Source organism: Bos grunniens, chromosome 5, assembly GCF_055505025.1.
Source record: "Bos grunniens cultivar Pamir isolate PY7600 chromosome 5, Bosgru_T2T1.0, whole genome shotgun sequence".
Lineage (NCBI taxonomy): Eukaryota > Metazoa > Chordata > Mammalia > Artiodactyla > Bovidae > Bos > Bos grunniens.
This window is the reverse complement of record NC_141169.1, coordinates 46,267,208-46,339,296: the sequence shown is the minus strand read 5'-3', so window position 1 is coordinate 46,339,296 and position 72,089 is coordinate 46,267,208. Positions and strand designations below refer to the sequence as shown.

General features: G+C 41.5%; 2 protein-coding genes and 1 pseudogene across 2 annotated transcripts; 1 reads left to right on the top strand and 2 right to left on the bottom strand.

Annotated features, from left to right (window-relative positions):
- Window positions 1-20,002: 20,002 nt before the first annotated feature.
- IL26 (interleukin 26) lies at window positions 20,003-34,676 on the bottom strand. Its single transcript, XM_086403904.1, has 5 exons — window positions 34,479-34,676; window positions 34,336-34,392; window positions 34,028-34,162; window positions 20,500-20,565; window positions 20,003-20,414 (listed from the first exon to the last, which is right to left on the bottom strand). The coding sequence occupies exons 1-5, from the start codon at window positions 34,647-34,649 to the stop codon at window positions 20,328-20,330; spliced, it is 516 nt and encodes a 171-aa protein (XP_086260030.1). The 5' UTR covers window positions 34,650-34,676; the 3' UTR covers window positions 20,003-20,327.
- Window positions 34,677-51,573: 16,897 nt separating this feature from the next.
- LOC147371873 (small ribosomal subunit protein uS5 pseudogene) lies at window positions 51,574-52,490 on the top strand (annotated as a pseudogene).
- A 1,292-nt stretch (window positions 52,491-53,782) lies between these two features.
- IL22 (interleukin 22) lies at window positions 53,783-59,613 on the bottom strand. The gene is made up of 5 exons (XM_086403903.1): window positions 59,271-59,613; window positions 58,247-58,312; window positions 57,992-58,138; window positions 57,007-57,072; window positions 53,783-54,370 (listed from the first exon to the last, which is right to left on the bottom strand). The coding sequence occupies exons 1-5, from the start codon at window positions 59,454-59,456 to the stop codon at window positions 54,263-54,265; spliced, it is 573 nt and encodes a 190-aa protein (XP_086260029.1). The 5' UTR covers window positions 59,457-59,613; the 3' UTR covers window positions 53,783-54,262.
- Between the last annotated feature and the right edge of the window lie 12,476 nt (window positions 59,614-72,089).

Here is a 72,089-nt window from a genome sequence, read left to right as displayed (position 1 = left end):
AAAATAGGGGCCAGCCCATAATGTGCATCATGGAAGGATTTTTTTTTTTTAATGTTCAAAGTGGAGGGGGGAAATGTGTTCCATAGGAAGGGAGCAGAATGTACAGGCTCCCAGGGCCAATGCTTGACTCCGACCCTTATAAATATTCCCAATAAAAGAGAATGAAAAGACTAGCGGTCTAGATCTCAAAGCAGAAGGACAGTTAGGGAAGGGTGTTGCAAGATGAGGTTGAATGAGGACAAATAGTACCCTGGAAGCCAGGGCCAGAATGAAGGTGAGGAGAGAGAGGTAACTAGGGCATAAAGTGTAAGAGAACACTCTCAGGATCAGACAAGTACCATTGCACAATGCCGAGAATGAGTGGCTCCTTAAAATGTACATACCAGGTGCCCCACTGGCCTCATCTTAATGCCAGCCCTGCTGGAGGTCATTTTATGGTGCTTGCCCACCATGATAGGGACAATGAAAAGCCACTGCCGTATTTTTAAGGATGTTGGAGGTGGATGTCGTGAGAGAATTTGTGCTCTGAAAAGTTCTCGCTGGCTATCCAGACCAGGAAAATGTGTGCCAACAAGGGTCAGTGTGGACAGCATACAGCATTCCATACCAGCATATAAGAAGCAGTGCTGATTGGAAATCCAGATCAACCACTGCTCCAGAGGATTCGGGAGAGCTACAAAGGTAATATGTTCCCCTGGCAAAAACATGCTTCAGTGGCTGAACAATCAGGAACCACAGCCCATTCTGACCTTAAAAGCTGTCTCCTTGGACTTACGCAGACCAAGAACCATGGGGGTACATGATGCTCTAGCACCTAGGCCAAGAAGGGTCCTGGGCAGTTAGAGAGCCTTTGAAACCTGATCCCAGCACCTGGACATTTACAGAAACCATAATTGTCAAAAACAGGGCAAAAATAGGGTAATAGGGACAACAAAGGACCCTTTAGAAACAACTTAGTCCCAACAATTGTATCTAAGCCCACACATTCCTTCTTTGTCTGTGTGGGGAAATCTAAATTATAGAGTCAGAAGTTTGGGTTGCAAGTGATGAAAGATTCTATTCATATTGGCCTAAAATAATTGATTATACCACTTGATTAAGATATAGGGCAGGTTTGGGGCATAGTTTAATTTAAAGTCCAGCTCTATTTTGAAATTCTATGAACTCTGGCTTGTTGTATTGGTTTCATTCTTAGGGTTAATTCCTTCCTGGTAATGAGAAGCCCCAAGATTAACTGGTGTTACAGTCTTTCTCATTCACATCTGGAAGAGCCAGTACTCCTTCTTTAATTACTGATCAAAATTTATAAGCCTCAAAATGATTGGACTCCCTCAGTTAAACCTTCGTGTGTGTGTGTGTGTGTGTGTGTTAACTTGATTCAGTCATGTCCGACTCTTTGCAACCTTATGGACTGTAGCCTGCCAGGCTCCTCTGTCCAAGGGATTCTCCAGGCAAGAATACTGGAGTTGGTTGCCATTTCCTTCTCCATGGTCAGGTTAATTCCACTGGTCCTGTGTTGCCTGAATCCTTCACTGTGGCCAGGCCATTGACCAACCTCTATCCTCATCTTTCCCCACTCCCTATCCTCTTACACTATAGGTCTGATCATTCAGCTTATTATATAACTGTGTTTGTTTATATGTTGCCTATTTACCATTCAGTTCAGTCGCTCAGTCATGTCCAACTCTTTGAGACCCCATGAATCGCAGCACGCCAGGCCTCCCTGTCCATCACCAACTCCCGGAGTTCACTCAGACTCACATCCATCGAGTCAGTGATGCCATCCAGCCATCTCATCCTCTGTCGTCCCCTTCTCCTCCTGCCCCCAATCCCTCCTAGCATCAGAGTCTTTTCCAATGAGTCAACTCTTGGCATGAGGTGGCCAAAGAACTGGAGTTTCAGCTTTCGCATCAGTCCTTCCAATGAACACCCAGGACTGATCTCCTTCAGAATGGACTGGTTGGATCTCCTTGCAGTCCAAGGGACTCTCAAGAGTCTTTTCCAACACCACAGTTCAAAAGCATCAATTCTTTGGCACTCAGCCTTCTTCACAGTCCAACTCTCACGTCCATACATGACCACTGGAAAAATCATAGCCTTGACTAGATACCATTAGAAGAATCTAAGTCCCATGGGGATAGAGACTTTGTTTCATTCCCTGTGCCCAGAACTGTGCCTGACATAAGTATTTGTTGGATGGATAGATGGATGGTTGGAAGGATGGGTGATTTATAGCAGTATTAGTGGTGAATGGCTATTGAGGAAGCAGAGGAGAGGCATAGACCACTCTTGCAGGAAAGTTAGCTATAAATGAAAGAAGAACAGTAAGTTGGGGCTACAGATGGAAGGTGAGCTTGAAGCAAGGTTTCTTTTGTAAGAAGAGTTCTCTACATATTTAAATGATGAGGAAAGAGATTCAGAGAGAAGAGAGTTTGAAGGGTGAGCTGCACACTCCTAATGTAATGTAACCAGAGGAACAAATTGGTTTCCATCTCTTACTTCAAGAAGCAAGGCAAGGGCACTTTTACCTTTATCTTGTTTCCCTTGAGTGACATCTAGAGTTAGATCAGAAGTACTAAATCTTTTCTAGCTCTGCTTTACCTAAAGATTATCATTTGTGTGAATCAGTGTTTCCAAAACTATTTTCTGTGAAAGAAAGACACAAGATGTTATTAAATGATAAACCTAACTTATTCTTGGATCAAACAACTTCTGGAAACAGGTTAAACAAAGTTAAAGAGCTATTTTAATGGAGAACTTCTCCATGCCTTTAATATTCCAAAGTGTAGTATAATTCCCCAGGTAGAAAATATAGTTTACATCACTTTCCTGAACTTGTTACATAAGAAAACACTTTCAAAAGTTAAAGAAAAAATTTTACTACTATGTCCAGGAAATGCTAATAGTCCATGGAACAGAGTGAGAAATTCTGTCTTTAGTCGCATATTGCTTTTTCTCTAGGAGCGAGTTACACCCCAGTTTATGTTTAATACCTTCTATCAGGTCCAAAGGATCTGTATCATTATGGTGGCCATATATTCCTGATTTGATGTCAACTTCAATTACTTGGCTCATTGTTCCTCTAGGCACTTCAGAAAGTTTTCAGAATTTCTTGCCCAATTTTTGATTAAGAAAATATGTTCACTACACATATTAAAAAATTGTTTGGCCACTCAAGACAACATGGTTTTCCACAATTAAGAAATTGTTTATGCTGTTTATTAAAAGTCATCTGTCAACTAGATGAGAGAAAGTAAGGCACAAGAGACAGCTCTGAGTGGCGTAAAGTTTTGTACATTATGGTTTTAGTCTGTTTCATAATAACTATGTGGAAATACTTAATACATAATAACTGGAAATACTTAACTTCCCCAAACTCCAGTTTTTGTAGCCACAAAATAAGTAATACCTTTGCTCACCTGAAACTTAACACATTGTAAGTCAATTATATTTCAATTAAAAAATTAAAGAATTGTTAAATAATAAAAACAAGAAATTAATGACAAAAATAATAACAATTTTGCTACCTCTCAGTCATTGTGAAGATTCTTCAGGTCTTGGCAATAACACTACCTCATAAGGGACATTTTTCTTACCACACCCTTTGAAGATTGAACCATTTCCTGCTCACCCCCAACTCTGTCCCTGATCCCCCTCCCAGCTTTATTGCTCTTTTTTAACACTTGTCATAATCTGACACGCTTTATAGTTTTTTCTGGTCAGAATATTTAACATGAAATCTACCCTCAACACATTTTTAGTGCACAGTATCGTGCTGTTAACCCTAAGCACACTGTTGTATGGTAGATCTCTAGAGTTAATTCACCTTGTGTAACTGAAACTTTATACCCATGAAACAGCAATTCCCTATCCCCACCTCAGCCACTGGAAACCACCACTCTGCTCGTAAGAGTTTGACTATTTTAGATAGCTCACATAAGTGAAATCATGCAGCCTGTGTCCTGTGACTGGCTTATTCCATTTAGCATAATGTCCTCCAGATCATCCGTGTGGTTGCATATGGTGGGATTTCCTTCCATCTCATGGATAAATAATGTTCCGTTGTGTGAATATACCACATTTCCTTTACACATTCATCTATCAATGGACACATTACATTGTTCCCGTATCTTGGCTATGATGAATAATGCTTCAAAGAACATCAGAGTGCCCCTTCTTTGAAATCCGGTTTTAAGTTCTTTTGGATATATTCCCAGAATTGGAATTACTACATCATATGGTAGTTCTTGCCTGGAAAATCCCAGGGATGGAGGAGCCTGGAAGGCTGCAGTCCATGGGGTTGCTGAGGGTAGGACACAACTAAGCGACTTCACTTTCACTTTTCACTTTCATGCATTGGAGAAGGAAATGGCAACCCACTCCAGTGTTCTTGCCTGGAGAATCCCAGGGATGGGGGAGCCTGGTGGGCTGCCGTCTATGGGGTCACACAGAGTCAGACATGACTGAAGTGACTTAGCAGTAGCACCAGCAGCAGCATGGTAGTTCTATTTTTAATTTTTTGAGGAATTTTCATGCTGTTTTTCAAAGTGGCTGTACCATTTTGCACTCCTATCAAACGGGACAAACCTTCCAATTTCTCCACATCCTAACCAGCACTTGTTATCTCTTCTTTTGTTTTGTTGACCATAGCCATCCTAGCAGGTACGAGATAATATTGATTTGTATTTTTATTTGTATTTCCTGATGATTGGTACTGTTGAGCACCTTTTCAGGTACCTATTGCCCATTTGTATGTCTTCTTCAGAGAAATATCTAATCAAGTTCTTTGCCTATTTTATAATCAAATCATTTGCTTGTTGTTTTTGCTATTGGGTTATATGAGTTCTTTATATATTTTGGAAATTAACCTCTTATCAGATATGTGCCTTGCAAATGTTTTCTCCTATTCCATAGATTGCCTTTATATTTACTTCTTCATTTGTTTATTTTTCATACACCCCCAACTAGAATGATATTTCCATCTATTTAACCTTCAAAACAGACTCTGACACATGAGAAAAACAAATCAATATTTGTTGGCTTAATACAATTTTTAAGTGATCAAATTTATGGAAACATTCGGAAAGTGATATTGGACTAAATCAACAGAATTGGAAATAAAGTTGGCCCTTGAACAGCACAGGTTTGAACTGCCTGGGTCTGCTTAGATGTGGATTTTTTTCCAACAGTACATACTGCTGTACTTACTGCAGTACAACAGAATCTCACGGCTGGTTGAATCTGCAGATATGAAATTTCATATACTGAGGAACTGTGGTTAAAGATGTACTACAAGGTTGGAGGGCCAACTATAATATAATAGGGGGATTTTCCACTTCACAGGAAGGTCAGTGGCCCTACCTCCCCCTCCTACCCCCACTCTGTATTGTTCAAGGGTCAACTGCAGTATCAATGAAATCAGGTGCATATGAAAGCTTAATATATATTTATAGCTGATTGTTGATAATACTGGGAAATTAACTGATAGGGAATAGTCATTACAGGCAATTGTAACCACAGAAAAATCTGTAGACCCAAAGGGATTATGAGGAAAGTATAGAATTGGCTGGGAAATGGAAGAATGAAGACGGCATTGCAGATGGACAAAACAACATATACACGATCGTGAAAGAATAAGTTTGTCTTATAAAAGTGGTTTCTTTTAAAAATGGACCAATCTTCAAGGGAAGAATACATGTCAAAGACTAGTGAGAAATGCATCTGTAAACTCACTGAGTCACTCATTCAACAGAGACTTGTTGTGTACCTAGGACATGCTAAACTTTGGGTGAAGACTAGTGATAGTTAAGGGCCTGATGATGGACTCTTTGGATATCAGGCAAAGAATTTGGAAGATGCTCATGCTATCCCATGGGGTTATTTTCAAGGTTAACAAAATAGGGTGCTCAGAGTGCTCTGTAAGCCATTATGTTCTAGCATGATGTATATCTATATCATTACCCAGCTGGAGATTGATCTGGTGAAAACTCTGTGTTAAACCATGCATTTAACCAGGTGGTAACAGACAATATATTTCTGAAGATCACACAGTGTGTTAGAATTTAGGAAGCAAGGTTGTGGGGAAAGTAAAAAAGCCATAAAATAGATTAAGCACCATGAAGAAACAGACCTGTTTCGCACTTTAAGAACAGAAGTTGCTAGATTAAATGATAAACTCAATCTTTCCCAAACTGGAGCCAGACCTTTAAAAAACTAATCAGAAACTAATGAAACATTCTTCTGTTACCTCACTGAGAAGTTGTTAGGTGGAAAATGACAAGTGACTAGAGGAAACTGCTGTCTGTAAGATCCAACATCTACTAGAAAATACAGAAAAAGCAAATCTGTGTCACATGCCTCAGTGCACTCTTCTACCACAAATTAACCAGTTTAACAGCATGAATAATTTTTCTCAAAACATCCTTATTGCTTTTATCCTCAAAGAACAGATCATGCCTTTTTTCATTCTGACAAACTTGTCAAAACCTTTGCTACCTGTAATGGAAAATCCCTCACTGATTCATCCCTGTGATTTTTAAGCCTCTACTATGTTCCAGGCTTTCATTAAAGGTTGGCAATCAAAGATCAGTGAGGCATAACTCCTCCTCTTAATGAGTCTTAATTTGGTGAGAGAATAGACATGGGAGTCAAAGGTTACAGTATGCAGTGATAAATGGCATATTGTAAGTATTTTGCAGGTATTCTGGCAGCAAGAAGAATCCAGGGGAAGTATCTGACAAGACCAGAGATGGGAGTAAGAATATAAAATAGACAGATAAGGTCACAAACTATTTGGACAAGACCTCTGTTCTTATGAAGATGGTCAGTCATGTCTTCTGCGAGAAAGGGACACTTGAGCTAAGATCTGACTGAGAGGAGTCAGTTTTGCAAAGAACTGGAGGAGAACCAAGTAAAGGAAGTAGCAAGTGCAAAATCCCCAGACAGTGAACTTGAATGTTTCAGAAACAGAAAGATCAGCAGAGATGAAGTCAGAGTGTTCACGTAGAACCTTTTAGATAAGACAATAAGGTTTATTCTAGGTGCAAAAGAAGCCACTGCTGCTGCTGCTGCTAAGTCACTTCAGTCGTGTCTGACTCTGTGCGACCCCATAAATTTGATCACTTAAAAATTGTATTAAGCCAACAAAAATTGATTTGTTTTTCTCATGTGTCAGAGTCTGTTTTGAAGGTTAAATAGATGGAAATATCATTCTAGTTGGGGGTGTATGAAAAATAAACAAATAAGTAAATATAAAGGCAATCTATGGAATAGGAGAAAACATTTGCAAGGCACATATCTGATAAGAGGTTAATTTCCAAAATATATAAAGAACTCATATAACCCAATAGCAAAAACAACAAGCAAATGATTTGATTATAAAATAGGCAAAGAACTTGATTAGATATTTCTCTGAAGAAGACATACAAATGGGCAATAGGTACCTGAAAAGGTGCTCAACAGTACCAATCATCAGGAAATGCAAATCAAAATACAAATCAATATCATCTCATACCTGCTAGGATGGCTATGGTCAACAAAACAAAAGAAGAGATAACAACTGCTGGTTAGGATGTGGAGAAATTGGAAGGTTTGTCCTGTTTGATAGGAGTGCAAAATGGTACAGCCACTTTGAAAAACAGCATGAAAATTCCTCAAAAAATTAAAAATAGAACTACCATGCTGCTGCTGCTGATGCTAAGTCACTTCAGTGGTGTCCGACTCTGTGTGACCCCATAGACGGCAGCCCACCAGGCTCCCCCATCCCTGGGATTCTCTAGGCAAGAATACTGGAGTGGGTTGCCACTTCCTTCTCCAATGCATGAAAGTGAAAAGTGAAAGTGAAGTCGCTCAGTCGTGCCCGACTCTTAGCGACCCCATGGACTGGAGCCCACCAGGCTCTCCTGTCCATGGGATTTTCCAGGCAAGAGTACTGGAGTGGGGTGCCAATAGTATCAAAAGGGATACTTTGATACTAGGAAGGGATATACTTTGGCTTGCACTTTCTAAGTTCTCTGTGTAATATACGTTGAGGCTGGTTTTGGGGACAGGAGGTGAGTGGGCACAGTGGGACCCATAAGATGTGAGGCTTTTATAGAGATGTCAGTGTATACCAACTGGGAAAGGAGAAGCAGAAGGGTTTGGGATGTATTTGGGAGACAGAACTGAAAGGACATGATGGTGAATTTGGTCTGGATATGGGGGAGAAGAAGAAGCCAAAGATAACCCTAGACTGTTGGCTTTAGCAGTTGAGTATGTGCTAATTTATCATATCATAATAATAACTCATGCTTTGTTATTTTTATTATGCACCACTCAGAGCTCTAACCACTATATTACCTCATGTTATCCTCACAAAGAAAGCCACAAAATAGGTACTATTACCATCAACCTTATTATACAGATAAAGGAAGGGAGTAATGGAAAGATTAAACTTACTTGACTTTTAAATTTCAGCTTATGTTTGAATCCAGGCTCTACTCACTCCAGACTTTGTGTGCTTAACCAAGACCTCATTCTGTCTTATATTCCACAGTTTCTCAAGGCTAGAGGATGGGCTGATTTTAGGAGGTGACACATTACATTTGAGATGCCTTACATGGAAATGTCAGATACATGGTTGGATAAGTGAGTATGGAAGTCAGGGGACAGGTCAGCCTGGAGACATCAGTGGAGTCATGGCACACTGATAGAATTTAAAGCTGTGAGGTTCAACTTGATATATCTAACAGAAATCTCTAATACAGCTTAGTAGATGCTCCAAACCAAGCCTTGGAGTCCTCCAATTTGTATTTCTCAGACAGAAACTCACTTGAGAAACTGAGAAGCAACATTCAGGTGAGGTAGAAAGAACCTCGGGAGAAGGCAATGGCACCCCACTCCAGTACTCTTGCCTGGAAAATCCCATGGTCAGAGGAGCCTGGTAGGCTGCAGTCCATGGGGCCGCTAATAGTCGGACACGACTGAGCGATTTCACTTTCACTTTTCACTTTCATGCATTGGAGAAGGAAATGGCAACCCACTCCAGTGTTCTTGCCTGGAGAATCCCAGGGACGAGGGAACCTGCTGGGCTGCCGTCTATGGGGTCGCACAGAGTCCGACACGACTGAAGCAACTTAGCAGCAGCAGCAGCAGAAAGAACCTCAGAGGAACAAAGATTCCCAGAAACCGAGCAATTAAAGTATTGACTTGTTTTCAGCCAGGCTCTGTCCTCATGGTGGCAACAGGGATGCAGTGGCTCAGCCTATATCCTTTCAAACTTAAGGTTTATTGAAAAAGACAGACTGTGTGCCCAGGGAGCAAATCTTGGGATTCTATCTGACTGGATCTTCTTAAATCATGGGCCCATTTCTGAATTCTGCACCAATCACTGCAACTAGGGATCTCTAAGGTAGGGTCCCAACCATGATATACAGATGAAAAGTGGGGATGCCATCACCCACTGTAGCTTGCGTTTTGTATGAAACTATCACCAGAATTTTGAAAATCACTATGGATGAAAAGTATTAGAACGATCTGATTTCTATGAAGACAATTCTTTCTCATCAGTTTCAAAGAATCTCAAAATGTTGTCTTACCATCCAAAGGCTGCTGACACTCATGGTTGCCCGTATCTTAACCCCCAAATGTGACTTCTCATTCTAAGCCTGATCTCAAGTGGGCAGGACTCAACCATGAATGATATGGGTAAATGGAAAATAGAAAATCACCAGAGCCTCATTTCATACCAACTGCTCTGCAAATAGTTCTATTTAGAGGAAATGTAACCACATGATTGGGAAGCCATTTCACCCACTCTCTTGCAAGAGTTTCTATCATAGAAGAGTTTCTGTTGTAGAAAGTAAGTTTAAGAACCAGCCATGGTTAGAATTTTCAACATCCTTGGCAACAGGGGTTTTCTGGTTCCTTCTCCTTCTCTCTGAACACATCCACCCACTCATTTATTTATTCAACAACAGTTTTATTGAGCACTTATTTGGAGAAGGCACCATTTAAGTACTGGAGATACAACAATAAGTAAATCATGCAAAAATCCTTATCATGAAATTTAAATTCTAGTAGCAGGAGACAGGTAACACTAAATAAAAATAATATATAAGTAATTTATACAGTAGTTTACTATAGAGAGGGGGAAAAGGGCTGTGCAGGGCCATGATAGGAGTTGTACAATTTTAAAGAGGCTGTCTACCTCTCTTAGACACTTTTTTCTATGTCAAGTACCTTTATTTATGAAGAATTTTTTCCTAATCAGTTAAAAACATAAAATCAGTGATGCAGGAAGCACTTCACAGAGGGGAGAGGTGGGGCCTTAGAGGACTCCAGTTTATCAGCCCTGGTTTTCAAAGCCTTCTGGGAGTGCAGGGATCAGAGTTCATTCTTGGGAAAGTGAAATACTCATGATTTATTCCAAATCAGGTGGGATGATCAGTGTTTCAGATGGTAATGAATCTGCCCGCAATGCAGAAGCCCCGTGTTGGATCCCTGGGTGAGAAAGATCTTCTGCAGCAGGAGTGGCTTCCCATTCTAGTATACTTTCCTGGAGAATTTCATGGACAGAGGAGCCTGGCAGGCTACAGTCCATGGGGTGGCAAAGAATCTGATATGACTGAGCGACTAACACTTTCATTTTCGCTTTCATTCCAAATCATCTGGGATGATGGGCTGTCTTGTTTTAGCAGGTGGGGAGCAGAAGGAGTTGGTAAAACTTTGGACTGAGCTAAAAAGGCAAGTTGCCGGGGGGAGGGGCGTTCTTTCCTCCCTTGAGGATTCTGAGGCCCCCATTTGTGCCTCCCGCAGCAGATGCAAACACCTCCATTTACAGCTGAGCTTTTCTGTTTCCCTTGCACACCCAGAGCAACAGAGGGATGGGGCGATACACTCCCCACCTTGGGGACACAGGCAGAAACCATCCACGTTGCTGTTGCTTGCTGACACTATGGACTTGGTCGGGGTACAGAGGAAGCACAATACTATCCAAGGCATGTGGCTCTCTAAGTTATCCGAAATGTTAAAATCAATTAAAGTGTACTATTTTTAGTTAGGTTTGGGGAAGTTTTCAAACTTATTTATTAAATAAATGGCCTGACATTTGGGGGTACGTATTTCTGCTTTATTGACTATGCCAAAGCCTTTGACTGTGTGGATCACAATAAACTGTGGAAAATTCTGAAAGAGATGGGAATACCAGACCACCTGATCTGCCTCTTGAGAAATTTGTATGCAGGTCAGGAAGCAACAGTTAGAACTGGACATAGAACAACAGACTAGTTCCAAATAGGAAAAGGAGTTTGTCAAGGCTGTATATTGTCACCCTGTTTATTTAACTTATATGCAGAGTACATCATGAGAAACGCTGGACTGGAAGAAACACAAACTGGAATCAAGATTGCCCGGAGAAATATCAATCACCTCAGATATGCAGATGACACCACCCTTATGGCACAAAGCGAAGAGGAATTCAAAAGCCTCTTGATGAAAGTGAAAGTGGAGAGTGAAAAAGTTGGCTTAAAGCTCAACATTCAGAAAACGAAGATCATGGCATCCGGCCCACCACTTCATGGGAAATAGATGGGGAAACAGTGGAAACAGTGTCAGACTTTATTTTTCTGGGCTCCAAAATCACTACAGATGGTGACTGCAGCCCTGAAATTAAAAGATGCTTACTCCTTGGAAGGAAAGTTATGACCAACCTAGATAGCATATTCAAAAGCAGAGACATTACTTTGCCAACAAAGGTCCGGCTAGTCAAGGCTATGGTTTTTCCTGTGGTCATGTATGGATGTGAGAGTTGGACTGTGAAGAAGCCTGAGTGCCGAAGAATTGATGCTTTTGAACTGTGGTGTTGGAGAAGACTCTTGAGAGTCCCTTGGACTGCAAGGAGATCCAACCAGTCCATTCTGAAGGAGATCAGCCCTGGGATTTCTTTGGAAGGAATGATGCTAAAGCTGAAACTCCAGTACTTTGGCCACCTCATGCGAAGAGTTGACTCATTGGAAAAGACTCTGATGCTGGGAGGGATTGGAGGCAGGAGGAGAAGGGGATGACAGAGGATGAGATGGCTGGATGGCATCACTGACTCGATGGATGTGAGTCTGAGTGAACTCCGGAAGTTGGTGATGGACAGGGAGGCCTGGCGTGCTGTGATTCATGGGGTTGCAAAGAGTCGGACACGACTGAGGGACTGATCTGATTTGATCTGATCTAATCTCAGAAAAAGAAACTGTAAATGGAGTATACATAGGAAAAGATGATCAATTTAACAAGTTGTCAGGGGCATGTAAACTAAAACAATGTGATGCCCTTTACTACCATCAGGCTGGCAAAAATGGAAAAATGCCAATGATATCTGGTGCTACCAAGAACTTGAAGAAATCAACAAAGGAAGAGTTGTGGGGGGAAATTGCCAGTATTTAGCATATCTTCTAACCCCTTAATATTACTTCTAGAAAGTATTCCTATAAAATAAAAGCACAGATCAGGATATACATACAAAGATGCTCATTACAGCCTGTTTTATGTGGACAGAAAAATGAAACAACAAGCAAATTGGAATGGTTAAACCAACTTTGCTGTACTTATTCCTTGGAATATTTTGCAGTTAACTAGTCAAGGATATGGTTTTTCCTATGGTCATGTATGGATGTGAGAGTTGGACTGTGAAGAAGCCTGAGCGCCGAAGAATTGATGCTTTTGAACTGTGGCGTTGGAGAAGACTCTTGAGAGTCCCTTGGACTGCAAGGAGATCCAACCAGTCCATTCTGAAGGAGATCAGCCCTGGGATTTCTTTGGAAGGAGTGATGCTAAAGCTGAAACTCCAGTACTTTGGCCACCTCATGCGAAGAGTTGACTCACTGGAAAAGACTGATGCTGGGAGGGATTGGGGGCAGGAGGAGAAGGGGACGACAGAGGATGAGATTGCTGGATGGCATCACTGACTCGATGGACGTGAGTCTGAGTGAACTCTGGGAGTTGGTGATGAACAGGGAGGCCTGGCGTGCTGCGATTCATGGGGTTGCAAAGAGTCGGACACGACTGAGCGACTGAACTGAACTGAAAATGAACATATACATATATAGGATGATATCCCTGATGTGTTTTTATCTCTAAAAAAGGGAAAGATATGTATACATATATATTATTGTTGTCAATGAAACTAGAAACATTATGGGAAGAGCTCTAGCCAACCATCACCATAGGATCACTTGGGAAGTTGAAGATAGAGAAGTAGAGAGATTTTTTTTTTCCTCTTTATGCTTTGATAGCATTTCAGACTTAAAACAAGCATATATTAGGCTCGGCTAATGAACCAAGATACCAGCCACCAGCAGCAACAGTGTTCACAGGACTGAATGTTCCTTAGTATGTCTGCCACCAGTGTCTGTACCCTTAGAGTGCATAGCAGCCACCCTCAAACCCAAGCCCACACCCCTTTCCACCACCACCCCCACCCCAACTCTCCCAGAGACTCTCCAAGACTCATAGGAAGGTCTGGCCCAGGCATCTATCAAATTACTGCTTTTGCCCTGGGTCCTAGTGTGTGTGAGATTTTGTGTGCATCCTTTAAGAGCGAAATCTCTATTTCTCCCAGTCCTGTAGGTCTCCTGTAATTAAGCTCCACTGGTGTTCAAAGCTAAATGCCCTAGGGGCTTGTCTTCCTAGGCGCTGGACCCCCAGGCTGGGGAGCCTGATCCGTGGCTCAGAACTCTCACTCCTGTGGGAGAACCTCCGTGATATAATAATTCTCCAGTCGCCCACCCCAGGAGGTATGGGATTTGATTATATAGTCAGTCCACTCCTACCATCTCATGGTTCTTTCCTTATGCCTTTAGTTGCAGAAGATCTTTCCTGGTAGGTTCCAGTCTTTTTCATCAATGGTTGTTCTGCAGATAGATGTGATTCTAGTGTGCTATGACAGGTAAGCTCAGGGTCTTTCTACTCTGCCATCTTGGCCTCTCTCTACTCTTCATTTTGAGTTTAATTTTTCCTGCAAATTGATTTTATATACTGTTTCCAGGAAGTGAGATACTCCCATGTCTTGGTTGTGTGACTTTTTTAAATGAATGATCCAAAACTTTCCTCTTCAGTAAAAATGAGGCTATTAACACTGTTTTTAAAAAATTCTCCAGGAATTTGTTCTGTGTGAAATTCATCTTAACATGAACTCAGACCAAGGTTTTTGTTTTATGGGATAAAATATCCAATATGTACTTAAAGCTGGTGTTTCTAAATCCAGGTCTCCTGCAGCAGCAATTTCTTTCAGCCCCTATTTTTATAATTTTTAAAAACACTAATAAAGTATAAAAGAGAAAAGCAAGGGGAGGACCATGATAAAACATGGCCCCAAAAACCCAATAAGGATTCATTAGGAGCAGTTGGGAATTTAATTGGAAGAGAATAAGCTTTAGCTGTTGAAAGCACACCAAGCCATGCCATTTGAGAACAGGTGGGAAATTTGAAGCTGTTTATTAGAGAAGAGCTTAGTGGGGAGGGGATGATGAAGCTGAAACGGAAACAAAAGGACGTGGTGAATGCCTGCAAATAGTTAATGTATGGCTGCATCACCCAACATCCATTCTCCCACCCCTCATGGCATGGGACCCTCAGCTTTTACCTGGATGCATTCTACCCCAAATAAAGGCTGTATTTTTCACCTTCCTTGCAGCTGAGTAGGACTCTGTAAGTCCTGGCCCTGGTCTATGCACACAAAAGCTGTGCTTCCAACTTGAAACTTTGAGCTTCTTCTCCCCCAACATACCTCTTAACTAACCCACCTGTCCTGTGGAAGATGGGTCACGATTACTCAAAACCCCAAATTTGGAAACTGGGAAAAATAGATAAATAGATAAAATTCAAGAGGATAGATTTTAGATCAATGTAAATGATTGTCTAATGCTAATAGGTGAGATTATTTAGAGAAAGAGAGGGATGTTCCAGGAGGTAGTCGTTCTTAATTGTAAGGAAATGCTAGGTGGGAACAGTGTTATAATGAAGGTTCTAGTATAACATGCAAAGTTGGACAGCATGCCCTTATTGTTCCTTTCAAATTATGAGAGTCTGTCCTCCTATGAGGGCTTCCCAGGTGGCTCAAGTGCTAAAGAATCCACCTGCCAATGCAGGAGACACAGGAGATGTGGGTTCAATCCCTGGGCCGGGAAGATCCCCTGGAGGAGGAAATGGCAACCTTCTCCAGTTTTCTTGCCTGGAAAATCACATGGAGAGAGGAGCCTGGTGGCCTACAGTCCATGGGATCGCTAAGAGTCAGATACAACTTAGCAACTAAGTACACACACTCTCACACACACACAAGCATGCTCCTAGGAAGTCCAGATTTCAACACATTTCTGTGTTGGTGAAAAGGAGATGCTAGAATCTCAGTACAGTTTATTGTTCTGAATCCTTGTTTACACTGCATGCCTGCTTGCCGTGCATTGCACCACTTCAGTGGTGTCTGGCTCTTTGTGACCCCATGGACTGTAGCCCACCTGGCTCCTCTGTCCATGGGATTCTTCAGGCAAGAATACTGGAGTGGGTTGCCATTTCCTCCTCCAGGGCTTGTTTACCTTATCAGTAGAAAATGTAAAACCCTAGAATCATCCTAGGCTATTTCTTCAGCACTGATTCCCTGTAAACCAGTTGGTCACTGAGTTATATCAATTTTACCTCCTAAATATCTCCAAAATCCATTTCCCTTCTCCAGCCTCACTGGCATTGTTTTGTTTTTTGTTGTTTTTTTTTTTTTTGGCATTGTTCCATTCTAAAAATACTTCCTGAATGTCTGCTCTAGGACAATGCCATACTCAGCACCAAGGACATGATGTTGAATAAGACTCAGTCTGTCTTCAAGAAAGATATGTGAGCAAATAGAAAATTACAATATGATGTGGTAAAAGCTATGCTTTGCAAGAGACCTATAACCCAGCCTGAGAGTCAGGGCTGGGGGGAGGGGTCATAGAAGGCTTCCTGGAAGCCTGGAAGCCTGGAAGAGGCAACAACTGAGGTGAGATTTAAAGGCTAAATTATCTAAAACTTCATCCATTAGCGCCACGCGTCCTGACCTCCACTCCACTGCACCTTCTCCACGGCTCCATTATTGCTTATATTTCACCATATGATTGCTTATCTATCTCCATTCCTAAGTCCTAAATTGCTAAAAAGCAATTATGAGTTTTATTGATGATTATGACCCCGCTCATGACCATGAGGCTAGCAGACACTAAGCATTTGATGAATATTTACAGATTGATTGGTTTTCATTTTAGTGAACAACTCTCAGGCCTAGCAAAGGATACGATTCTCCTGACTTCTTAGGATGGGTAGTAACTCATAGCACAGTTCTGCAAGTACTTTTTAGAGTTTCTGCCGCTCCTTCTACTCAGCCTGACAGAGCTTTCACTTTTTGTTCCCGGCACTGTGTTCACATCTGACCTCTCCAGAACCTCCCTAACAGTGACTCCCATAGCTTCCCTCTCCGGAAGCCGTGTAGACCACAGCTACCTGGACAGAGACTGTGCTCCCTGAAGGTCGACCGGGGCAGGACCAGGGCTGTACCACCTTCTAGCATCCCTCGTGGGGAGCCACAGTCATCAGCCCAGTGGAATGACTGACTGGGTGAGTGTGCTTTCGTACCTCCGTCTCTGGAAACAATGACAGGAGCTCTGAAACCAGCTTGAAACCTAAACATCGCGGCTTGGCTTTTTCTAAACTGGTCTCTGTGGGTAGGTCAAAATGATCATGTTCGAATTTCCAACTATTTTTCTAAGTTGGACCAGAATGAGGCAGTGGAAATTCATTAAAATGCAGTGTTTCCCAGTGTCTGAGACACGCTCCACCTGGGGTTAGGAAGATGATTCTACAAGGTACACAAATGAGCATGTTTTAGTTGAGACTGTCTTTGTTTAAGTTTAATGACCTGTGTTAAAAGTCATATGTTTATTTACAGCCACCTCTGAGTTGGGGCGAGTAAAAAAGTATGTTAATTTCAATTCCTTGTTGATGTAAATAATAACACAGATGCTCTTAGAGATCTCAGGTAGAGAAGCACTGTTCTATCACAGGCTTCAAATTTCATACCAACCAGTGACAATCCTGACAGCAGATATGCCAGAGCTGAAAGAAACCTTGGAAGTTATCTGCTCCAATTTACTACTTTATTCACTTATTCACTCAACAAATATATATCCGGCACTTACCGTTTAAAAGGATCTGGATAGAACTGCAGCGAATCAGAGAGGGACAGTCTAGTGGGAGAAATAGATACTAAATCTCAGAGGAATTATAATTAAGACAGGTTCTGTGAAGAAGTAAAAAGTGTATGAAACCATTAATGGCAGGATGATACCTGAATGAAACCTTAAAGGATTAGGAGAAACGAAGCAGGCAGAGCAGGGCTTGAGGGTGGTATTGGGAACAGATCGGGGAAGAGAACAGAGTATGTGAGGTCCTTTGAGGGCGTGTATCTGGCATAAAGGAAGACCTCAGTCGATTACCCATGGAAGCTAATTTCAGTCAGGATTCATCCAGAAACGCAGGCCCAGGAAGTGAATTGACCTGACATTAGCCACACCTCCTGAGAGAAGCAGGGCGCAGGCCTCGGTCCATTCTCTCAAGAGTTCATGCATTCACCTTATGCTAATGTAGTGCCCTGCATTTAGACCCCATTCTGGGTGCTGGAGACCCTCCAGGGAACAGAACAGATAAAGGTCCTGCCCCCACAGAGCCTGTATTCTGACATGGTGGAGAGTCAGTAAGTAAACAAGTCAAACCAACCACATCAGTGAGAGAGAAGTGGTTTAGAGAAAAGTGAGGGGTGGGGGGGATGATGCTTTGGATGGATGGCCCTCGGAGGATGAACGCAGAGACTTGAAGGAAGTTGGGACAAATCAGATCTCTTGGTCTCACTGAGGGCTTGTTTTTACCACTCCAGGCAATGGGGTAGTACTCAGGCTCTTTCTGTTCTCTCTGTGCTAAGAGCAGAGTCAAACCCTTAGCTCTAATTATAAGCTGCCAGACAAAAGATTTTAATAGGAAATGTAGTCTCCTAGGTGTGATCCAGAAGGGATCTGCCAGAAGGAATCTTCCCCTAGGAATGCTAAATTGCTTGGGGATTCTAGAGCATCCTGTGGGCATTTGGAGTATGCAGCTACTTCTCAGTATGTAACCATCACTGGTTCTGGTGAAGTCTAGAGTGGGACCTGTAATCAGAGGGAAACTTTTGCCCTGAGCCCACAGTGACACACCCAATATAGTTTCCTCCCTGTGCACCAGGACACCAGCTCCTCTCTGCTTAACTGCCTTTTCAAAATACTAGTCTTTATTCAAACACACTAAAAACATGCTTTTCCCTTTGGTATTTGAAAAAAAGTTTGTGATTAGACACCAGCACAAGGATATTGCTTTCTTGTTCAGGGATGATGTTTAAAATCCTACAGTGCTTCTGAATTTAGCAGCTTTTTAACTGTTCTAGGCAAACCAAAGAATTCAAGAAACAAAAACATCAAATTCATCAGCAGGGAAGGGACATATGTCTACTTGTGGCTGATTCACGTCGTTGTACAGCAGAAACTGACATGACATTGTAAAGCAATTATCCTCCAATTAAAAGTAATTTAAAAACAACTTTGAATTCAATTACTCCAAAGTATTAGAACATAGGTGAAATTTTATCCCAAAGGACCTAAAGTTGTCTGATTGGCAAATGTGACTATGTCACGTCCCCTCTAATACCTGGAGTTCCAAAGTAATGAAACAGCCTAAGAATGGTAACCAAGACGGGCAGCTCCCAGCTCTGTGGAAGCACAGCACAAATTCAGCTCTGAGGGTGCCCGTTCCTGGAAAACACTGAGGCCCTGAAAGTGAGGCAATGAGAGGCCATGGATGGTTCACCACTTGCTCTTGGGTCCATGGGAAAGCCAGGGGAAAGATTCCTGACCCCCAAGATGCCAGCTCTTCCAAATATTTCTCAACAAGGAAGGCTGCCGCATTACTGATGGCCTCAAAGCCTGCCCTGGGAAGCCCTAAGTCAACAGCACGAAAGGAAAGCAGAGTACCCCAGGCTCCCCACCCCAAAACCCCTCCACTCACCACACCTTTCCCTGCCTGTGGACTTGTCTAATAATGAGGTCCCCAGTGAGATAAGACATAGGGCCAGAGGGCGTTGATGGGGAAGACAGAAAGGAGAAGGGGCAAGAAACAAAGGGATAATTTTGGAATATGAAAGAGAAGGGAGTCCCCAGTGGATAGATAAATGACTATGTGATTGAAAAGACTGGATGGTGGGAAAACAAGAGAAGAGATGCCAAGGATGAAAACCAAAAAGGCCTTCAAGACACCCTGTCTATTCCTATCACAAAACACCAAGTCCTGGAGTTGTCTGTGTGCAGCAGAGATAGAATGGATGCTTTGTGAAAGTGAATTAGCCATCACACAAATTGCTCTCTGAAACTGCCCATGATTACTATGCTGAAGCAGTATTGTTTGATGCAAAACAATACTCAGGCTGTATGACTCATTCAACTGAAGGGCTGCTGTATGGGTAAGGTTTTTAGATAGTATGGCAAGTTTCCTGTGGTAGAATCTGAACTGCATTCAGACTTCTATTTGGCCTTTAATAACATTCTTAACAATGGCACCTTGAAGGAACATAATCAAGCTTTAGCATCATTTCCAATTAGTTCCTTGTAGTCTATGTAGCTTGAGTTACCTGTTAAAAGTGTATCTAGTAAACCATTCCAAGCAGTTAGTTTACATGTGCAACCATGTGATCTGATCTGATAGTTACCCATTATACCGAATGAAATTCTAGCATACTGTCTTAGAAAGGACATCCAGGACAAAGAATCACAACTTATTTCATTAAAATCAAAATCTGCTAGGGGCTAAGTTCACACTGGGCATAATTAATTATCATCAAGCCCTACGCTATGCTATGCTTACTCCTTAAGTAGACAATAATTATATACATGGCATCTATGTAAGTCTCACTATATTGTATCCCAGAAATCTGTCATTTTCTTTGAGCAAATATTACATGATTTAATTCTGGTTATACACTTTTAGATTAAACTCATACAGTGCACTTGGGAATGAGAAAACATATTCAAGATGAAAGCATTCTTTGAAAATACAGAAAATGTGCATATTAATAATAATTAATAAGATAAGATAATAAACTTATCTCCAAAATGCTATTGCATTAAATTCCTCTAGTCGTAACTTGCTGTTAGTACTATGTACAAAATATTTAAAAGGAAATACACTGCTGTAAATTGATCTCTGGCTGTGCTTATTATATTTCAAAATAATAATCAAATCAATCTACTTGGATCCTTGAATTACTTAATACTTTCCAAGAATTGTTTAATCCACGAAAGAAGAATGTCCAGTTCACTTATGGCTTTGTAGATTCCTTTCTTTCCAATCTGCAGATAAAGTAGAAATATTAGAAGCAGAAATATTTCATATCTTTAAAAAAAGTACTCAAAGACATGAATTTGGTATACTAACCTCATAAAATGTTCTTTTCATCCTAGTAATGGATTTCATCTCTCTAGCTGATGAAGCACAGGAAATCTAAGAAATTAGCAGTAAATACAGAAATATTGCTGAAGAAGGACTAGTATTCACTCTTCCATCCACTCAACCAACAATTTTTGAGCACATTGTGGGCATGAAATACACTGGCAAATAAATAATACTTGTCCTCTGTCCTAACAGAGTTTACAGTTTCATGAGGGAGAATAATGATATATTTAAAAAAAATGAAAAATGAAAATTTACAAACTGCAACTAAAGCTGTGTTTGTAATGCATGACTGTATGATAGGGATTTACAGAAATGACCCTCTTTCAAGTGGATGGTCAGAGAAGGTTCTTTTGGGGAATGACACTTAAATTAAGGTCTGAAAAGGGGGGAGGCAGCAGGTATGTGGGGAAGTGAAGAAAGAAAAGAGGGATTTGGAAAGGATACACAGGTGGAATAATTCAGGGAACCTGAGTGAAAGGTGTACAAATGTCCTGAGGCGAGAAAGACTATGCCTTCCAGAAACCTAAAGAAACCATGGCTGGAGCAAGAGAGATGCTAGAAACACAAGAGATGTGGGAATGATGAGAAAAAAATTTTACTTTTTGAAAAATCGCCCTGGCTGTTTTAAATATTGATGTTGATTCCCAGGAGAAAGCACCAGGAAATGAATATTAGTTTCTAAATCATGAAGAAGAGTAAGCTAGTGTCTTGAGAAGACAGCTTGTAGCCTGACTTGGGGTGGAGAGATTGGGAAATGCTGGTCTCCTTTGAGGAGGTGAGTTTTCAAATATGAGCACGAGAATCACTTAGGAGTCATGGGGAAGAAATTCTCCATCTTCCTTTCCTCATCTGTTTTCTCCCACAGAGTCCCATAGGGAAGACCTTGCATAGGAAGGTAGAAATTCTTCCTGTGAAAGAGGCTTTTGTGATGAGGTATGGAAGAGCTGCACACAGAATGTGAAGGTTCCATCTGCAGGACTCACAAGCACAAGAGCTGAACCTCCCTGTGATAAGAGCCATCAATTTAGAGGATGTTTCCTCCCACACCAGATCCTGTGAGGCCAAGACAATGTGGAACCGATCCAGGGCAGTGGTAGCCAGAATCAGAGTATACAGTCAGAAAGAATTCATTCCTTCGTTAAACAAGCATTCATGAAGTGCCTACTAATTGTCAGATCATGTGCCAGACATAATAATGAGCAAAACAGAGGTAGCAAATAGATAGTGATAGATGGGAAAATCAACAAATACAAGATCAATAATAGAAGATAAAAATCCAGCAGTTCTTCTTTATCCCAATTTCCCTCCATGTGAAGATTGTTAGATAAAAATAATAGTTTTATTAGCATTTTGTTAGCATTCTGTGTCAGGCACTAATATGAAGGCTTTGGTTATATTAACTCATTCAGTCATCAAAACAACCTTATGAGGTAGGTACTATTATCACTCTCATTTTACAGGTTAGAAAAACCAAGCATTGAAGTTAACATTCTGTCAATGTTCACATAGTATTAATAAGTAGAAGAGCTGAGATCCAAACCCAGGTATTTTGACTCCAGAGTATGTATTTAAAAGCCACTATATTACACTATTTCTACACTGTATATGCACTACTATACTATTTTTTTAGATTAAAAAACCTGCATAACTTGGAAAAGATATTCCAGCCAAGCCATTCTCCTGTTGAAAATCTTAAATATCCAGTTCCAAAGAAAGATTAGTTCAAAGATTTCTGCTGCTGCTAAGTCACTTCAGTTGTGTCCAACTCTGTGCAACCCCAGAGATGGCAGCCCACCAGGCTCCCCCGTCCCTGGGATTCTCCAGGCAAGAACACTGGAGTGGGTTGCCATTTCCTTCTCCAATGCAGGAAAGTGAAAAGTGAAACGGAAGTCGCTCAGTTGTATCTGACTCTTAGCGACCCCATGGACTGCAGCCCACCAGGCTCCTCCACCCATGGGATTTTCCACGCAAGAGTACTGGAGTGGGGTGCCATTGCCTTCTCCGTCAAAGATCTCTACTCTGTATTATCCTAGGGGAAATGTGGGAATGCCTCTAAAAGCCTAAGCTAATTGACAGAGAAAGACACACAGAGACAGAGAGACTTCAACCTGAAAATGCACAGTGTGATAACAAACAAAAGACGAAAAACTCTGTGTGTGTCTATTTGTGTGTGTGTGTTTTGCTCCCTTTGTTCATTTGTTTTCCAGATTGGAACTGCAAAAGTAAATTCTAGAAATACCGTGTCTAGTTCCAGCCAGGAGAGTAGTTCTGGAAATAATTATTATAGAGAGGACTGCCTATCACTTTTTAAATGGAGAATTTGGCTAGATGCTAAATCTGTCCAGTCAGAAATTATCTAGTATAAATGTAGTTGGCCCAAACATTGCAACTGGAAGAGAGGACTTCATGAGGATAATCAATACTTGCCAATTCCAATATATCCAAAGTTCTTAGATGCAAAGAACAGTCACAAGGAACTGAATAAGCAAGTCATAGGGCACAATATCAAATATGCCTGTGTCCGGATTTAAATTTTTAACACTAGAATCCACCTGCCAATGCAGGAAACAAGGGTTTGATCTCTCATCCAGGAAGATCCACATGCCACAGAGCAACTAAGCCCATGAGCCATAACTACTGAGCCCTGTGCTCTAGAGCCCAGGAACCGCAACCACTGAAGCACGAACACCCTACAGCCCTTGCTCTGCAACAAGAGAAGCCACTGCAATGAAAAACCTGTGCTCTGCAACTAGAGAGTAGCCCCCACTGGCCACAACTAGAGAAAAACCCGTGCAGTAATGAAGACTCAGCACAGCCAAAAATAAATAAATATTAAAAAAAAAAAAAAAAGATTTAACACTGAAAATGTGAGACCAAAGAAGCCAACCAAATTCTGGACATTACAGAAATTAAATGTCATTAAGGCATTCCTTCAGAGAAGGCAATGGCACCCCACTCCAGTACTTTTGCCTAGAAAATCCCATGGACGGAGGAGCCTGGTAGGCTGCAGTCCATGGGGTCGCTAGAGTCAGACACGACTGAGCAACTTCACTTTCGCTTTTCACTTTGATGCATTGGAGAAGGAAATGGCAACCCACTCCAGTGTTCTTGCCTGGAGAATCCCAGGGACGGGGAAGCCTGGTGGGCTGCCGTCTATAGGGTTGCTAGAGTCGGACAGTAGGACTGAAGAGACTTAGCAGCAGTAGCAGCAGCAAGGCATTCCTTAATGATGAGGCCCTCTCCCCCAGACAGCTTGGGCCTACAGGGCCTCCCATAAATAAGGCAGGAATTACAAGAAAGGTTTCTGACTTCATTCCATCTAAGGCACACGCTACCCTAAGAAGAACAAAGAGAGTAGAAGAGGAGAAAAACAAGGTTTGGCAAAAAATAAAAACCCATCACTTAATAGCGGCAGTGTTTCCTCTAGAGCTCTGTAGGTTTATGGTATTCTTTCTGGTGCCTTGAGATCCATTTACTATAAATGACCCCTAGTAAATGCAAGAGGTTTTCATTTTCCTCACTGTTATAAATACGTCTATAGACCCAGTAGGATAGCCTGATTTTACTGCTAATTCAGATTTCTTTGCTTGGAAGGAGGAATTTACAAAACAATGATTCCCTTTACCTTATATTTCAAGGTATAGTTCCATTTGCAGAAAACAGCATGCAAAACCAAAGGGCAGCAGTTTTGTTCTAAGAATGGCTGCATGATTTGACAGACTCGGGCAAAGCAGTCATGATCTGGACAAGAGGCAATGTATTAGTAGGGCTGGAATAACCAGGGACTGGCTCAAAAACAAAAAAATAATGTGTGTGTGATAGTCACAGAATAGCAAACACAAGGCAACAGCCTAATCATTCACCACTAAGTCAATGGATATTTATTGCATACTTACTATACGCTAGGCATATAATCGTGTGTCTGACCACATAGCATTGATTTTACTTAATTTATAAAAGTGCCCCTAAATGCTGAAAACCGCCTTGGGGCACAAGCAATGGCTCATAACTGTCAGAGACAGCAAAGGAAAAATCACAATACTACATGATGAATACTGTGATTTAAAAACAAAAACCCGTTCTGGGGACATTAAAAACAAAAACCCGTTCTGGGGACACATCAGAGGCCATCCAACTGAGGGATCCCAGAAGGCTTCCAGAAGGAAAAAACAAGAGAGTTGCATCTTGAAGGGTGACTAAAATGGAGTGGAAGAAACAGAAAGAATGGATGAGTAGGCAAAGGAAGCCCGATGCTCAAAGGTTGGAGAGAACAGAGATTATTTATTTATTTAATTTGTTATTATTGTTATTATTTTGGGGGCCACATGTGGGATGGGCCACATGTGGGAAAAATAGATGTAATCCTTGAACCTGAATCCCTGACAGCATGTGGGATCCTAGTTCCCTAACCAGGGATCGAACCTGTGCTCCCTGCATTGGCACTGCGGAGTTTTAAGCACTGGACCACGGAAGTCCAGCAATGATAATTCAGACACCCTTCTGGTCTCAGATTGTTACCTGTGATATGGCCCCCAACCTCCAACCCTCAGCATCCTCTTGTTTGTTCCCTTCATGGCACCTATCAAAATCTGAGAGTTGCTGAAACTGACTGAGAGCATTCTCAAAAGAGTTCTGTACAGAAAGAGATATTATCTATCAATTTTTGGTGAATTTCCAGCATCTGGAATAGTGTTCAGCAACACTAGATACTCAGGGCTTGTTTAATGAATGAATCAATGAATGAAATGCAAGCATCAGCTTAGAGCTTTGGAGTTCACAAAGCCCACTGGTTTAATATTAATAGTAGTCTGAAGTATATACTGGGCATTAGTGAGCTCTGTTTAAAACAATTTGATGAAAAAATAAATGTAATCCTTAAATCTGAATCCCCAATATCCACAACATGTTTGAAAAATCATGAAAATATGTACTGTGTATTATATACACTAAAACAAAAATGAAAAATCCCTCTTCGCTGATAACTCTGAGGAAATGAAATAGCTTGGCCAGGGAGTGGACAGCTGTACATATCATAGTCTCTCACCCTGTACTGTTACAAATAATGACCTCAAATTCTTCCTACAAAAAGAGTTTTACTATACTATAGTCCTCGAGGAGCATGTACTATAGTCTTTTATGAGGCTTCCCAGGTGGCGCTAGTGTTAAGGAACCCGCCTGCCAACACAGGAGACCGTAAGAGATGCGGCTTCAATCCCTGGGTTGGGAAGATCCCCTGGAGGAGGGCATGACAACCCACTTCAGTGTTCTTGCCTGGAGAATCCCATGGACAGAGGAGCCTGGCGGGCTACAGTCTATAGGGTCGCACAGAGTCGTATACGATTTAATGGACTTAGCACAGCACAACTAAGGAATAACTTTGACAGAAAATAAGTTCTATAATATAATTAGAAAATATATTTAGAAAAGTTAAAACTGATGACTTATAAATGATCTCTTTATCTTTCACTTAAAGTAACACTATAAGTAAAACACTAACTTTAGGCACTAAAAAGGTATTTGATTGTTTAAGAGAATCTCTCCTTTGGAAATTGTTGAGAAAATGCAATTGAAAGAAAATTAGTGTTCTACGTATGGAAAACAGTAAAGAAAGATATGAACAATTTTACAGAACTACTACGTATTAGGCACTTTGACATAGTATCTTATTTAATTCTTCCAAAAACCACATGAGATTATTGGTATTGTTAAAGACAAGTTTAGGACTTCATAGTCAATGAAAGAATAAACCAGGATTAGTCTTACTTCCTGCTTCAGTTTTTATCAGTTCAGCCAATTATTATTTTTAAAATATTCAAAATTGCAAACATAAATAATTGGAAATGCTTCACAACTTGATAAGCTAGTTGCAGCTGATGATACAAATTACTTTTCAAACTTTCTACAAGAATTAGAGATACAAATATTCTATTTAACAAGACTTACCAAACTTAAAAATTAATCACATACAATTAATGTAAAGAAACAGAGCTCTCTAATTACCAATTATTATTTAGACTCTCAAAATATTAATTAAAGTAGATGATGAAATCTTGAAACTAATGTACTTTTTTTCCAGTTTCAACTTTGAGAACTAGCAATTAGGCAAATTATCCTATGAATTCAACTAAGCAACTTTCAAGTCTGAGAGTTTTTCTATAAGAATCTTTAAAACATCTTTTTACAAAGAGGCACTTTCCAAATATCATTTAGACAAATACCATGGGATCGAAAAGAGTCGGACACAACTGAAAGACTTCAACTTTCACTTTCACTTTTCAGGGCTAACAAAGATTAAAAACAAAGATTAAAAACAAAGATATTTGTGTTATCCTTTGCTTTCTTTCTTTAAACAATTATGCCACCTGAATTATTAATCAGACTTATTAAATGTATAATATTTTACTAGGTGCTGCAAAATACCTAGAATGTTCTCAGAAACAATAAGATGACATTCAAATGTAGTGCTGCTGGGATTCCAGACATTGGAGTCTGTCATGAAAACTGTTGTAGTGTCGTGTCTTAAGAATGGCTCGAGAAGATGCCAGTCTCGGTGGATTTATAGAGAAACCCTAAACTTTAAAGAACCAGAAAGACTTCTCAAAAATGAAAAAAAATTTTTGTCCAGGAGGTAATAATGAAGCTAAGAGAAAATAACAACTCATTGATCACCTTGAAAGAATATTAGAAAATCAATCCTTATATTGAAAACTGATAAATAAAGAAAAAGAATTACATGTTTCTTTTTAACAGTACAGATTAAATTATTGGAGCAAATGAAATGACAGGTTTTAATTAAAAATATGTCATCATTTGGTAACGTTTAAAAATATCTCATATATTTGCATAAACAGTTGACAGTAAATAAAATTGCACACTATCTAGAAAATCACAATATTTAAAACAGGTAAGAACCAGAATTACATGTTTATTCTGACCTTCTTATATGATAAGGTCCTCAGGACAGCCAAACAATTAGTTAGGGGGAGATTTCTTTACATAATTATCCCTATTTATAAATGAAGGAATAGAATTTTAAAAGCATTATTTTGCAATGTTTTATGAATTAATAGATCTAAACAATAATTATCATAGACTGATAACAGAAATAGAGGTCATATAGTACATTCTAGAAGCTAAAGGAAAGATGGATCATGTGAAGTAGGAAAGGGAAAATATTGAACAAATTCAGACTTCTAGTAACAAATGGGACTAAAGTAGGTTAGATATTACAGACTAAAAGATTTGTAAATTTTGTAAACTTGAAGATATAGCAATAGAAACTATCCGCAATAAAACACAATTCCCCTGGTGGCTCAGAGGTTAAAGCGTCTGCCTACAATGCGGGAGACCTGTGTTCAATCCCTGGGTCAGGAAGATCCTCTGGAGAAGGAAATGGCAACCTGCTCCAGTACTCTTGCCTGGAAAATCCCATGCACGGAGGAGCCTGGTGGGCTACATACAGTCCATGGAGTCACAAACAGTCGGACACGACTGAGCAACTTCACTTCACTTCACTTCACAATAAAACACAGAAGAACACTGCCATTAACCATAAAAATGAGAACAAGGATTTTGAACAATTTTAGCTCCAGCCACTCTAGGAAACAGCTTGGCTGTCTATTGCATAATTAAACACACACCTAACCTATGATCCAGCCTAGGTGGTTACCACTCCTACCTCTCAAGTGTTTACTCAGCAGAAGTGCGAATCTCTCTCCAAACAAAGACTTGCCTGGCATTTCTCCAGGCAAGATTACTGGAGTGAATTGCCATTTCCTTCTCGAGGGGATCTTTCCCACCCAGGGATTGAACCCCCTTTACTGACTGAGCCATTGGGGAAGTATATAAATATTCTTAGCAGCTTTATCTGTGATAATGAAAAACTGGAAAAAATAAATAGCCATCAATAGATGAATAGATAAAGTGTGGTATATCATTACAGTGCAATGCTAACTGGCAATGAAAAAGGGAGAAGTAATTGATACATTCAATAACATGAATGAATCTCAAAGTAATTATACTGGGTAGAAGAAGTCAGACTTTGAAGAATATGACACATATATAGATTTTCCTCATTTTATAATTGTCTCAAGTCCTGGTAAACCTATTGTTAGTTGAAAATATCTTAAGTCAAAAATGCATTTAAGGGACTCCCCTGGCAGTCCAGTGGTTAAGACTTTATCTTTCAACATGCGGAGTATGGGTTCAATCTCTGGTCAGGGAGCTAATATCGCACATGCTTCAAGGTCAAAAAACAGACATAAAACAGAAACAAGGTTGTAACAAATTCAATAAAGACTTAAAAATATGCATAGTATACCTAACTTTCCAAGCATCGTAGCTTAGTCTAGCCTAGCTTAAACGTGTTCAGAACACTTACATTGGCCTACAATGGAGAAAAATCATCGAACACAAGCCTATTTCATGATGAAATGTTGAATATCTCATAGAATTTATTCAATATTGTAATGAAAGTGAAAAACAGCATCGTCGTCTGGGTACAGAGCGGTGGTGAGTGAGTTGGTTGTTTACCCTCATGATCTCATGGCTGACCGGGAGCTGGGGCTGCCGCTGCTGTCCAATATCAAGAGAGAGTACTGTGCCAGGAATCACTAGCCCAGGAAAACTGGAAACACATACCTTTTGTACCTCTATAAAGTCAAAAATCACACCATTGTAAGTTAGGGATCATCTGTAAAACCATTTAGTTTAAATCCTGCTGCTGCTACTGCAGCTAAGTCGCTTCAGCCGTGTCCGACTCTGTGCGACCCCATAGACGGCTCCTCTGTCCCTGGGATTCTCCAGGCAAGAACACTGGAGTGGGTTGCCACTTCCTTCTCCAATGCATGAAAGTGAAAAGTCAAAGTGAAGTCGCTTAGTTGTGTCCGACTCTTAGCGACCCCATGGACTGCAGCCTACCAGGCTCCTCCGTCCATGGGATTTTCCAGGCAAGAGTACTGGAGTGGGGTGCCATTACCTTCTCCGCATCCCAGTCTGGGCTTCCCTAATGGCTCAGATGATAAAGAATCTGCCTGCAATGCAGGAGACCTGGGTTTGATCCCTGCAGAAGGGAATGGCTACCCACTCCAGTATTCTTGCCTGGAGAATTCCATGGACAGAGGCGCCTGGTGGACTACAGTACATGGGGTCAAAGAGCCAGACACTTCCACTTTCATCCCAGGCTGCTTGCTCTCTTCCTCAGACTTTCCTTGTCCTCCCTTATGACACTAGTGTGCACACTTTGGTCCAAGCACATTATTGCAGTGCTCTTTTCATTGTTTATTTTGCCTGGAGTCTCACCCCTGCAGACATACAGGTGGCCAACAGGCACGTGCAAAGATGCTCAATATCACTAATCATTAGTGACATGCAAATCAAAACTATAATGAGGTATCACCTCACACTGGTCAGATGACCATCATCAAAAAGTCTACAAATACTAAGTGCTGGAGAGGATGTGGAGAAAAAGGAATCCTTCTACAATGTTTGTGAGAATGTAAATTGCTGCAGCCTTTTTGGTTTTCCATTTTAAATATAGCAGTGTGTACATGTCGATCCCAAACTCCCTAACTATCCCTCCCTTCCCTCGACTCTTTCCCCTCTCTGTGAGTCTGTTTCTGTTTTGTAAAATAAGCTTATTTGTATAATTTCTTTTTGGATTCCTATAAGGGATATTATACAGATATTTCCAGAGATTCATTCTTCAGTCAGAATCACCACACCTAGGAATGTCTGCATCCAACAAAAAAAGAGATGACTGGAGTGGATAATAAATGCTATTTCTGGTTTTCTTTTTCTAACTCCAGATTCTACAGACCAAGACATGGATTTAGTCTCAGAATCAATTCCTCGAAAGTCTGCCCAAGATTCAGTAAGAGAGAGAGGAGAGCTTTAAAGCAACCAGCAGAGCCACATAGAAGGGGGAGAAAAGTTTCTGCAACTTGCAAAGCTTTGATTCATTGGCATATTCAAGAATTAATGATAGCCTGAGGTCCCTGGAAGGAAGGGGGAAAAAAGAAACAAAGTGACAATCACACATCTGGTGGAGGGCACAGCTGCTCTGCTTAGGAAAGCTGCCCCCATGCTATCTTCCCAAAATTAAAGCAAATGTTCAAATGTTCAAAAAAGAAGAAAAGAAAATATCACATGTAAATAAATGTCACCTATCGCATTTTATAACTTCTCCCTCCTAAACTCTGCCCCATCCACTGATTCAGAATTCCACATAGAGAGGCAAATGCCCAGTTGATTTATATTACACATACTTGCTTCTGTAGCCAAAAAGAAAAAATGGTGATTGCCAGAAAAACTAAATGCAAGCCTGTTATTAAAATTAAACTTATTTCCCTAAATCAATATCTGAGGCGACTTTCTAAAGCTCAGCTTAATCTTTCGACTTTCTTTTTTAGAGTTTCACGGAGGCGGTTTTTTTACTCCAGCACATATGAGCCAAATGAACCAAAGCTAATAAGGGTTGTATTGGGAGGGGAGATTAGAAGGAAAGACCAGAATTAGGTGGCCCTCAGGATGGAGAAGGCAATGGCACCCCACTCCAGTACTCTTGCCTGGAAAATCCCATGGACGGAGGAGCCTGGTAGGCTGCAGTCAATAGGGTTCCCAAGAGTCGGACACGACTGAGCGACTTCACTTTGACTTTTTACATTCATGCATTGGAGAAGGAAATGGCAACCAACTCCAGTATTCTTGCCTAGAGAATCCCAGGGATGGGGGAGCCTGGTGGGCTGCCGTCTATGGGGTCGCACAGAGTCGGATATGACTGAAGCGACTTAGCGGCAGCCGCAAAAGCAGGATTGGCTAGGTGATGTGCTCGTATTTGGCCACAAGGGGGAGCCAGCCGCCTTGGAAAGCCTCCACGATCAGCCTGAGAAGGACGGCCTACTCCCATCCTGCAGTAGCCCGTCTCAAGAAAAGCTCTTGACAAATTAAGGTCCCTTTAGGAAATGACTTCTTCCACAACAAGTCAAGGAAAATCAGAGTTCCTAGATAGCTCTATGGTTTCTAAGTTTTTGGTCTGAAATATTGCTCGGTTTAGGTTATAACTATTATGTGGTCTCTAGCTATATGAGCTGAAGAAATAAAATCAATGGTGAAAGCAAACGTGGCTTTTGGGAGTTCCAGGTGTCCAGATATACTGTACTGTATCAGACAAGGATTTCTAGTACCTCAGCATCATTAACAAACTTCATTTACAATAATACTACATTAAATTGGATGGCTCTGTGTTTCGTGGCTCAGACGGTAAAGCGTCTGGCTACAATGCGGGAGACCCAGGTTCGATCCCTGGGTCGGGAAGATCCTCTGGAGAAGGAAATGGCAACCCACTCCAGTACTCTTGCCTGGAAAATCCCACGGATGGAAGAGGCTGGTAGGCCACAGTCCATGGGGTCGCAAAGAGTCGGACACGACTGAGCAACTTCACCTGTACCTTATTATTTTAATGGAATGTTAGAGTTTGGGGGAAACAATGCAGCTTATTTAACTTATATGCAGAGTACATCATGCGAAATGACAGGTTGGATGAAGCACAAGCTGAAATCAAGACTGCTGGGAGAAATATCAATAACCTCAGATACGCAGATGACACCACCCTTATGGCAGAAAGTGAAGAACTAAAGAGCCTCTTGATGAAAGTGAAAGAGGAGAGTCAAAAAGTTGGCTTAAATTCATCATTCAGAAAACTAAGATCATGGCATCTGGTCCCATCATTTCATGCCAAATAGATGGGGAAACAATGGAAACAGTGGCTGACTTTATTTTGGGGGGCTCCGAAATCATTGCAGATGGTGACTGCAGCCATGAAATTAAAAGATGCTTGCTCCTTGGAAGAAAAGCTATTACCAAACTAGACAGCATATTAAAAAGCAGAGACATTACTTTGCCAACAAAGGTCTGTCTAGTCAAAGCTATGGTTTTTCCAGTAGTCAAGTATGGATATGAGAGTTGGACTATAAAGAAAGCTGAGTGCCAAAGAATTGATGCTTTTGAACTGTGGTGTTGGAGAAGATTCTTAAGAGTTCCTTGGACTGCAAGGAGATCAAACCAGTCCATCCTAAAGGAATCAGTCCTGAATATTCATTGGAAGGACTGATGCTGAAGCTGAAACTCCAATACTTTGGCCACCTCATGCGAAGAGTTGACTCATTTAAAAAGCCCCTGATGCTGGGAAAGATTGAAGGTGGGAGGAGAAGGGGATGACAGAGGATGAGATGGCTGGATGGCATCAACAACGTGATGGACATGAGTTTGAGTAGGCTCCAGGAGTTGGTGATGGACAGGGAAGACTGGTGTGCTGCAGTCCATGGGGTCACAAAGAGTCGGACACAACTGAGCAACTGAACTGAACTGAATGCAACCCAAGTCCCAAAGGAGGATATAACTTAAACACAAACTAACCAAAGGGAACATAAATTTGTATGTTTTACCCTACTGACCAGCTCACCCTTATAAAAATTCTCTGCACTGTAGGCTGGAATTTGGATTACTGTGTACTTTCATGGACCACAAGAAAAAAGATGTCCTGGTATTTTAAAACTGAAAATCTGCTACCAGCAGCCCAGAGTTTAAGTTTCATGACCCTGATGCCCAAGGATAGAAAGCTCATTACCTTCTGGCGACCCAAGGACTGTAATAATCTTCACTACCCCCTACTTTGTCCCACCTACCAATACAACCACAGGAGACTGGAGACGGCATACTTAGAACAAAATCCACGCCACAGAAAAGACTCAACACTTCTCACAGAGGCGAGCCAACTAATATTGCCCAGATCCTGGCTTGGTTGTTTTGCTTTGTTTTGTTTTTCTATACTGATCTTGGGTGTTAGAAATACTGTCACTTCTGCCTTCTTAATTAGTACTTTATTGCTTAGGGTGATGGTGACCATACCACAGCATCAAATAATTTAGGTACCAAAGAAGGACACACTTCTTTTATCATTTTCTTTTCATTGAGACTTTGCCTTGTAAAGGATACAATTCTATACTTACACAAATAAATAAGAAAAAGTCTATCTAAAAGCACTTATCAATATGGGAGAGAAAGAGAAGAGGTAAGAGAAAGTGAGCAACAGAGAAAGAGGAAAAAGAGAGAGAGAAAGGAAAAAATAAAGGAAAGAAGAAAAACAATGACATCCTAGAAAAGTGTTTGGCATATCATTGGTGCTTCAGAAATATTTGTTACATGAATGAATTAGTTGGGATTTGCACAAAGAGAGACTGATTTGAAAAACTAAATATTGATCTGAGGCACATCTCATGTTCATTTAGCTCTCTTCAACTTATTTTACATGTCATTCCTTAAGAAATAGTACATAGTGGATGACAAGTTACACAGGATTATTTGATATTGTTTCCCTGGTGATGGATTCTCCATTTGGACTACAAGCCAACAATTAGAAAATCCCTTTACTCACCCTTTGGGGTGAAGACAAAATATGCTATTTTCTAAGTAGATGTCTAGGCTCAAAGCCATATTTGCTGTGCATACTTACACAGCGGCTCAGTTTCTGCCTGAGGCTATGAAAGTCTTCCACAAAGTGCATTTCCTTGCAAACTTGTAATTGGAGTTGACCAAAAACATCTTCCATGAAGAAGGACAAAAGTTGTTCCTGGAATCTGCAGTTTTTCTATAAATAAGATAGGAAAAAATTGCATAAGGTAAACCATGAGCAGCTTTTGTAAAATAAACTAAAATATCCCCCTGATTATTACTTCATGACCATCTGGAAAAATTTAAAATGCAAGGAGAAAAGCATGCAACAAGTAGAAATGTGAGAAAGAAAAGCAACCCCTGGCTTACCATAAATAGCTTTTTTGTTTTCTTTTTTAATAATCGTATATTTTTTATGCGATCTTCCTACAATAAAACAAAGAGAAATAAGATGTATCCAGAATTTCATATGTCCCTTAGGTCTTCATTTCTAAGCAGAGCCTAATACTTACTGGAATCGTTGCTCTGAGGCTTGCTGCCTTGACATAGAGAGTATCGACAGCTTGGGACAGGGTTCCCCTTGGGTAACACCTTTCGGCAAAGGATGATTGCTTGTGCTTAGCAATGGCAAGAGACAGAGTGACAAAGAGCAACCCACATCTCAAAATGCAACTCACCCACATTTCCCTCCACCCCACTCAGCTCGTGTCGCTCACAGTAACCAGACAGTTCTTGTGCTGGTTAGGCGGGAGGGTAACCTACTTACTTTAGCCCTCAAGGTCGCCTCTCCAATGAGATGCCGTGAAAGATAACCTACAGTTTAGAAAGAGGAAGATCACTTCAGTTCTAATTTTTTAGAGCTTGCTTCATAATCAAAAAACACTGACCACACCATACTGTGACGTTAAGTAAAAGCTCATATTTACTGGCAAGGTTGGGGCCCTGTTTCCAAAAAGAATTCAGAACCTCAGATGTGTCTCACAACAGATTTCATTATTTTAAAAGCCAAGCCATGCCAGTAAAAAACCCTGATCTCCTGGAGGCTGTGTGACTGTTTTGAAATATGGGAAAAAAAAAAAAAATCTGCTTTTGTAACTAGTATCCCAGAAAAAGTGTAGAATGAGCAGCCCTGAGAAACCTGCTCATGACCTCATATGGGTTTAACATTTGTCCTTTGCCAGATCCTTCACCTGCCCACCCCTACCCCACCAGAAGCCATCATTGTGCAGCCCACCATCAAGACTCAAGAGAAAAAATGTCCAATTGTTTTCAAGAATTTTTCCACCTCATACATTGTAACTCCCCCAACATATTCAAGACTTTTTTTGAACCAGGACCTGGAATTAAGACCTACTTAATTAACCTACCTAATTAACCTATTAATTTAATAAGTTCTCTATCATTTGTCCATGGGCTTCCCTGGTGGCTCAGATAGTAAAGCATCTGCCTACAATGCAGGAGACCCGGGTTCTATCCCTGGGTCGGGAAGATCCCCTGGAGAAGGAAATGGCAACCCACTCCAGTATCCTTGCCTGGAAAATTCCACGGACGAAGGAACCTGGCAGGCTATAGTCAATGGGGTCAGAATCGGACATGACTGAATGACTTCACTTTCTTTCTTTCTTTCTTTATCATCTGTCCAAGCTAACCACCCAGACTTTTCCTTTAACTCTAAATTTCCAATAGAGTGAAAATTCCTTACCTTTCCATCTCTGAATTCTCAGCACCTACTGTGACACCTCAGGTAAAGAAGCAGCATGTTCAGTATTAGCTGAATAGTACTTCCCTTCCCACATTATGAGATGCTGCTATAACTGCTTTGTTTTTTCGTTTATTCCATTAACAAATTTTTACCAAGCATCTCTCTGTACAAAGAACAGTGCTTAGAACCATTGGCCCACATACTAAAGTAGACGCTCCGTGGACTTCTGTCCTCTACTCTGTCTCAGTTCTTCCTGTGGTGATAAGTATGGTTCCTTCTGCATAGCATCCCCAAGATAAGACATGGACACAGCTCAGAATCATATACTGAGAAGCAGCGCTAGGTCACCAAAGCCCAGAACAAATGGCACCAACCTCAGTCTGGGCAAGTTAACACTAAAACTCTGGTTGTGAGTAAGAGATTCGTCAAAACTAGGAAGAATCAATAAACAGGCATCAGAACACAAGAGTGAATTCAGGGCGTCAAAGGAGGAAAGAGAAAGTATAAAGTAAAAAATCCAAACACATGGGAGTATTTTCCTCTGTTTCAAAAAGTAGGTGGGTCAGGACTTCCCTGGTGGTGTAGTTGTTAAGACTCTGGGCTTCCCAAGCAGGGAGCATGGGTTTGATCCCTGGTCAGGGAACCAAGATTCCCACATGCTATGTGGTATGGTCACAATAAAGTATAAATTAAAAAACAAGTATGATTCTAACTTATGAACAAGGTCAATTTTTAAAAAGTGACTTAAAAGAAATAAAACAAGATTAGATTTTTTTAAAAAGTAAGTGGATCTCTTTGGAGAGCCCAAATGTCATTTCCATAGGAGCACCTCTGCTAATTAAGGACACTCCCTCTGAAATGAGATGAGAACTCCTCCCAAAGACCTACCAGAAGACTGTTGATTAGGAGTGCAAATTGAATTTACTGAAGTTTTATATGAGTTTGGGAAAAGGAAGAATTGGGTTTTTTCTTTTTTAATTAATTAATTACTTTATTTTAATCACTTTATTTTAATTGGAGACTAATTACCTTACAATATTGTAGTAGTTTTTGCCATACATTGACAGGAATCTGCCATGGGTGTACATGTGTCCCCCATCGTGAACCCCCTCCCAACCCCCTCCCCATCCCATCCCTCAGGGTTGTCCCAGTGTTCCGGCTTTGAGTTTTTAACTGGGAGTAGCTTAAAGGATGTTGGAACTGGATGTGCAATATCTTAAGGGTTTCTTGGTTTTGGTTTTGTTTTTCCAAGCAGAGTGTTGCCAACTGTTCAAAGTTCTTTTAGACAAAAGAGTGTGAACATTGGGAATCAAAACCCCAAATGCTTTCAGCAGGCGTGGGATTAACACACTGAGTGGGTAGACATAAGGCAACAGGGACTTCTGCATGGCCACCACACCTAAAGTCTACCCAGTCATGTAGCCTATAGCAATGAAAACACCACACAGAATACTGCCAGGAGCCATACTCTGCCTTGAGCAACTAAAATCCGGGGACCCCGATATGTACCCACAAAACATACATACAACTCCAATTACTAATATTGACAGTCAGCGGGGTTGCTATTTTTTGACCTCTGATAGTTGCACTTCCATAAATATCTTATGTCTCTCAAATCCTCATGATCCAAGAAAGATCATATATGTCCCAAGAGTGCTTCTGATTTAGCTTTCAGCCAAATTAAGAAAACCAGTCTTTTCATGACTGAAAACTGTGTCACCCCAATGATCACAGTCGTCCTGTACCTTAGTCAGCAGACCTGCCTCGTTAGAGTGCATTAAAGACTCAAATCTGACCTCACAGGATGAATAGTGAAGACGGTACTCAAAGCACAGATCCTGAAGACAATTCCCAAGATGTGTTCCAAAAGCGTCCTAAACTGTAGAAGAACCATTAGAAGAAGTACACGAGTCCTTCGGGTACCAATTTAAAAGAGAAGTTTCTGCTCATTTGGATTTATTTTTATTATATCACTTCCACAATTTTCTTCTACAGACTTGTATAAAAATTACAAGGAGATTTGGTTTTGAAACTCAGATCCACTTCTCATTAGTTATTATGGCATTGGGAAAGCTTCAGTTTGTGTCATTGTTAAAACAGGACAATATTACACCTACTGCAAAGGGTTATCATGAGCAAAAAATACAACAGTGTGAGTAGAATGGTTAGCACAATGCCAGCTATAGCAGCTCTCTGAAAGTGGTAGCTACTGCATTATTATTTTTCAAATAATAGATATGTCTTAGTCCATTCAGGTGCTCTAACAAAATACCACACTAGGTAGGTTTCAAAGAACAGAAATGTATTCCTCACAGCTCTTCAGGCTGGAAGTCCAAGATCAACACGCCAGCATGGTCACATTGTAGGAAGTGTTCTGTCCTGGGTTGCAGTCCGCTGACCTCTCACAATATCCTCACATGCTGGAAGGAGTGAAGGAGCTCTCCGGAACCTCTTCTTTAAAGGCAGGAATCCCATTCACCATGGCTCTGCCTTCATGACCAAATTACCTCTCCAAAACACCATCACCTTGGTGTCTAGGTTTCCACATACAAACTGGAGGTAGGGGCAGGGGGGAAAAACACAAATATGCAGACCATGGCAAAATGCATGTGTAACGCTCTGAATAATGTTCAAGCTCATTACAAGCCTTGAGAAGCTCTGAGAAATGGGTGAAGAAAAATGAGAAAAGGGAAGGATGAACAGTGATCTGACAGCATTTCAGAAAGTGTGGGCTTGAAGCGTTCCATTTATCCCACACACACCCAGAGGGCAGACTAGGACCAATGAAGTGAATGTTTTAAGGCTGCCACTCCTACATAATATACAAGAGACCATTCAAACACTTTATCTGCCCCAATGCACAATGAATGCCCCAGTTCCTAAAGGCCGACATGATAGCCATTTCCCTTGAAATTTAAGTCCCTTCCCATCCAGAAGAATGTTAGCAGCTAGCAGCCTGCTGCTCAAATGTGTCCAATAAGCAAAATGAGCTCACCAGCTTCTGCAGAGAGTCATAGCTCTCTTTGAGTCCTCAACGGTGCATCTGCTCCTCTGTAGGAGGAAAAAAAATGGGGATTTCTAATTTGCTAAATCATTTTGTTGACTCTAAGATGCTTTGTTTTCACATGTTAATATCTCTGAAATCCTAGCCTGTTTTCTAATACATGGAGTCTTACAATTACATCACTGAATCAGAGTCTGTACAGTCGTCTCTTTCTAACGGTGTAATCACTTCAGTTGAACTGTGTGTGGCTATTACTGTGGTTATTGAGCTAAGTGCTGTTCAGATGCCTTTGGAGAGGTTATCCTATGATTTGGCCTTGACACTAAAGTTAATGGGTTTATAGAAAGGCGCAGAGCAACAGTGGATTATGAACCTGATATTAGGGAAGTAAATATTTGTCTTTGGAAGAATGACCAAAAATACATATTTTCTTGCAAAGCAACAGCCACATGCTAAAAGTTAAAAAAGCATTGTATTGTAGTTTATTCAGCAACATGTTTTTTACTTTCTCTTCGTGGTAAATGAAAGAATACTGCAATTTCCAATATACTGCATCTTAAATTTGTTGATATTTGATGTTTATTGACCTCAAAGATTGGTATGACCCTCAGGATCATAAATCCTAAAATCAACACAGATGTGAATAAGAAGCAGATAGATCTATTTAAACCAGTCATTCAAAGAAAAACAAAAACAAAAAACACTGAAATCCAATGTTTTTCCCAGGATAGAGTCAGGAGATACAGACATGAAATAGTTATAGACAGATAATTTGTTCAGTACAATGATAGCTTGATTCTTGTCCCCTCAGAAATGGTAGGTCCTGCTTTACTGAACCATCCAAGAAACCTGTTTATTTTATATTTACATCCCTATAGGGATGGGTGAGAACAGGTTAGAGGTGGGGAGAAGAGTGCTGTCAATGGTCTGCATAGAAGAAAGGGGGCTATTGATGTCGGACACATGAGCAGCATAAGGAAGAAACAGCGTGGACATTCACTGAGGGTCTCAGCCTATGTTCCAGGCCTTGTGCTAGGCAGCTGGTACTCTATGTTTTCACCCTTCGTCATTCATTCATTCATTCACCAGGTTCTTAAACTGAGTGCTTGTCATGCCCCAGGCTTATTGGCGGATGTTGGGAGAAGAACGTTTTTATATCCTAATGTTCAGGGTATAACTAAATACTTCCCATTATACTTGAGAATGTAGTTAGTCTTAGAGCATCTGGAATTGCTCCATTTTACAGAGAAAAAAATCTGAGGTCCAGGGAAGTTGAATCACATGCCTGGTGACAGTTCTAAAAGGCAGAGAATTCCACCCATGTTTGTGAGACTCCAAAGCTCGTATGTTTTCCACTCTGTGTGTGGGCTCCCTCCACACTAGAGAGCAGGACACAAGGAGTGTCGGAGGCTGTGGTGGGCACCACAGAAAACAGGAGATGGGAAAGCAGTGCCCTAAGGAAAAAAGAACAAAAAGACAAAACGTAAGGAATAGTAAAGCAAATCTCTGTGATATTTTATAACCCTTGCATATTCACTATAGGAATATCTAATCTTATATCTAATCATAAATATTTTCCTTTACTTGATCTTCACAGTACTTCTAAAAAAGGTAAAGGAGGTCTTGTTTTTTTCTTGGTTTACAGGTAAGAGAGCTGAGACTGAAAGAAGTTAAATGACTAGTCTGAAGGTGCAAAGACAGGAAGCAGCAACCTGGGCTTTGACCCATGTCCTTGAACAGCAAATCCAATGGTGTTTCCACTGTACCATTTTGACTCCAGATTAATAAATAAACATGATGTATGATTGAGTTCAAGATCTTTTGATGGACAGTGTGAGAAAAAACCAACACACCAATACAAAAAAAAAAAAAGTATTATCCATTCCAATAGCTATTAGGCAGTATCACATAGCTTTGAAGGGCTTCCCTGGTGGCTCAGCGGTAAAGAATCCACCTGCCAATGCAGGAAATACAGAAATGTGGGTTCAACTTCAGGTTCGATCCCTGGGTGAGAATGATCCCCTGGAGAAGGAAATGATAACCCACTCCAGTATTCTTGCCTGGTAAATCCCATGGATGGAGGGGCCTGGCAGGCTACCCCCACGGGGTCATTAAAGAGTCAGACACAGCATAGCGACTAAGCAACAGCAATAGCTGTGTAGGTGTTGGTTATCTTAGCATTTTCAGTTTTGACATGTTGGTAGGGTACATATTGGTCATTTGTTCTCTGGCAATGAACGGCATGACATCCATAAAACCTGCAAAGAGTATAGTACCCTAGCCATGATTTCAAAATAGAAAAGAAGTCATAAGCAGATTTCTTATAATAACCCACCACAATTGGGATGAGAGCAATACACCTCTGCCACTGTCCGCCTCACCCTTAGCCCAGAAGAAAAGAGAGAAAGGACACACCAGGATGCACCAATCCGCGCCTCCTCCAAAGTTTTATCAAAGCACATGGCTTAAAAAGTAGCTTTTCTAACTCATTCTCTAAGTGCATCAGAAAGAAAAGTTGACAGTAATAACTGTAAGAATTGAGACAGAGTTTAGAGATTGCAACAGTGAAAGTCCTAGAAATAGATGTATCCTTTCCATCCAAAAGTGTTTATCGCTGGTCCATCTCCTCAGCCCTGAGGTTCTGGGGCAGGCAGCATAGTGCCTGATAGATTCTACTCAGACTAAGCAATGCACTTGAATTTCAACTTGCAGGCCACTAGCAGCCTGATTTCTCCCTTAAGGACTTCCTTTAACATTCAGTGTAAAAGAGAAATCCTTTCAATGGCCTAAGGGCCTGATTTGCTATTCTTTTTTTCCTCTCAGCTTATTTTCCTCCTATTTCCCTCATCCCCCCACCACCCCGCATACCTCTTTAGCCACGAAACCTCCATTCAAACTCACCATAATGCCTGTATTTCAGAGCCTTTGCACTGGCTCTTCCCTCTGCCTGAAATCCTTCCCTCCCCTAGATATCTATATGGCCAGCGCTTCTAAGTCTTTCAAGTCTTTGTTTAAATACCACCTTCCCAGCTGTTCTTTCCTACGATCCACTGGGGGCTAAACTTTGTCCCTCCAAAATTCATATGTTGAAGTCCTAACCCTCAGCACCCCAGAATATGGCTGTATTTGGAGGTACAGCCTTTGAAAAGGTAATGTTATATGGCAGCCTAGATGGGAGGGGAGTTTGGGGGAGAATGGATACATGTATATGTATTGCTGAGTCCCTTCTTTGTTCACAGGGAACGATCACAACATTGTTGCTTAATTGGCTATAACACAATACAAAATAAAAAGATTTTTTAAAAGATGTAGTCAAGTTAATTAACTGTCTGGGAAGGCCCTAATTCAATGTAACTCCTCCCCTCATAAAAAGAGATTAGGACACAGACATACATAGAGGATACTTCCCTGGTGGTTTAGACGGTAGAGAATCTGCCTGCAATGCAGGAGACCCAGGTTCGATCCCTAGGTCAGGAATATCCCCTGGAGAAGGGACCAGCTACACACTCCAGTATCCTTGCCTGAAGAATGCCATGGACAGAGGAGCCTGGCGGGCTACAGTCCATGGAATTACAGAGAGTAGGACATGTTGCTGCTGCTGCTGCTGCTAAGTCGCTTCAGTCGAGTCCGATTCTGTGCGACCCCATAGATGGCAGCCCACCAGACTCCCTCGTCCCTGGGATTCTCCAGGCTAGAACTGGAGTGGGTTGCCATTTCCTTCTCCAATGCAGGAAAGTAAAAAGTTAAATTGAAGTTGCTCAGTCGTATCTGACTCTTAGCGACCCCGTGGACTGCAGCCTACCAGGCTCCTCTGTCCATAGGATTTTCCAGGCAAGAGTGCTGGAGTGGGGTGCCATTGCCTTCTCCGAGTAAGACATGACTGAGAGACTAACACAACGATACATGGACGAGGGCTTCCCAGGTGGCGCTAGTGAGACAGAGGAGCCTAACAGGCTATAGTTCATAGGGTCACACAGAGTCAGACACTAAAGCGACTTAGCATGCACACGCACACACAGAGGAAAGACCATGTAAGGACACAGAGAGAAGGTGGCCATCTGTAAGCCAAGGAGGGAGGCCTCAGAAAAACCAATCCTGCTGACATCTTGAGGTCAGACTTCGTCTCCAGAACTGCCACTCAGCCTGTGTGCTACTTTGTTATGGCAGCCCTTGCAGGCTAATACAATACCCTAATGAGAATTGACCCTATCTCAGCTCCTCTATCTCCATTTTCTGTTTTATTTTTTCCAAATCTCTTGTCATTGTCTAACATACCTTTCACTTATATATTTTGTTTACTATCTATCTCCTTTTGCTAAAATCTAAGTTCTATCAGGGCAGGGAATTTTTTTCTGCTTGGTCATTGCAGTTACTTTGATTCTATTAACAAATATCGACTAGCATATAGTATGGAGAAGGCCATGGCACCCCACTTCAGTACTCTTGCCTGGAAAATCCCATGGACAGAGGAGCCTGGTAGGCTGCAGTCCATGGGGTCGCTGAGGGTCGGACACAACTGAACGACTTCACTTTCACTTTTCACTTTCATGCATTGGAGAAAGAAATGGCAACCCACTCCAGTGTTCTTGCCTGGAGAATCCCAGGGATGGGGGAGCCTGGTGGGCTGCCAACTATGGGGTCACACAGAGTCAGACACAACTGAAGCGACTTAGCAGCAGTAGCAGCAGCAGCATATAGTATGTGCTCAATAAATACTGTTGGATTACTGATTACACTCCCATCATCACCACGGAACACTCAGTGAGGAGAGAGAAGACCAAAAGACAGTCAGGGCTCTAAGGAGGAAGGAGAAAGAAATTTGGGTGCTGACCTAGAGATAATAAACTCTGCCTCAGCAGTTCGACCCACTTCTAAGCTATGTCGGGCAGCCACAAGCAGCTTTTTATCTTCTCCTTTTACCTATAAGATCTTCAGAGGCCACAGTGGGCTCCCCTTCCGCCTTCGATATTGTTTCCTGTCTCTCCTCTGCATTTCACACCAAACCAGACGCGTAGGAGGATCCAATCAGCTGAGCATCTCGACTTGATGCGAACCTCTCATGCAGCTCTGCGTTGGGGATGCTAGCTACTGCTTTTTGTTCTGTGTCTTTCTCCTACACGCCAGCTATTCACTTTACTGCAGTTAAATGCATCTGTGTTTTGGTATTACCAGCCTGGGTGGTCTCATTAGTAGGAACCAGCTAATGAGAGGTCTCTTATTCTTACTTGTTTTTGATGCTAGTGTCTTCCAGGGATTCTGTCTGAATCAATGTATTTGTTAATTCCTTCAAAATGCCATATATATACATACATATATATGTGTATATATATAAACTATTCTACTGCTCATAGCAGATCTTATCCATAAGATAAGCAGTATTAATTTATATACATATTAGCTTCCCAGGTGGCTCAGTGGTAAAGAATCTGTCTGCCAATGTAGGCAATGCAGGTTCGATCCCTGGGTTGGGAAGATCCCCTGGAGAAGGAAGGCAACCCACTGAAGTATTTTTGCCTGGGAAATCCCATGGATGGAGGAGCCTGGCAGGCTACAATCTATGGGGTCGCAAAGAGCTGGACATGACTTAGGGACTAAACAACAACAGGCGATATTCCAGATGCTAAGCAAAACAAACCAAAACGCTAACCCTCACAGAGCTTAGATTCTAGTAAGGAATTGGCTCAGCCCAGGTACCTCATGCATCTGCCCTCACAATCTGTATTCCAGCCACACTGGGGACCTCTGATCTTCCTCTGAGCACTCTGTCTACTTTCATGTTTGTTTGTTTTGCTCACCATCTGAAATAGTGCCTGGAACATTGCTATAGTTTAGTCCCTAAATCATGTGTGACTATATGGTTCCCAGGTGTCGCTAGTGGTAAAGAACATGCCTTCCAGTGTGGGTTCGATCCCTGGGTCGGGAAGATCCCTTGGAGGAAGGCATGGCAACGCAATGATGTTTTCTTGCCTGGAGAATCCCATGGACAGAGGAGCCTGACAGGCTACAGCCCATAGGATCACACAGAGTCAGACGTGACTGAAGCAACTTAGCATGAATGTGTGTGTGTGTACATATATGTCATTTTGAAGGAATGAATCAAAGAATGAGCCAGACATTTAAACCCCATAGAAATAAGGGAGGCACTGTGACTCAGACAGACATTCTTGCCGAATATCCTTAGCAGCTGTAACAAGAAAAGAGTTGAAGGAAGGGTCACACAAAAGAGAAGCAACCAATACACATAGCTGAGAGGAGTCAGCAAGACTTGGGTGTAATAGCTCTCCCGTCCTCTAGTGGGCACAATAGCCCGACTTGGACCGGGTTCACACGTGCCAGGCGTGGAAGCAGCAGGGAGATGGGGGAGGCTCAGCAGGAAGGAGTAAGAGTACTCCTGGGCCAAAAGGGAGAAGAAAGCCTTTTAGGTACTTCAGGTAATGCTGCATGTTGACCTAAATGCCTCTCTTTCCCGTGGAGAAATCTATTGTGGAAATAGGATTTTTTTTTTATTAAAAAGTATTTATATTTTAGAAACCACTGCTTTCTATTTTGCTTCGTTGCAGGGTCATACATTTCCACAACTTATATATGCCAGAAACTGACTTTACTTATTGTCCATGAAAGTGAAAGTGAAAGTTTCTCAGTCCTATCTGACTCTTTGTAACCCCATGAACTATACAGTCCATGGGATTCTCCAGGCCAGAATACTGGAGTGGGTAGCTTTTCCCTTCTCCAGGGGATCTTCCCAACCCAGGGATCGAACCCAGGTCTCCCACATTGCAGGCGGATTCTTTACCAGCTGAGTCACCAGGGAAGCCCTTTATTGTAAAAAAAAAAAAAAAAAAAATGATATCTAAACTAGTAGACTCCATCCTGCTACCGGGCAGGAGTTGGGAGGAGAACAGAAGAGAGAACAGAGATATACAGGTCAGAATCCCAGTGGAAAACATACTCAAGCTGGGTAATGGACAAGAGTTATTCTTTTAATTGATGTATAGTTGATTTACAATATTGTGTTAAAGTATACAGCAAGTAATTCAGTTGATAGATATAGATATATAGACATAGATATGCACTTCCTAGGTGATGCAGTGGTAAAGAATCTGCCTACCAACGCAGAAAACACAAGAGATGCAGGTCCAATCCCTGGGTTGGGAAGATCTCCTGGAGCAGGAAATGGCAACCCATTCTTGCCTGAAAAATTCCATGGACGGGGAGCACGGCGAGCTACAGTCCATGGGGGTCACAAAGAGTTGGACATGACTGAGCACACACACACACACACACACACGATAGATATAGATATCTCATATTATTTTCCATTATAGGTTATTACAAGCTATTGGATATAGTTCCCTGTGTTATACAGTAAATCCTTGTTGCTCATCTGTTCTATTTATTGTAGTGTGTATCATTAATCCCATACTTCATTTGTTCCTCTTCTCCTTCCCTTTCCCCTTGGTAACCATAAGTTTTGTTTTCTATAAGTTTCTGTTCGGATTCATTTGTATTGTTTTTTAGATTTCACATATAAGTGATACCATATATTTGCCCTTCCTCTTCCTGATTTATATCATTTAGTATGATAATCTCTAGGTCCATTCATGTTGCTGCAAATGGCAATATTTCACTCTTTTTTATGGCTGAGTAATATATATATATATATATGCAACACAATATTAAATTAACAGTATATATATATACTGCAGCTTCTTAAACAAATCATCTGTCGATGGGCACTTGGGTTGTTTCCATGTCTTGGCTATTGTAAATAGTGTTGCTACGAACATTAGGGTGCATGTATCTTTTCAAATTAGAGTTTTCATCTCTTCCAGGTAAATGTCCAGGAGTAGGATTGCTGGATCATATGGTAATTTTAAGGTTTTTAAAGAAACTTCCATATGTTTTCCATAGTGGTTGAACTAATTTATGTTAAAAAAATTTTTTTTGTTGATGTACAGTTGATTTACAATATTGTGTTTGAAAAAGAGCTTAATAAGGGATTGACTTTTTTAAGGTGTGGAGAGGGTTTAAGGAACCCTGTAAAGAAGTAGTGTGATGCCCCAAAGCTAACAATAGCTGGAAGCCCTTTAGGGACCAGGATTGAGAACAATTTCCTGATCTAGGAAGGAGAATTATATGGACGAGAACTATCTGCACGAGCTGAGGTTTTGGGTAGCAGCAGACAACCAACCTGCAAGGCAACTTGGATGGAGGGCTCCAGAAGAATATGTATTTTAGCTGTATTGTCTTCTTTCAGGCTCCTTATTTCACTTGCCAAATGCAATCAAAATCCAGAAAGTCAGCACATATAGGGAGCAATTCATGTATGTCAATTTCTCTGGAGACAAAGCAGAGTGGGAAAGAACAGATGATGGATCTAGAGGGCCAAAGTAGCAAAACCCATTCCTCTTTTCTTCAGCTTCCACTCTTGACTTTGTTCAGATGAGAAATGTTTGTCTGCAACACAGGAAATACTCAGAATCTCATCAACAACACCATATGGAGGGTGTCAATGTGGTCATAGTCCCACCTGAAAACTGAAATTTCAGCCCTCTTTAGTACTCTTCATATAAGAGAGGAGGGAGGAGGAGAAAAGAGGACAAAGAATGATTTAACAGAAACCATATCTACTATAATTCCTGCTTTTATAGCTGTTCACAGGACTTTAACAATCATGAATTCCTTCTTCCACCACCCATTCCCTTTACCGTCTGCCTGCCCCTTCACTGCATGCAGTCCTTCATCTGATAAAGGGACTAAACCTCATTCCTTCAGAAATGGGGGTCTTGAGGATCCTGTCTCTTTGGGGTTGATGCAGTTTTTTATTGACCGTCAATAAGTCTGGGCAAGTTGGCAAGACAATCAAGTGAACCTCTTTGGTCCAGTTACAATCTACCTAGCCCGCAGGATGTAGCAGTAATACAGTTTCCTCTTGGCAATTAGGATCAGTCATACCAGCCTCATCTGAGCTTTCCCAATGGCTCAGAGAGTAAAGAACCTGCCTGCAATGCAGGAGACACAGGAGACTCAGGTTCAATTCCTGGGTCAAGAATATCCCTGAAGAAGGAAATGGCAACCCACTCCAGTGTTCTTGGAGAATCCCATGGACAGAGGAACCTGGCAGGCTGCAATCCATGGGGTCCCAAAGAGTCAGACATGACTTAGCACGATGCACTACAACAGTCCAGACTTGTCTAGCTGTTTTGTCGACAACAATAAGCATTCCTTAAAGATAAAGTCATTATGCCGGGGGGTTGCCTCAGGGACAATAGGACCCTGGCTTTCAACCTTGATATCACTGCATTCTCCTCATTTGATTTAAGTGTCTGCACTCAAATCTTGAAATCTTAACCTCCTTTCAGTACAAAAATCACTGTCTTCAGTTATTTCAGTACAAAAATCATCATTCCTATATGAAGCACTGCATGCTACTGAATATTATGGTGTAAATGAAGGGACAGGAGAAAAACTAAAGGCTTACTTTTCCTGTTAGTGAATCTGATCTATACACAGCTCTTAAGTTCCAGGCCACCAAGTCGCTGAGTCACAGTCACACTCTGGCTCTAACCTCATCTATTTCAGTTCAATCACCACTTTCCTTTTAAAAATATATATTTATTTATTTATTTATTTTAATTGGAGGATAACTACTTTACAGTATTGTGATGGTTTTTGCCATACATCGGCATGAATTGGCCACAGGTATAGATGTGTGCCTCCCATCCTGAACCCCTCTCTCAACTCCCTCTCCACCCTAACCCTCAGGGTTGTCCCATAGCACCAGCTTTGGGTGCCCCTCCAATGATTGCACTGGCCTTGTTTCTATTCTTACCTTCCTAGAACTATTCTCCACCCAACAATCATGAGTCATATCAAGTCTTCCCACACTTGAAACCCTCAAGGGGCATCTCCTCAATCCTAAATGCTGGTTAGGGTCTCAGAGGGCTTGTGTCTCATACAAGCTCACAGATTAGTCTTCTTAAATACCTGAATGTTGCCATCTGCCGCTGGGGAAGTAGACACCCAAGGCTTCTGCCAGGGCCAAGAACGAGCCATGCCAATAGTACCAGCCAAATGCTAGTCACTGCCACTGATGCCAAAAATATAAAAGAGTTGCTACAGCAACTGCCAGTGATTATGTCAAGGTTCCCCATGAGGAATTTGGACTATCTCATGTCACTGTCACATTTCCAGCACTGCTCTCCAGACTTGGACAGGATCCTGGCACCATATTCCTTATATCCATTGGCATTCAGAATTTTTACATCTCTTCATTTCAGACTCTCTGTCATAGGATGGAAGCATCTGTGAATCCAGTCTTAAAGGTATTCTTCCACTGACGGCTCGATTTCTAGAAGACTGGTCAAAAACAAGTGCAGTACCAAATTTTTCCCTAGTCATTACCCTGAGACTTAGTTGGAAGAAGAGAGAAAAGAGTCCTAAAACTCAGCTTAACCCATAAATAATTCTCATCCCATCATCCTGGAAGCTTAGCTTCGGTACCTTTCAGCATTTGGAGCCAACACCAAAAGTATTAACTCTGCTTTATCCACAAGTGAACGTGCAATTTACATATGTGTTCACAATCACCATTAGTCTTTTTTTAAAGTGAAGTATAGTTGCTGTAGTTGCTTATTGCCAAATTCAGACTGAAATTGAGAAAGTGGAGAAAACCACTAGACCATTCAGGAATGACCTAAATCAAATCCCTTATGACTGTACAGTGGAAGTGAAGAATAGATTTAAAAGACTAGATCTGATAGACAGAGTGCCTGATGAACTATGGATGGAGGTTCGTGACATTGTACAAGAGACAGGAATTAAGACCATCCTCAAGAAAAAGAAATGCAAAAAAGCAAAATGACTGTCTGAGGAGGCCTTACAAATAGCTGTGAAAACAAGGGAAGCGAAAAGCAAAGGAGAAAAGGAAAGATATACCCATTTTAATGCAGAGTTGCAAAGAATAGAAAGGAGAGATAAGAAAGCCTTCCTCAGTGATCAGTGCAAAGAAATAGAGGAAAACAACAGAATGGGAAAGACTAGAGATCTCTTCAAGAAAATTAGAGATACCAAGGGAACATTTCATGCAAAGATGGGCACAATAAAGGACAGAAATGGTACGGACCTAACAGAAGCAGAAGATATTAAGAAGAGATGGCAAGAATACACAGAAGAACTGTACAAAAAAGATCTTCACAACCCAGATAATCACGATGGTATGATCACTCACCTAGATCCAGACATCCTGGAATGTGAAGTCAAGTGGGCCTTAGGAAGCATCACTATGACCAAAGCCAGTGGAGGTGATGGAATTCCAGTTGAGCTATTTCAAATTGTAAAAAATGACGCTGTGAAAGTGCTGCACTCAATATGCCAGCAAATTTGGAAAACTCAGCAGTGGGCACAGGACTGGAAAAGGTCAGTTTTCATTCCAATCCCAAAGAGGCAATGCCAAATAATGCTCAAACTACCACACAATTGCACTCATCTCACATGCTAATAAAGTAGTGCTTAAAATTCTCCAAGCCAGGCTTCAGCAATACATGAACCGTGAACTTCCAGATGTTCAAGCTGGTTTTAGAAATGGCAGAGGAACCAGAGATCAAATTGCCAACATCCACTGGATCATGGAAAAAGCAGGAGAGTTCCAGAAAAACATCTATTTCTGCTTTCTTGACTATGCCAAAGCCTTTGACTGTGTGGATCACAATAAACTGTGGAAAATTCTGAAAGAGATGGGAATACCAGGCCACCTGACCTGCCTCTTGAGAAACCTATATGCGGGTCAGGAAGCAACAGTTAGAACTGGACATGGAACAACAGACTGGTTCCAAATAGGAAAAGGAGTACGTCAAGGCTGTGTATTGTCACCTTGCTTATTTGACTTCTATGCAGAGTAATGTTGGGCTGGATGAAGCACAAGCTGGAATCAAGATTGCCAAGAGAAATATCAATAACCTCAGATATGCAGATGACACCACCCTTATGGCAGAAAGTGAAGAGGAACTAAAACGCCTGTTGATGAAAGTGAAAGAGGAGAGTGAAAAAGTTGGCTTAAAGCTCAACATTCAGCAAACTAAGATCATGGCATCTGGTCCCATCACTTCACGGCAAATAGATGGGGAAACAGTGGAAACAGTGCTGACTATTTTTCTGGGCTCCAAAATCACTGCAGATGGTGATTGCAGCCATGAAATTAAAAGACACTCCTTGGAAGGAAAGTTATGACCAACCTGCTGCTTCTAAGTCATTTCAGTTTTGTCCGACTCTGTGAGACCCCGTAGATAGCACACCACCAGGCTCCCCGTCCCTAGACAGCATATTAAAAACAGAGACATTACTTTGCCAACAAAGGTCCATCTAGTCAAGGCTATGGTCATGTATGGATGTGAGAGTTGGACTATAAAGAAATCTGAGCACAGAAGAATTGATGATTTTGAACTGTGGTGTTGGAGAAGACTCTTTTGAGTCCCTTGGACTGCAAGGAGGTCCAACCAGTCCATCCTAAAGGAGATCAGTCCTGGGTGTTCATTGGAAGGACTGATGTTGAAACTGAAACCCCAGTACTTTGACCACCTGATGCGAAGAGTTGACTCATTTGAAAAGATTCTGATGCTGGGAGGGATTAGGGGCAGGAGGAGAAGGGGACGACAGAGAATGAGATGGTTGGATGGCATCACCAACTTGATGGACTCCAAGTTTGGGTGAACATGAGTTTGGTGATGGACAGGGAGGCCTGGCGTGCTGCGGTTCACGGGGTCGCAAAGAGTCGGACAGGACTGAGCGACTGAACTGAACTGATAGTTGCTGTACAACATTATATAAGTTACAGGTGTATGATATAGTGATTCATGATTTTTAAAGGTTATACTTTGCTGCTTCTTCATGAAAACACCAACTGGTAGATGACGCCGGTCCTGTGGGAGGACCCGCAAGCTCCGGGGGCCCTGGAATGGGAGGCTGCAGTGGCTTCCACGGAGGCTTAGGCAGTGGCGTCCGAGGCAGGGGTCCTGGCCGGGGTCGGGGCCGGGTCAGAGGCCGCGGATTTCGTGGAGGCAAGGCCGAGGACAGGAGTGGCTCCCGGTTACCAAGCTGGGCCTCCTGGTCAAGGACATGAAGATCAAGTCCCTGGAGGAGATCTATCTTTTCTCTCTGCCCATCAAAGAGTCTGAGATTATTGACTTTTTCCTGGGCACATCCCTCAAGGATGAGGTTTTGAAGATTATGCCTATGCAAAAGCAGACCCTTGCTGGCCAGCGGACCAGGTTCAAGGCATTTGTTGCTATCCGGGATTATAACAGACATGTCAGCTGGGTATTCTAAGGAAGTAGCCACTGCCATCCTTGGGGCCATCATCCTGGCCAAGCTGTCCATTGTCCTCGTGTGAAGAGGCTACTGGGGGAACAAGATCGGAAAGCCCCACATGGTTCCTTGCAACGTGACTAGCCGCTGTGGCTCCGTGCTGGTGCTCCTCATCCCTGCCCCCAGAGGCACTGGCGTCGTCTCCACCCCTGTGCCCAAGAAGCTGCTGATGACGGCCGCCATCGATGACTGCTACACTTCTGCCAGGGGCTGCACTGCCACCCTCGCAACTTCGCCAAGGCCACTTTTGATGCCATTTTCAAGACCTACAGTTACCTCACCCCTGACCTCTGGAAAGAGACAGTGTTCACCAAGTCTCCATATCAGGAATTCACTGACCATCTTGTGAAGACCCACACCAGTGTCTCCATGCAGAGGACCCAGGCCCCAGATGTAGCCACCACATAATTTTATAAAGAGAATAATAAAGTGAATGAAACCAGAAAAAAAAATAAAGATTATACTTCATTTATCGGAGAAGGCAATGGCTACCCACTTCAATACTCTTGCCTGGAGAATCCCATGGACGGAGGAGCCTGGTTGGGTACAATCCATGGGGTCGGGAAGAGTTGGACACAACTGAGTGGCTTCACTTTCACTTTTCACTTTCATGCATTGGAGAAGGAAATAGCAACCCAATCTAGTATTCTTGCCTGGAAAATCCCAGGGACAGAGGAGGATGGCAGGGCTGCCATCTGTGGGGTAGCACAGAGTCGGACACGACTGACGTGACTTAGCAGCAGCAGCATACTTCATTTATAGTTATAAAATATTCACTGTTTCCCATGCTGTACAATATATCCTTGTAGCTTATTTTATACCTAATAGTTTGTACATCTTATTCGCCGGAACATTGCCCTTCTCCCCACAGGTAACCACTTCTTTGTGCTCTATATATTAATCATCAACAGTCTTGACCTCATCCTTCAGGAGCTTGGCAAACAATTGGTGAGTGCCCTGTAAAATAGTTCCTGGTTTTTTGGAGAGGAAAGCATTTTAGACTGCTGACCACCGACTTCCACCTTCTATGGAGAGACCTACACAAGCTTCAATGCTGGTGTTGTTTGTCCATTCTTCTAGACAGAACTAGTCCAACTTTTATCTCTTCTCTCTTCTCTGTACTGCTGCACAAATCTTGACAATGTCCAGTTTTGCCCTCATGTGTGTGTCATCTTCCACTCACAAGACTTCTCTATCAGGGCTAAACTCCACTAGCAGATGAGACTCCCCAAACTCAATCAGCTTCCACTTTCCTTCCTGACTCACGGGCGAACTGGAGGATGCCCTGCCTAACAGGCTCTACCTAGAACTAAAAGCAGTTCATCTATATCAACAGAGGCAATATGTATTTCTCCTCCAGCATCATTCTTTTCTTTTATCCACAAACTGCTAATGATGCAGATGAATTCTTTTAAATTTCTTACCTTTTTACTTTCAGAATCACATGCTGAATCAACACAATAAATCTATATGAGTAATACAGAAGATCCCCTAGAAATCAGATAGACCTAGCTTAAAAAGGTCCAACTACTCAAAGTGACACAATATTTTAAACATGTTTCTGATTCAGTTTTCTCACCAGTAAAAGGGGATAATACTAATAGCACCTCATTTGCTTAGAGTCAGGAATAAAATCATTTATACAGCTTTTGGACCCATTTAGCAAATAGGAATGATTACATGATGATCATGATGGTGATGATGGTAGTGAAAACATTAACGGGGAAAAAAGTCACAAAGCCACAAGATTTAGAATATCGATGTGTTTATTGAGACTAAATAAACATAACTCCATAATTATTATCATAAATATTACTATTCACCTTATAATTAAGTAGAAATATTTTATAATGCTTCCATAAATAAACCCATATTATAAAGTGACATAAATAATAAGACATGTACTTATAACAATAAATTAATTCATAAATATAAAGTATTGATTATGGAAATGAAGTTATTTAGGGGCTTTTTCTAAAGAGATAGAAAGTAATCTTTTTTGTGGGGAAATAGTTAAATTTCTGTGTATAAAACACTGACTACAATAAAAAGTTATTAATATGCTTGGAAGGTCTAGCTTCTGATCGTATGGATACAAGTCACATTGTTCTCATTTTGAAGCTAAGTCGGGGGTTTTTTTAGAATTTACACAGGACTGTGGAGTTTGGCTCCCCCTTTTCCTTTTGATAAAACCTCAGGGGATCTTATTGTTTAGCAAGTGAGAAAGGTTAGTAACCCATTTTCCAGCCTTGGTCTACTTGAGCACATTCACGTTTCAGGGTTGTAAACAGCAAGTTCAGTTCTCCAATGACTTTAATCTCTCCACTCTCTCCAAGCTGTGAAAATAAGAACACACAAGTATTTCAGCATTTATACCATGTTTTCTAAAGAGAAACAAATTAGAGAGAGATGAGATGGTTAGGTTGTTGGAACAGAAACCAAGTTTTAACATTTTATAAAAGATTAGTGATAATACCCTTTTTCAAAATATATGACCTGATCTGAGAGGGCACCTATGGGCATCAGTCTCAGCTGGTTGATGTGTTAAATCACTGCTGAACCAGAGCAAGCAGGTAGAGGCTGTTGGGGGATCTGGGGGACCCAAGCACCACTCACCCCTCCTTGCCCTGCCTCTGAGTCCCATGACTGCTGTGACCAATCAGTTAGTATAACCACTCAACTCCAATAGTCTTGAACCAAAACTACCACATGTACCAAAACATGTGGACTATTTCTGTTTCCACTTTCTTGACCAAGGTGGGGAAAACAAGTTTTCACTTTTGTGGGGGAAATATCAAGTGTCTCCTATCTAGTTGCTTTAACAGTGAAAGGCCAGATACAGTCTAACACCCTTTCTTTCCTCCTCCTTCCAAGTAGTAGGCAAAAGTCTTTTAAACCCCATGGGAGAGGGAACACAAGTCTAAATCCGCTCCTCTGAAACTTGTCTAATCTATTAAATGTGCTCAAGATTATTTCAAAGAAAACAGCAACCCTAAGTCATCATTGTCCTCTAGACTCTGGTCTTTCTCTTCCTGCTTTCTTCCATCTTTCCACCTTTCGATACTTCCTTTGACATAATGACAAGAGATATTTTTTTAATATCTCAAAGACTCCCAAGATGAAAAACAATTCTACTATCTGTTCTGCTACAGCCTGCCTTCTGCTTTTCTTCAGTGACAAGGGATTACTATCCCCCCAAGATGCCCTCCCATTTCATAGTGCTGACCAGTGTTTATGCATGCTGAGATTTCTCTGAATAATATTCCTCTCTCACTAGGCTTTCTGGAACTACAGGGTAAAAAAAAGAAAGCATAACAACTCATCCACATGGCAACTGATTGCTAATGTGTAAGTCAATTCCTTCAAAATGGATTAAGAGCTTTAAAATCTGTTTTCCCACACAAATCACCATCAGCTTTTTGTCTCCCACACTCCACTTTTCTAAAGACAACAAAGTAAGCTCATATGAGGAATTTTTCACACCAGAAATGCAAAGTACTTCTTGGCTATGGCATGCTAATATTCAGCCCTCTGTGTCTAGCTAATCGTTCTATGACAAGAGAATTTATCTTCACAATGAAAAAAACAAATCCTTCAGTTATCAAAGGAAGACATTGACAATGTTCATTAAATCACATTCAGGAAGAGATACTTTTTATTTAAAAAATCAAGATGGAAAAAAGGGGGAACTGAGGTTACGCTTGTTACTGAAAATTCCATCTACCAGAGCATTCTTGTTTCTGAGGTTTAATTGTACCTGCTTACCAAATCATCACTTTTGCTGCTGCTCATGGTAGCTCTGGTTTTTGGATTAGTCACAGCAGCTGAGCTGAGCCTTCCCCTGTTGTTCTTTCCCCCCAAATAGGCCACCTGACCATATCATTCTCTGTCAAAATATACACTAACCTATATCAGATAGATGCTCATTAGCACATTGTCAAGGGAAGGAATAGACCAGGAAAGAAGGAAAAGGAAAGAGGAAGAAAGAGGGCTTCCAGTGTGGACATTCGTTTCCCTACAATGAATCCATTACTAATAGTAATATTTCTATTCTATTTGATACTGTGTAAAAGAGACTGGGGGGACATTCACTCTCACTTTTAAATTAAAACCAATAGCTGCTGAGTATTTTAATAGTTAAATATAAGTATCAAACCATTCCAGAAATTCATCCTATGTGAAAGTCCAGCTCTTTTATTATGGCTGTTCTAGGTATATTTCTCCAAGTTTTACATCATCGTGTAAATGACTTCAAAATTCTTTCAAATAAGTTTTACCCAGTTTTCTGGTTTTGAACAAATGCTTCTTCAGACTACATGAATCAGTAGGTATCTAAAATTTCCCTAAGAACTAATGAGACTAAGTATAATATCCAGCACTTCTGGCCTGGATGGGATTCAGAGGTCCTGCAGTCTATTCTGACTCTGACACTGGCCATCCCTAGCACATGGGTGAAAAAAGTCAATGACTTAAGTTCCCAGCCAGTTCTAGAATTTGCAAAATTTGGAAACTGACTTATAAACACGTAGACACATCTATGGAGAAGGCAATGGCACCCCACTCCAGTACTCTTGCCTGGAAAATCCCATGGATGGAGGAGCCTGGTAGGCTGCAGTCCATGGGGTCGCTAAGAGTCGGACTCGACTGAGCAACTTCACTTTCACTTTTCACTTTCATGCATTGAAGAAGGAAATGGTAACCCACTCCAGTGTTCTTGCCTGGAGAATCCCAGGGATGGGGGAGCCTGGTGGGCTGCCGTCTATGGGGTCACACAGAGTCGGACACGACTGAAGTGACTTAGCATAGCATAGCATAGACACATCTATACTTAATGTGCACCTGAATAATCAACCCAATGGCAGGAGAGTCAAGTAAAAAATCATGACGTGGGAGAAAAAAGGAAAGAAAGGGAAGAAAAACAATATTTGTCTCTTCTATCAAATGATTTAGTACTAATAGTTGTTAGTAATACCTTTTTCACTGTGTTCTTCAGATTCTGTACATTTCTCTGGATGTGCTGGTTGTCAGACTCAACATGCTACAAAATGGAAATGAGAGTAACAAGTTTAACATTGTTGTACTGAAGATTTTGAAACTCAGCCTTCCTAACTGAAGTATGTTACAATTCATCTGGAATTAAAGTTCTTAGCAATTTTGCCCACAATGACCTAGATATCAATAGTGACCTAGATTTTCTGACCTCTTCAATTCCCTGGGACACCAAAATCCAGTCATTTCCCTTACACGGGACCTCACTTCACCTCTGGGCAACCCTACTGAGGTTGAAGTTTGTGGAAAGAGCGGAGTGGTTTATGCAAATCCTGTCAAGAATAAAACCATAACGGCACCTCATCAAAAACATGGGCTCAGAACAAGAAACCTACATAAAACATCTTATGTGAACAGGGCCCTCCTCAATAAATAGTAGGCCCCTTTTGCTCAGCCTACTCCACCAAAATATTTTTCTTAGTTTTCAATATTCAGAGGTATCAAACTCACGCACCTCTGATTTTGTCACTTCCATTATCAAAAGGGCAGCAGTCTTCATCCACCCACCCACTGCCAAATATTAAATCTTGTTTCTCCCTTTCTCTCTTTCCCATCCCCTCCCTCCATCAACTTATATTCAGTGAATCCATTTGCACCAATAGGTATTTTTCCTCACAGCTCCCAACACCTTTCTCATCTCACATAGTCCAAATCGCTTTTTCACAGGGACAAATGAGCCTCCTGTGGTTTTTCAGACCCTGTACATCACAATCAACTCAAAATGTGACTCAATTAAAGCAAAAGCAAACAGGTTGTGATGCCAAATGATTTCTGTAATGGTGTGATGGAGGCACCTCTCACTACCAGCATGGAAGGGGCACTGGGGTGGGAAGGAAGAGGGTTCTACACAGAAGAAAGAGGAAAGGCAGGCACTGGAAGGATTGGACTCAGGCTGGAGAAGAACTTACACATTGGCTTAGCTTTTTGCTGAGCCTGGAGAAGAAGGGCACCACCTTTTCCATATAGGGGTGGAATTTGTCAGATTGGGGGAACAGCACCTCTTCAAGAATAAAGTTCAGCACCTGCTTCAGCACGTAGCAGCGCTTCGTCACCTGCTGGTGAAAGTGAAACAGCAGGGCTCAAATTAGGCGACATCCACAAGACCCAGCCCATCCTCACCACCACTCCAAGTAACCACAAGTGGCATCATGCCTATGGCTTACATGGATTCCGTGGAACAATTTGTTCCCAATGAGACGAACATCTGTGATGTTATCTGCCAAACTAGCCTGGAAGAAAAGAAAAGACTAAGTGCCTGGACATCATAAAGCTAGAAGAAATGTCTGTAAGCAAAGCTGTACTCTGTCCCCTCTTCCCAGAGCAGCACTGTGAAGACTAAAGAAAGGATTCTTTAGTGCATGGGTTTAAAATGATGCTCAGGGGTTGAGGGGAGGGATAAATTAGAAGTTTGGGATTAACATATATACACTACAATGTATAAAATAGACAACTAATAAGAAGTTACTAAATAGTACAGGGAACTATACTCAATATTTTATAATAACCAATAAGGGGAAATAATATATAAAAGAATATGCATATATTATATATACACATATGTACATATATTTATACATATATATAGACCTGAATCAGCATGCTGTACACTGGAAACTAACATGACCCTGTAAACCAGCTATACTTCAAAATAAATTTAAAAAATAAGATAGAACAGTATAATGTACAGCATAGGTAATATAGCCAATATGTTATAATAACTATAAATGGAGAATAATCTTTAAAAATTGTGGATCACTATGCTGTATACCTGGAACTTAAATAATACTGTCAATGAACTATACTTCAGTAAAAAAGAAAGAATGGATTTAAAGCTCCTAGAATAGAGCTCATAACATAGTAAGTGCTCAAAAATGTCAATTTCTTTCTCTTCAAAAAATCAAAGAATGCTTAGAGAAGTAAAGGGAACCATAAACAGTCAGATGGGTTACTACTTGGCTCCTTTGGGGGTAAAACTGAATGGACATAGCCTAACGGGCAAAATGGAAGGTCTTGAGGTAAAGCTTGATCTCCAAAAAGTCTTAAAAGAGACATAGAAAATGATGACAGGTATACCAGCAGCGATTAATGTTCATCTGTTAAAGATCTTAGATGTCCTCTGAAGAAATTTTAAGAACTATTCAGGTTCCAAGTAGATAAGATGCAAAAGAGGAAGACTGAGATGAGTACCTCCTGAGCCAGAGTGAAGGTGTGGTTGAAGATGTAGGGCTCCTGGAAGTCGGACTCGTTGAGCCTACAGTGCGACGTGATGGGTGCAGCCGCTCCTCCCTGGGCGCACAGCACCATGACAAGGAGGCAGCCAGCGGCCAGAGTGTCCCTGAGAGGAGAGCCCACAGATTTCTGCAGGGCAGCCATCGTGGACAAAGCAAACCTGAGCAATGGGTGACTAGGGAAGAAGAACCTGGTATCAAGAGAACGAGAAACAAAATCAACATTAAGGGAAAAAATTAAGTATCCAGAAGGAATAGACCCAGCAAGCCAATCCTACCAAGTTCGTTGGAGGACTTACCTGTATCGAGGCTTCTGCTTGTGATAGGAAAGTAGAAGCTGCTGCTTTTATAGCCCCCAGGACACCAAATTGTGTGTGTGAAAAATATGACATCAGCAATTATCTAATTTCCAGTGCTGTCTTCTGAGAACTACCTAACCACCGTAGGAGCCCACAGAGCACCACCTCCAAGCCTTCCCACCTTGATACACCAGCATTTCCCTAAAACGTCACTATTAGGCCTGGGGCGTGCTTTTACAGACAAATCCCAGAAAGTTTCTAAACCCTACATACTTTTCAAAGAAAATGACTGCTTTGTCTTTGTAGATTCCAGGTTTAGTTTAAAATTTTCTGATCTCCTGTAGTGAGTAAGCATTTTGGTCACGGACTCATTTTCCTAGCAGCTTCATAGATTCTTATCTCTTTAGAGGTGATCAAACAAAAAAGACCTATATCCTTTACTTTAAAATAAGCAGTAATGACAGCTTGGAGACAATTCCATTTTTTTAAATTTTATGTCCTTTTTTAAAAAATATGCTGAATGCTGAAGAAGACTTAAATTTTAAAAGTAGCAGTATTGGCTAACATAATTTTCCTCCCATTCTATGGCATTAAGTGACCAAACAATTACAGTAGATGCAAATATATCTTACATTTTTCATTAAATCATAATCAATACCAATTTAAACTTGAAAATATTAATGCTGAACAATCTGATCAGTATTTGTCTTAACATGCAAGTATTTTAAGAATACAGTCAAGTAGTTCATTTTACCTGCACTCATTCTAAACAACACACAAGTCCCCCCCCCCCCAAATGTTTCCAAAAACCTTATAACACTTTATTATATACATGAAAGTCTAAAGAAGAGAATCTGGCAATTTAATGATTACAGGTGGTTTTTATTAAAATACATTGAACTCTAAATAATACCTAAAACTGAAACCTTCCCAAGGAGGTGGGAAGAGGGAACAAGGGCCCTGATCTATTGTTAAGGGAAGGAATGTAAATTCGTGCAGATTAGTTTGATCAGATTTTTCTTTTTGCAACAAGCTTGGATCAGGAGCATCAAAGAAGGCATGTGAATAATTGTAGAAATTTGAGCATTTTATGAGATTGCACAGGCCTTCAGCAAGGAGCCACAGTGAAGAGTTAAGACAGCATGAGAACACTGAGCATTTGGGAAGGTAATTAAAAGGGAAGGTTAGGGAGAGTACATAAAAACTATACCATTATACCCACTGTACAAGTTTGCTTGAGCTGATTCATGAATGCCAGATGAGAAAACTCTTCTTTTCCAATTTCCTGCTATATATGATATGACCATTTTTGTCCAAAATGCTATATAATTATATTAGCATTCGAGTTAAGAGTTAAGCTCTTAACTCTATGCATAGTTTAGTTCTCTATATAGAGTTAAACTATATAATGGATTAAATTAGGCTTCTGTTGGTTTGCCTGGGAACCTTACAAACATACATAATTTTGTTCCCAGCAGAAAATAAATTCTGACATTATTGAATTATATGCTCTTGAGAGAAAAGTCTATCCCTCTCTTTCATCTTTGTATCTCCAGCACTTAGAACAGTGCTGTATACATAGGAAGGACTTAGTAAGAGCATATTGAATGAATAGATAAATAGATTAAATAAGTTACTAAGTGTCTTTGGGAACCTGCATGGAGGTAATTTGGGAATTGCCTTCTTTTGTTGGGGTTTGACCCAGTGCTACTTGCCAGATTCATCAGTGTTCCTGTATAAGGAATAAATAGTTGTGAAACAAAAATAGAATGTCAGAAAATTGCAAACCAGTCTTTAGTAGCAGCAATACATGCATTGTTCATTATGTGGCCCTGATGAACAATCATCTCATTAGTAAGATAGTGTTAATGGAGCCAAGATCTTAGATTTTAGTGAGCTTGACAAAGCCTACTAAGGGGAAAGTCTGCTCTAGGGCTGTAGGTGGATTTCCAAACCATCATACAAGGAGTCTCACAAGTATGTGCTATTAGGAGAGACAGTAGATACATCATAAAACTGCTTCTGTGAAAACAACTATTCATAGAGACATGTGTGTGCTAAATAATTACAGATTATTAATGTGTCTTCTCTAAAGTTATTTCTTTGTGAATTTTCAAGTCTCTCCCAGAAGCCACACTGGATAAAGGGCAGCCGCAGCATCATGCTCCCTGACCCAAGACAGATAGACTGTACCCGTGGTTGATCTTAGCTACACGCAACAGTCTGCCTGGCCTAATGCAGATTGGCCAGGGGTAACCAGAGTGTGAGTGAAAGATTAATAAAGAGAACCATTTCTAGTCTCCAGCCAGAGGCAGGCTTTGTGTCTCATTCAAACACCATCCCAGCACCTAGTGAAGGAGGAAACAGACAGAACAGCCTCCATCTTGAAAGCAGGACTCCATCTTGGGCTGGACAGTGGACTTTGAGCTATATGCCCAGTATCTGTGGAAATGACATACCAACTGGAAAACCAGGCACCCTGGATGGAAGAGCCCCAGGGCTCATACCTCGACTCTCTGTTGCCTAAAAGAATACCCTAATTATCTGTGTAACCGAATAGAATCATAAATTCTATTATGCTTATTGGGGTATGACCACAGGCCTATTGATAATTGTCCACTGTTAACTACCTAGGCTTAAGGCATATGAATCAGGGTTAACTTTGATTGTATCTTTCTTTTCCTTTGTTCAGACTAGTTTCAGGGAATTTGGGGAGGTGGGTTTGGGCACGTAAACTTACGGTATATAAAGTTTTCAGAAAAACTGATCAGGGTCCTTGGCTAAGAGGAGATTCTGCCTTGGGTCCGCCAGTGTAATAAACTGCACTCCACTATCTGCATTGTCCTGAATGAGTTTGTTTCCTAGAACGTGTATACAACATTTGATGGGCGGGGGAACTCCTCACTTTGAGGAGACAAGTCCCATTTGGGACTACTCCGAGGCCTTGTGGCTCGAATCTTCTAGAGGGGGGAAGGTGCCTCGCCCTTCTGGAAGGATTCTGCTTCTCAATGCCTGGACCTTTCATGTTAGCAAGTAGTGGACGGCAGCAGGGGAACTGAGTGCTCAGGTGAGGAGGAAACCACCCGGTAGGGTGAGAGAGGGGGCCTGATCACCCCCGGGAGGGATTAGAAGGGGCACAGACCCACAGGAGCTGGAATAGGCAGGTGGCAACGATTGCTTGGTACACAAGTTGATGAGCGTGTTAGAGCTCAGGAAGGAAATTTGTGAAGGTCATTTAGGAGGTGGTGTCCACGCCGTCTTGGGGAAAATTATTACCAAGCAACTGCCAGGGGATTTTTAGGAAAAGAAACTTGGTTTTTTTGTGCTTGTATTCTGCCCTCCCCAAGGAGGTGTCCCATCTGCTATGAAATTCTTGACCCCTTCGGAATTGTCAGGCTAGAAGGAGGGGGATACATAAGTGAGTACGAATTGGCTTTTCCGGAGACGGCCTGAGACATGGGATATTTAACCCATCTGTATTTTCATCCGCACCTGATCAAGCCCACCAAGGCAGAATGAACTTTAAAAGTTAAAGGAGAAACAGTCTTGGACCACGTGGTGTTCTGGTTTGGCGGTGCTGACCGGCAGATGAAGACATGCCAATCCCCCTTCTCCCCCTGGGATCTGGCCAGGTAAGACTCTTCTCACCCCAATTAGGAAGGAGGCAGAATGGCAATTCAAGTGTCATTGAGTGGAAATATCAGAAGTACATAGGGTACTGAGAACTTTGTAGACAGAACGAAAAGGAAAAGTAGAAGAAGGTCCGAGAAGGTAAGCAAGATGGGGGGAAGTGAATCTAAGGCAGTTTTATTGGAGTGCATGATTAAAAATTTAAAGAAGGGATTAGGAGGAGACTATGGGGTGAAGATGAAGCCTAACCGCCTCCACATACTCTGTGAGGTCGAATGGCCCCCTGTGGGGGTAGGATGGCCACCAGAGGACACCATGAACTTACAAATAGTGGAAGCAGTCTATACAGTAGTCACAGGAGAGCCAGGACACCTGGATCAATATCCATATACTGACTCATGGCTAGGGTTAGCTCAAGACCCTCCTCCTTGGACAAGGTTCTGTATCCAGAAGGGAAAGGGAAAAATATTAATGGCACAAACATTGACTGATGATAAAAAAGGAAATTCTACAGGATTTGGACCGGGATGACCTGACCCCTCCCCCATACTGGATAATGACGTGCCTGCCTCCCAGTGCTCCACCAGGACCGGAGGCCGCCTTAATGCCCCATCCAGGGCCAGGTGAAGTTGCTGCAGCAGCCACTGCTCTTCCACCAGCTCTCCCGGAGTTCGTAGAGCCACCGTTTCGGCAGGCTCCAATCCCAGCAGTGGAGACCTCTGGTCAGTGCCCCCAGATTCCACCTCAGCTAGACCTCCTAGATTGTATCCACCTCTCCCGGTGGGTACTGATGGGAAGGGGGAAGAAAACACAGCAATTAGACAGAGGCTGCACTCTGCCAAGGAACAGGGGGAAGAACCCCACTACAGATGCCCCTCAGAGAGCTACAACAGCCTCCGGTTCAGGACGCATGGGGCACTACCATCAGCCCCCTGTAGCCTACCTAGTATTACCAGCCATTTTCCTCTACCGATATATTAAACTGGCAGAGACACGCTCCACCAAACTTGGGGGAGCCACAAGCCATGATTAGGCTAATGGAGACTATTTTTCGAACCCACCGCCCTACATAGGATGACATAATCCAACTACTAGTCTCCCTTTTCAGCACTGAGGAAAGACACAGGATCCTGAGGCCAGAAAATGGTTAAGAGAAATGGCACCTGAGGGTATTGCAAACCCACAGCAGTGGGCAAAACTAGCTACCCCCGATAAGAGGCCCAATGGGGACTGTAACACAGAGAAAGGGAGGGGCCACCTGGAGAGATATCAGGTGACTATTTTACAAGGTCTCAAGAGGGGGGCCCGAAAAGCTATGAGTATCGCAAAACCCTCCCAAGTGATTCAAAGGGAAAGTGAACCACCCTCTGAGTTCTGTGAAAGACTGTGCGAAGCCTATAGACTTTATAAGCCAATAGACCCAGCCAGAGGCTGCTGGGTCTCAGATGGTGATAAATGCAGCCTTTGTATCTCTAGCCTACTCTGAAAATGTCAGGTAGGGGGACACCAAATGACTCATGAATTTTTATACATCCCTGAATGCCCAGTACCTGTTAGGAAGAGACTTGCTGTCTAAATTGGGGGCACAAGTGACCTTTCTCCCCAAGAAAGACCCACTGTTCGAGTGGGCTCAACCACCTATTTACTCTTCCTCTCAGTAACCCCTGAAGATGAATGGAGGTTGCATAGTCTCCCAGCAAGGAAACTGGAGGGGCTAAACAGTCAAGAGAGAGTGTTAACTCAACAATTCCCTGAGGCCTGGGTGGAAGACAACCCACCCCCCTGCTCTCCAGTGCAAAACAAGTCCCACTGGTAATAGAACTCAAACCCGGTACAATCACATCAGCACCCGCCTTGGGCCTGCCAGACCTTGCTAAGCCGTTTACTCTTTACGTGACTGAAAAGGACAAGGTGGCTATGGGAGTGTTGTCCCAGATTATGGGGACATGGGACAGACTGGTGACTTATCTCTAATCATCTGGACAATATTGCCACTGGGTGGCTGGGATGCTTACGGGCAGTTGCTGCAGTTGCCTTACTGGTCTGGGAGGCAACCAAGCTGACTTTGGGCCAAGATTTGTTCATAAAAGTCCCGCATGAGGTCAACACTCTCCTGCGAGGGGACCCCTATAAATGGCTGTCAACATCCCGGATTACTCAATACCAGGGACTATTATGTGAGAACACCCATGTTACTACTAAGCCTTGTCAGGCCCTGAATCTGGTCACTCTCTTTCTTATGGGAGAAGGTGGGCCCTCATATGATTGCAAGGAAATATGCCAGCAGACCTTGAGAGACCAGCCAATCCCGGACCCAGATTTGCTTCTGTACACCAAGGGCACCAGCCTGGTGAAACAAGGACAAGGACTGTCGGGATATGCAGTAGTCATGGAAGAAACCATCGTTGAGGCTAGCTCTCTGCCATCACACTGGTCCACTCAACCGGCTGAACTATATGCTCTAATCCAGGCCCTCCAGCTGTCAAAAGGCCAGAATCTCAGAACTGCACTGCCTGCTCACAGGTCAATGCTGCCTCTGGCATAGACAGAAACCTCCAGGGATTCAGGTAAAATGCTCGCTGTCCTTTGAACACCTGGAAGTGGACTTCACTGAAATGAAACCTCACTGACACTACCATTACCTGCTGGCCATAGTATGTACGTTCTCGGGATGGGTAAAAGCTTTTCATACCTGGACTGAAAGAGCATCAAAAGTAGCCCAGTGCCTGCTTAGGGAGATAGTTCCCAAATTTGTATTTCCTACCAGCATTGGATTGGACAACAGCCTGGCTTTCATAGCTGATTTAGTATAACAAGTAAGCAAAACTTTAAACATCAAGTGGAAATTACATACAGCATATAGGCCCCAGAGTTCTGGGATGGTGGAAGGAACCAACCAGACACTTAAAGAGACACTCTCCAAGTGGATCATAGAGACTGACTGTTCCTGGGTGGACTTGTTTCCGACGGCTCTGCTCAGACTCAGGATGACCCCACAGTCCCATGGCTCTTCTCCGTACAAAATTGTGTATGGGAGGCCCCCTCCTGTAATAAAACAGGTGTCAACAAATTTGCCTCAGGTAAGGGGCCTTAGAAAGCATCACTACGAACAAAGCTAGTGGAGGTGATGGAATTCCAGTTGAACTGTTCCAAATCCTGAAAGATGATGCTATGAAAGTGCTGCAGTCAATATGCCAGCAAATTTGGAAAACCCAGCAGTGGCCACAGGACTGGAAAAGGTCAGTTTTCATTCTGATCCCAAAGAAAGGCAATGCCAAAGAATGCTCAAACTACCACACAATGGCACTCATTTCACATGCTAGTAAAGTAATGCTCAAAATTCTCCAAGCCAGGCTTCAGCAATACGTGAACCGTGAACTTCCTGATGTTCAAGCTGGTTTTCGAAAAGACAGAGGAACCAGAGATCAAATTGCCAACATCCGCTGGATCATGGAAAAAGCAAGAGAGTTCCAGAAAAACATCTATTTCTGCTTTCTTGACTATGCCAAAGCCTTTGACTGTGTGGATCACAATAAACTGTGGGAAATTCTGAAAGAGATGGGAATACCAGACCACCTGACCTGCCTCTTGAGAAACCTGTATGCAGGTCAGGAAGCAACAGTTAGAACTGGACATGGAACAACAGACTGGTTCCAAATAGAAAAGGGAGTAAGTCAAGGCTGTATATTGTCACCTTGCTTATTTAACTTATATGCAGAGTACATCATGAGAAACACTGGACTGGAAGAAACACAAGCTGGAATCAAGATTGCCCGGAGAAATATCAATAACCTCAGATATGCAGATGACACCACCATTATGGTGGAAAGTGAAGAGGAACTCAAAAGCCTCTTGATAAAAGTGAAAGTGGAGAGTGAAAAAGTTGGCTTAAAGCTCAACATTCAGAAAACGAAGATCATGGCATCCCGTCCCATGACTTCATGGGAAATAGATGGGGAAACAGTGGAAACAGTGTCAGACTTTATTTTTTTGGGCTCCAAAATCACTGCAGATGGTGACTACAGCCATGAAATTAAAAGACGCTTACTCCTTGGAAGGAAAGTTATGTCCAACCTAGATAGCATATTCAAAAGCAGAGACATTACTTTGCCAACAAAGGTCTGTCTCATCAAGGCTATGGTTTTTCCTGTGGTCATGTATGGATGTGAGAGTTGGACTGTGAAGAAGGCTGAGTGCCAAAGAATTGATGCTTTTGAACTGTGGTGTTGGAGAAGACTCTTGAGAGTCCCTTGGACTGCAAGGACATCCAACCAGTCCATTCTGAAGGAGATCAGCCCTGGGATTTCTTTGGAAGGAATGATGCTAAAGCTGAAACTCCAGTACTTTGGCCACCTCATGCGAAGAGTTGACTCGTTGGAAAAGACTCTGATGCTGGGAGGGATTGGGGGCAGGAGGAGAAGGGGATGACAGAGGATGAGATGGCTGGATGGCATCACTGGCTCGATGGACATAAGTCTGAGTGAACTCTGGGAATTGGTGATGGACAGGGAGGCCTGGTGTGCTGTGATTCATGGGGTCGCAGAGTCGGACACGACTGAGCGACTGAACTGAACTGAACTGAACTGAACTACCTAGGCTTAAGGCATATGAATCAGGGTTAACTTTGATTGTATCTTCCTTTTCCTTTGTTCAGACTAGTTTCAGGGAATTTGGGGAGGTGGGTTTGGGCATGTAAACTTAGGGTATATAAGGTTTTCAGAAAAACTGGTCAGAGTCCTTGGCTAAGAGGAGACTCTGCCTTGGGCCTGCTGGTGTAATAAACTGCATTCCACTATCTGCATTGTCCTTCTGAGTGAGTTTGTTTCCCAGAACGTGTGGCTACTACACTAGAACAGTGCCAGACACATGGCAGGTGATGAATGATGAATATTCACTGATGCACGATTATACTCCTTCCTGACTCATTGGCCGATGCTTGGAAATCCACAGTCCATTCCTTTAAAGTACACATCTCTCTAGAAGCAGGACTTTAGGTAGCTCAGGTGAGAAGTTTGGTATTCATCACACTCCTCAGTACAACATACATGAGTGTTGTTCCATATGAGGTTCCTTCTGTGTGTGTGTGTGTTTGTGTGTGTGTGTGGGTGAGCTCCTACCCTCACTGTTCTCCTTCCCTCTGCACCCATCACCCGCCACCACCCCTAAGCCTGCTATAAACAACTGCTCTCATGTATTTGGCATACATTTGTAAATATATTTTCATCCTTGTAAACTGCTGTTTAGTGGGGGTGCCATTTTTATCTTATAGAAATGGTTCTCTTTCTTAACCTTTCACTCACACTGTGCTCTTGCAGTCTGTGTTGCTGTGTGTAGGTCCTGTTCCTAACATGACATTCTATCCTGTGTCTCCATGTTTTATTATTGGTTCCCACGTTTTATGACTTATTACTTGTAAACCACCTCTGCTTCACTGCTCTGCAGACATCACAGCACTAAGCAACCTCATTGCATCCAAGTCATTTTAATGGTAATTTTGGAGAGTATTTTTGAAATAGTTACGCAGAGAGTATTTTTGAATAGTTACCCAGGAATAGGTCTACTGGGCCATAGACATAACTTCATTTACTAGACACAGCAGAGTCAGTATTTATTCAGTATTTATTCTCTTCATTTACTAGACACAGCAGAGTCAATATTTATTCTCTCGTATCAGTGAAGTAATATTTCTGTTTTCTAAGATACACGCACACACATGACATCATTCAGGTCTTTTTAGAGGTTTAAAAAGGCATCTCATTGCTAAAATTAGCATTTTTCATATGTTTTCAGCCACTATGTCCTTTTTTATAAATCGATTGTTTACATCAATTGCCCATTTTTTTAATGGGCTTTGGTCTTTCATTGTTATTGTTAGTGATAATTTGTGAATGTACCCTATATATTTTATGTATTATTTTCTTTTGGGTTGTAGGCATAACAAACTCTTCTCCCAATTTGTGTCCTGCCTATTAACTTTGTCTACTTCTCCTTTGTTGAACAGAAAATGTGATTTGGATGTCATCTTAAATTTCTTTTTTTCATTGTATGATTTGTACTTGCCAAGGTTTTGTGTAAAAAGTCTCCCTTCATCCTTAGGTCACAAAGATATTTCTCTGTCTTTTCTTGTTTTCACCCTATAATTTTGCCTTTCACAATCAGGTTTTTAATGCCTTTTGTATATGATAGAAAGTAGGGGATCAGTTTTATTTTTTCCACTTAATGAGACAGTTTTCCCAACACAGTTACTAAAACAGTGAATCTTTTATCATATGTGAATTTCTCATTAATAAACAGTTTTTAGGAAATGAGCATCCCATAATCTCTGTCTCCAAGCCAAGTTGGTACTCATTCACCACCAAGGGAAAGTGATTAATAACAGCTTAATATCTTCTACTGTGATGTAGCTGGGAATTAAAAATATAACCAGACCTCAGGGAGACAATTTGGAAACACTATCAAAGGTTATAAAAGAAGATCTTATTTATGTAGCCGAGAGATGGTAAATGCTCTGGAATGGGATGAATTCATATTCTAAAGATGCTAATTCTCTCTGAATTAGTCTTTAACTTAAACGATATTCTAAAGTTTCTGCAGCATTTTTCCAGGAACTTGACAAGTCTGTTATAAAATTTATGTAAAATATATGCCAAAAGTTCATGAATTGCTAAGCCAGCCTTGAAAAAGTAGAGAAAAGAGGGTAGACGTCTAGATATAAAGACTCAGTAATAAAAAATATGGAACTGGCTCAAAAACAAAAAGAGAAAACCAAATAAATCAATGGGAAAAAAGCAGAGAGCTCAAAGATAACTGTTTATTAATGAGAAATTCACATATGCGGTTTTCTTCAAGGTCAGTAGAGAGGAGAGCTAGAGGTATCCAGCAAAGAACAAGCTAGAGACTAGCTGCTGCTGCTGCTAAGTCGCTTCAGTCGTGTCCGACTCTGTGCAACCCCATAGACGGCAGCCCACCAGGCTCGGCCATCCCTGGGAGACTAGCTAGGGTCCCTAAACATGAACTTTCTCTGCTTTTCAGTTCTGTTAGAAGATATAGCCCTGTCAGCACCCAGGACAACTTCCTACCGTGTCCACCCTCCTTCTTAACACTTTACCCACAAAGACACTTGTCAACCATAGGCACCTTTCTCTCCTTCCTGAAGACTAAACCCTATAAATCTGTACTTTACCTCATCTTAAAGGGAACTTACCCACGGGGATGTCATAATATAAATGAGTACAGTTCCCTCTCTAGTAATACCAAGTACTCAAACTGACTTAAATGATAAAAGAAAGTAATGTTTATGCAATTTCTCACTACTCTAGGGCATAATCACAGAATTTGGCATTGTCTTCTTAATGTCTGTCCTTTACTAGCATAGATTTTTTTTAAATCTGTAGATCCATCCCAGTCTCTCTTTTCATTGATTATTTTAACTAGTAAATCACTATTTAAAAATCCTAATTCACACTTGCTTATACCACCAGATATTCAAAGTCATTGCTAATTACCTATTATCTGTGAATCTTTTATCCCAACTCTCTAATCAATTTTAGGATTATCAGTTTTTCTCACAATCTTTTACCCAGCTTAAATTGTATTTTAAAATGTTGCTTTAAAAATTCATATTGAAAATTCTGTGTATCTTAGTGCAGTTTTACCAAACTTTCTCAGTCTCTAATGGGAAAATTGTGGGCCAAGTAAACTAGACCTTTCCTAGGTTTTCTTGACCCTGTTGAACTTGTTAAAATCCAACTGATAAAATACAGTTCCAATTCTGAGGTAATTTGGTTTTAAAATATCACAAATGTCAGTCCTGAGAAAATGCCTCCTTTCCTTTTTCTTTGTCTCTGTCCTAATTCAAAGGCTGTTTGTGCTATAAATAGGGTGAAGCATTACCCATTTAGGTTAGTTGGACAAGATTTCACTCTAAATCAGTGGCAAGTCTGAAATGCAATATGTTTTAAAAGTGCCATTTTGTTATTACTTCCAAATTCTTAACAACCAGGCAAACTAAGCTAATCTATTTCAGTCTCTTTAACAAATATCTGTTTTGTTTCTATTAGAATATAGTACCAAGTCAGGATTCTTGAACCCATGTTTAATACTTTTTAAAAATACAGTAATAGTTAACATAGTAATTTGGTTTAGTAGCCTTAGGATTTATTTGAAGTGTGAGGAAGTACTTTTGAGAGGAAACATAAGAAGTAACTAAATACTGACCAGAGAACTAGAATTGAAATTGACCTCATGTTAGTTCATGAATGCAGCTTTAGAGAAATTAGAAGTACCTACAGGCCCTTCAATGAGTAGGGAGGGAATTATATATAAGAACCAGATGGAAATAGTATTGTAATACTTAAAAGGCTAGAAGAGAGGGGAGTTAACAATAAGTAACAAACTAGTGGAAACATACAGCTGAATGGGTCAAAGAGGAAATATCTGAGTGAGGCTTACCAGGAAGTAGAGCAGTGACAGTAATGTGTGCTGGATGAGAAAAGGGGGAATCTGCTTTATTTATTCACTTATTCATTTGCCCATTGTAACATCAGCTCCATAAGAGCACAGGTTCTCTGTGGCACTGTGCTTAGAACATAATTTTCTATGTGTATGTTCCAGTAATGAAAGTTTTAACATCACTGTTCCTCAGAATCAGTGACACCTTTTCAGCAGTGACCCTGTCCACATTTTTCTCTAATTCAGACAATAATTTCCAGGGCTGTTTCTGTTCAGTTCTATACTTCTCAAGAAGGCTTGACCTTCACTCTCTATTCAGGTTTCTCTTCTTAGGTTATGGACAAAGCCAAGGCCATACTTGTTGATTTCTAGAGCTCATCCTACACATCCTACATCTA

Excerpts from the sequence above, each read along its gene's own strand:
- IL26 (XM_086403904.1), bottom strand. The coding sequence starts at position 34,649 with ATGTGGGTGAGTTGCATTTTGAGATGTGGGTTGCTCTTTGTCACTCTG. Across the intron at positions 34,163-34,335 it reads AAACAAAAAAGCTATTTATG|AAAAACTGCAGATTCCAGGA; the intron begins GTAAGCCAGGGG and ends TCTTATTTATAG. Across the intron at positions 20,566-34,027 it reads GGCAGAAACTGAGCCGCTGT|ATTTCCTGTGCTTCATCAGC; the intron begins GTAAGTATGCAC and ends CTAATTTCTTAG.
- IL22 (XM_086403903.1), bottom strand. The coding sequence starts at position 59,456 with ATGGCTGCCCTGCAGAAATCTGTGGGCTCTCCTCTCAGGGACACTCTG. Across the intron at positions 58,313-59,270 it reads CCTTCACTCTGGCTCAGGAG|GCTAGTTTGGCAGATAACAT; the intron begins GTACTCATCTCA and ends CTTTTCTTCCAG. Across the intron at positions 57,073-57,991 it reads GCAAAAAGCTAAGCCAATGT|CATGTTGAGTCTGACAACCA; the intron begins GTAAGTTCTTCT and ends TCCATTTTGTAG.